This window comes from Protomyctophum bolini (genome assembly GCF_963924005.1).
Source record: "Protomyctophum bolini genome assembly, chromosome: 11".
Classification (NCBI taxonomy): Eukaryota; Metazoa; Chordata; class Actinopteri; order Myctophiformes; family Myctophidae; genus Protomyctophum; species Protomyctophum bolini.
Window position 1 is genome coordinate 26001318 of NC_137872.1, and position 61485 is coordinate 26062802.

The following is a 61485-nucleotide window of genomic DNA, read 5'->3' on the forward strand; positions in this document are numbered from 1 at the left end:
TTATATCGCCCGCTTTTGATGTACCTAAAAATAGAGCGCTCCTGCTGACCTCAAGGCCTCATCACGAGTCCCCCCCACCTCCCTAACAAGTTCTTGAGCTTAGTCCAGTTACCCTGGGTAAACAAGGTAACTTTGCTTTACTTCCCCACATCGTTGACCTCAAGGCCTCATAGGGTCTGAGCAGCTCACCACGAGTCCCTCCCACCTCCCCACACTGACCTCAAGGCCTCATAGGGTCTGAGCAGCACACCACGAGTCCCCCCCCACCTCCCCACACTGACCTCAAGGCCTCATAGGGTCTGAGCAGCACACCACGAGTCCCCCCCCACCTCCCCACACTGACCTCAAGGCCTCATAGGGTCTGAGCAGCTCACCACGAGTCCCCCCCACCTCCCCCCACTGACCTCAAGGCCTCATAGGGTCTGAGCAGCTCACCACGAGTCCCCCCCACCTCCCCCCACTGACCTCAAGGCCTCATAGGGTCTGAGCAGCTCACCACGAGTCCCCCCCACCTCCCCACACTGACCTCAAAGCCTCATAGGGTCTGAGCAGCACACCACGAGTCCCCCCCACCTCCCCCCACTGACCTCAAGGCCTCATAGGGTCTGAGCAGCTCATCACGAGTCCCCCCCACCTCCCCACATCACTTTTGACGTCACCTTGGACAAACGGCCACTTTATTTTTAGACAAAAATGCCCCAAAAATAATTGTACGGCTTTCTTTCATTGAGTTTGTGCAGTGTTATGTAAGGGGATTACTCTGTTGTTATCACCTATATGCCCTGGCCATGTAGGCCACAATACGGAGGGGGGAGGTATTATGGAAGGGACATGGTTTGGAAAAGGGAGGCTGGTGTAGTTAAGGTAGTAGTACAAGGGTTCCAAAAATAGCCACGTCCCCGGGCCTAATTGTACATCCCTCACGCTCCCCTTTTTTCCCCTCCTCAACTGCATGCCAAGGTCTTTGACCCTATCATCCACCTCACTGGTTCCGGAAGAGTCTCTTTCCGCCCCCCGTGGCTACCAAAGCCCCGGCCAATGCGCCGAGCACAGCAGCACACCATCTCCACAACCCCGGACTAACTGCCAAGCGCCACAACCAGTTAGGGGTGATCCCAGCGGAGCGCGCCCAAGTGGCTGAAGCGGCCAGGTATGCTCTAATCAGCCCCAGCGTGGGCCCCGTGGCTCCCCTAACGAAGCTTAGCCCCAGAGGAGGACCACTGGGGCCCCTTAGAGAGAGGGTCCCGGGCTCCCAGGAAACCCCGCGTGTCACAGCCAGTGTCGATTTTGACAGCAAAATTTGGATTCAGTTGTAGTAGTAGTAGTCTTTTGAATAAAATTCCATTTAGTTTGTCATATTTTTGAGGGGCGCTATTCACAGCGTTGTGTTTGTGTGTATGAGCACGGAATATGATGTTATGTGAAAAACTTTCGTTTTAGTCTGGCTTTAGTCGACTAAATATCCAAAATTTTGAGTGGTCAAAATCTACTGTTGATTTTGTTGACAAAAACAAATCTTTTGGCGATTGGCTGTGACACGTTGTGAGCTTGTAGATCTGTAATTTTCAGAGCAACACCCGAGCACAACCAAACATAGTTCTACTGTATATCTTCTCCACTAGAGCCTCCCTAACATTTAAGTCACGTTTTCATCTATTGACGAAATTGTCAATAAATTTAGTCTTAGTCTTCATAGCTCAATTTTATTCCGTTTGTCAGCGGAGAAAAAAAACCAAATCAACAAACATTTTTCATCATAGTTTTAGTCTAGGAAATTAACACTGCTCTGAACAAAGCTTAGCCTGAGGACCAGGGCCCCTTAGAGAGGTCCAGGGCCCCCAGGAACCTGTGCATGTCACAGCAGTATATACAGCAGACAGAGCCACCGCCTCTCTCTATTTACATTCTCCCCACACACGCTAGCTTTCCCCGACACACACACACACACACACACACACACACACACACACACACACACACACACACACACACACACACACACACACACACACACACACACACACACACACACACACACACACACACACACACACACACACACACACACACACACACACACACACACACACACACACACACACACACACGGTCTGTGTTTTTGTTATACGGTGCTGTAAATGTTTGCGAGTAACATATGTGTTTGTAAGTCTTGGAGCAGTTGTGTGTATGGCTGTCTGTGTGAGTTGCGTGTGAACGTTACGGGCAGTGTGGACTGTCCATGAGGAATGCATTCTGACTGTGTCCCCAGCATTCCTCCATGGTTAGACAGCTCCATGCCCATGAGGGGGCCACTAGGGCCTCTTGTCTCCTGCACACTAATGCATCACAGCCGTAACCAGATCCAGCACAACACACACATACACACACGCAAGCATGGCACCGACGCATCAATACACATGTATCCATATACGCACGAAGAACGGGCAAGATTAAATTATGAAGCTCTATTCCAGTGATTCTCAACATTTATTTCATTAAAATGTTTTTAAAAGTTTGTCAAAAAAAAATAGCAAAGAAGTTTAGGGGTAAGGCACTGACGAATATAGGACCCTCAGGACTCCATTTTCGTCACCGCTAAACCCCTTATCCCTAAACTTCTTTGCCTTTTTTTACTATTTTGAAAAAGATTTTTGAATAGTTCAACTACAATCTACATTGACACGGTGTGAGCTTGTAGACTGGCCATTTTAACTATTCAAAAATGTTTTGCAAAATAGTAAAAAAAAAAGGCAAAGAAGTTTGGATAAGGGGTTTAGCGGTGACGAAAATGGAGCCCTCAGTCTCCTGAACACACCATTTAGTATTAGTCCTATTTAGTCATCTGAAATTGTCTTATAGTCTAGTCTTAGTTGACTGAACTGAATATCAAAAACCTTAGTCTTTCAGTCTTAGTCAAAAAAATTAACACTGGTGGCTAGCTTACTTAAACCGGCCCAGAAGAGGACACCTGTAGAGTTCCACTAGTCAAGTGCTTCGTCTCATTTCACATCCCCTCCTCTGTCACCCGTTAGCCAGGAATTCGAGAATGGAAACTGCTTGCAATCACATCTTTCCAAACAGACTTTGTAAGACCATAAAGCTGTAGTCCACAGAACGCAAGGGCCACCATGGTGCTGAATTGATTACAGTTGTAACAAACATGACGAATAAGATACAGTAAATGTTTTTATGCATGCATTGAATTGTAAAAGTGAAGGTTTTACGTGCCACCTAGGGCCTTTAAATTTGATGTGGTACATAAACTGCAGTTTTGGAATATTATGACCAAAATGGTCCTGCCATCAGGAAAACAACTGTTCTGGGCGCGGACTATGATCACTTGTCACCGACAGAGCCCTTAAAGTTTGGGCGTGAGAAGAAAGGAACAGGGAGATGATCAAATATTGGAAAGGAGAAAGAAGCTGTGTCATTTTCGACTGAAACAGAAAAAACGGTGGGGGAACGGTAAGTGGGGAATTAGGGAGTGAAAGCTGACATAATCCTAATTTACCCTCACGAGGACACTAAAGAATGACGCAGACGACTCCACCCAAGAGCAACATCGCCCCGTCATCAACACTGGAACTGCTAAAGACTTGTGTTGATTTTATCACGTGTTGGTGAATGTTCTTGCTGTTCTACATTCTGTCCCTCGTTTTCCAGCAGCTGTGCAGACAGTTCAAGAAGCCTGGGCAGGCCCGGGCGGCTGGCGTAGCTGCCATCTGGGCACCGTGGCTGGTAATCCAGTCTGGCAGTGTGCCACGGGTTCGAGTCCCGATCCCGACAACCTTTACTGCGTGTCATCCCCCCATCTCTCTCCACAAAGTCACAAAATATACAAAAAATAAGCCTGGGCAGTACGGCTGGGCAATAGAGCCCTTTCATGACGACGCCAGGCCCAGGAAATTGTCACAACTCAAGTTGGCTTTGTACGAGGCTTAAAAGGCCTTTAAATAAATACTTTTTGAAAAGTCTATGAGGAAAATGAACGGGGAATCATTTCCTGGGCCCTGGTAGGGGGGCGGGACTGCAACGCTCTATTAACCCAAAACATATCCAAACCAGTATTTAAAACCAATACATGCACATGCTGCTACGTGGAGGAAAATGTACTGACTGGCACATTATTATATTTTGACATTATCAATAAAACCTTGTTTTGCCAATTATTTGGGAGCCCACTTGCAATATCCTCATGACCCACCAACAGGGTCCCGGCCCACACTTTTGGAATGGCTGCACTAAGTCATTAGGCCTTACCTGCTGGCATGTTGCGTTGCACCAGCTGCATCTCCTGTATGCAAGTATTGTGTCCGTAGGAGACAAGACGAGATGCGAGCCAGGGCTTGTGATTGATAGCTGGATTCTCCATGTAGACCAGTAGTCCTCAACCTGTGGACATGATTTTATTTTATTTTTTGGGGATAGTAGATGACAGTTTAGGTTTTCATGATTCCGAACCCATTCCAAGCATTAGTTTTGCACGAACAAAATACTCCTTTGGCTAAATTTGGCCATAGCCACTTGCCCAAATGTGATGACCTCATCACATTTGTGGAGTGTGTGGAGTGTTTTTCGTGCAAAACTAATGCTTGCACTTGATTCAGAATCATGAATAACCCCTTAAAGCATAATTCAATTTTGAATTGTTTTGCCTTATAGCCTATAGGTTTATGGTTGATGGTAGGCCTACACAACACCAGGTACAGCACCACCACAACGTGAGGCGTTGTGAGATTGTAGATCTCCAATTTTCACAACATCTATGGGACCCAGTCAAACGAAATGTACCGGTAATGCCTTAACTAATACATCACAAGTGCTTAATGTCAGGGTGGGGTGTCCCCAGTTCAAATATGATTATTTTGGAGGGTCACAGCCTGAAAAGGTTGAGAACCACTGATGTAGATTGTAGATTACAAATTACACAACTTATTTTTCCATTGTAAAGAAAAGTCCTTGTGCACACCTACAGGGACAGGTACGTCAGGAGCCAGCACAATAATGCGAATCATGAGAAGACACACTGACATGCATCAGGTATCCCCAGAGATACCTCCATATATGGAGCTGGCCTGTTCTGGCCTCAACAACACTCCATATTGTTGCCTGACACATAACTCCATATATAAGAATAAAGGGACACAGAGAGACAGAAAATCTGACATCATTATAAAAGGCCTCTGCCCGGGCTCTGGACCTGGCCCCTGCCCATCATCCATATATGGAGCTGGCCTGTTCTGTCCTCAACAACACTCCATATTTGGGCATGGCTGAGTGCTGACACAGAACTCCATACAGGAATAAAGGCACACAGAGAGACACATGCCGAAATCTGACATCATTCTGATGTCAGGCATAAAAGGGACACAGAAATAATACCTGGGTGGGACATGCATTTCCTTAGAGGCCTCACAGGCACCTCTCTAGTATTTTCTAATGGGGGGTCCGCGGGCTAATGAGTGTCGATTTAGGGGTCCTTGACATGACAAAGTTTAGAAACCACTGACTTAGTCAAGACCAGTGGTTCTCACTGTGGGGTCCGAGGAGGACCCCCAGGGGCCATTGGGGAGTTTCCGGAGGGTCCCCAGCTAAATGATTGATAGCTTAGCTAACTATTATTACATCAATAGCCATTTTATCTGTATACTGTACCTGGCTACAGTACATACAGTAGCCTACAGTAAATTAATTCTGAACCAATAATGACCAAATCAATAAACAATAAATGTGTTCTTAGATTGGGGCCCCTGGGATAATTTGTTTTTAAAGATATGATAAAGATAAATAAATGACATCAAGTAGGTGTAAAATGTAGGTGTCATTGAATTTTAAAGGGTTGAGAATGTTCTAGACTTTATTCCAATGTGCCCAAAACAATAAAATCGTTAGAATAGGCTACTTAACTTGTAGCATCGCAAAACATATCTGAATTATAGACATCAATTATAATTGAATGCATAGGACCACAATGGAAACAAGTCGCCAGGACTGTATGACTGTACATACTCTTCCACTTTTCTAATTGAATATTCAATCAACCAAAAACATCCTCACCTGTAGGCCTGCTGCATCACCTGGCTCTGTCCTGGTACAGGTATTTGCAGTTCCCCTGATTAAACATGTGAGGTTTGTTTTATAGACAAAGAATTAGTAGCTTCTATCTTTTTTAAATGATTGATAAATCCTATCACTTGTGTTTAGTGCTTGTAAACGCTAGTCTACAATTGCAAATAAATACAAACTCTAAATCTCTGGTAAAGGTCTGCAGTCAGTCAGTTATAACTTATAAGCACCTACAGTAAAAGTGATATTTGCTTTATTAAATCATTATTGAATCTTGCAGCACTTGCCTTAACATGTAGTGTTGTTGTTAGTAGACCTAACAACACAGAAGCACCCAAGAGGAAGTGGGGCCAAACTGAGTTCCTGTTTCTACACAAAACAGCAGGTGTTGCCCCTAGAGGCAAAAGAAAAAGCAGCAGGTCATTGATTGGCCGTTGGAGATGCTGAGATTCCACATTGGTTATTTTGTGCACACAGGAGGTTAGAAATTACTTAAGAAATGTAATGAAATTCCTTGATATTGCTAGGGAAATGTCCCTACCAACCGGGACATGCTGTAGTGACTGAGAAAAGGTACTTCACATGAAACCTATTAGCATTCCTATTCTGGGGTGAACATAAATGATCACAAAAGATTATTTTTTTTAAATAGCTGATCTACAAGCTCTCAAAAGCACGGCATAGATTTTAAGATGATTTGGTGTAGAGGGAAAAAGAACGGGATCAAGTATAGATCAGCTGGCTCTGGGGGACCCCATGGTCAACAAAAGTGTATAGGGTTGAAGTGGTTATGTTCTACTATTGCAGTTACAGGACCAAGGTGTCACATCACATCATGCATATCTGGGGTAGCGAGGCTAAGTGCTGGGTGACAGGGAATTGGATGCTGACACTATAAAAACTAGTATAGATTATCTTCGAATCAATCATATCAATATATGCGGCAATGATCAGGGCCTTATCCCACGCGCTAACATCATCCGAGAGCAGCCAGTGGGACGGAGACAAATCAGTATGTCTCCTGGGAAAAGCCTCTCTTGCTCCAGAGCTTCTCCAAAGCGTCTGGACTGGCTGTCGACACTCCCTGCCTTTAATGTATGATCAAGAAAAGCTTTAACTCATTACTCTCTTCGACGCCCCTCCCCATTCTTGTCCTAACTGCTTTCGTATGTTTAATAATACTGCCTTCAGATGTAATTTGTTCCACTAAGATGCATAAGGAGAAAATTTGTAAAGTAGTGCACTACTTCTCTATTAAGAGACCTTCCTAGAGCACGTATTTTGGAAAAAGGAAAAAGATAATCCAGAATGTATCGGTGGGAATGTGTTTTATTATATGAAAAAGAGAATTGATGGGACAACTACAGGTAAAGTTAAGATAACAAAAAAGAAACATGCCGTGTGCATTAATTTAATGGCTGTATAAGCAGACAGAGCTATTGATGTATTCCATGGTCTGTGGGAAAGTATTTGGTATGTGGGGGGAAAAAAATAGCCTATAACAATATACAAACAAAACCACAATTTCAACAGATTGTACATCACATTCAAATGTTTAACTGTACTCAATAGTCTAGAGCAGTTATTCCCAAACTTTTACATTTCAAAGACCCCTCTTAACTCTGACAGTACACATTAGTATACATGTATACAGTATACATTTGTATACTGTCAGAGTTATAGACTTGTAAGGGTTTATTTAGAACCCCCTCACCCCTCAAGGAACACTGAGTCCCTGGACGCCACTTTTTAGACACTGACAAGAGTGGGTGTAAAACAAGGGAAAGGGACCTTGACAACACCGTCCAGTATCAATAGTCATGACTCATGAATGATGAGGTCCATGGGCTCCCGCAATCTAGCAATAGTGGGCGTTAGATGTTGCATTTGTGGCTACTAAGAAAAAAAAGGTGCCGGGTCAAATTCCAGGTAGCGTGTCCTTTGAGCACACATAGCCGGAGCCTGGACTTCTACCTCGCCCAAAGTTGCTTCCAGCTGTACGTACGTGAGCAGTGACAGTTGTAAGCACAGTGACTCACCCCCGTCGGCAACACAAACAAATAAGTGTGAGGTGTTGTACAGCTATGCTGACTCAGACTGAAGACACGCTGCCTTCTCCCAGCACACCGCTGGTGGAAAACCATCCAGGAGGCTGCCAGGGCAAGAAAGCCCCACATTATAACCCCCCCCCCCACCCACCCCCACCGCATCACCAACTTCCCCTTCTGCTGTGATGAAAGGGAGAGAAAGCACCTCCGTACTAGTCGCCTCGCTGTTTATTTACCTTCAGAATTACACCCTACTCTTCTTGGGCCATGTTCCAATATGTTTTGTTATCCTTCCTTTCAAACAGAATGTCTACGCGTGTGGTCTCCCTCTCCGCGGCCATGTTTGGCTAAACACACGCGCTCGCGCGCACGCACGCTCCATTCAACTTCCCCCCCACCACTGTACCAGAGGTCCTCACTGCACCCCACCTCCCTCATCCCCACCTCCCCCACCTCTAACTAAACATCGCAGGACAGCAAAAGGGAACTTCAAAGTGGCCGGAGGGGGTACTCCTTCTTTTCCTGGCACTTGTCATCATCTAAGGGACTGGCTGCTCCCCTTATTACTCTAATTGCTTCCAACTGCTCCAGGAGGCTTTGATGAGGGGCGCCGGAGAGCATGCTGGAAGCACCTGTTGTTGCAGCGAGGAGCACAGGTGGGCCTTATTGCTGGTAAGGAGACATGGAAGTGTTGAGGACAACACTGCTGCTTTTTGCTTTTTTTGCTTTAAAACCAAACATCAGAAATAAATCAAATGACGCAGAGATGTTAAGCCCCAACATTTATGTCATAGTCTTTGTATACACAGTGAACTAAATGCACAAAAGTAAGTACAGACAACAGGAAACCTGAATGAGGTCCTACTGCACGCAGCACTCTGGCTCCATCTTGTGGGAAGTTGTTCTAGAAATCCAGCAACTAGGAGGGGAAAAGAACAAAAAAATATATATAAATTAAATGTAAAATGTATAGTAAATCAAAAAGCTGGGAAATGGTGTATGTGTGTAGGCAATACATGTCAGTTTTAGGATTTATTTTTATTCAAAATTTATTTCAAATGATGTGTGGGCCACAGACATTGTCAAGTAGACCCTTGCCTGGCCCAGCCAGCATGATTTCTGGTGTAGAGCAGGGGTTCTCAACAGGGTTTTTTGTCTGGGGACCCCGGAAATGCTTTGGCCATGTCTTGTTGTTTCTTTTTCTGAACCACTGCACTATACACACCAGCTGGGGTAGGATCTTCTCAAAGTGCTCCATGTCCACTACGTCACAATCCTGCTCCTCGGCTTGTTTCAGTGATCTCTCGGCAAGCTCTGAAAATTAACAGCAGACGAGTAAGGGTTTAAATCAAATGATCTATCGTAGATAGTGGATTAAATCTCAGATCAAATATCACTATTCTTTTATCAATGGGGATGAGTATAGATGCTTTCACAACATTTTTACACAAGACGTGTTAATAATCATAACTAATAGCCTATAATAACCATGCTGATCAAAGCAAATAACGGCTAGAACAGCCAAATAAGCTCCAAAAATTACATAACTTACTGTCATGCAGCCGTTAAAATCAGGAAAAGAGAACACTTATGCTACATCGCATTATATTACAATATTCAAAATGACAGAGACGATATCACAATATCAATATATTACCCAGTCCAAAAATAGATAGTGGTTCTCAAACTTTTTCAGGTGAAGGACCGCCAAATTGATATATTTGGCCATAGCGGACCCATCTGAGCTCATTCAATGCATTTAGACCAAGTCAAGTATCTTGCATGAAATCCCATAAAACTCTTAGCACCTAAATAAAAGGCTCTAAATGTCCGTGCTGCTCCAGCCTCTTATCCTTATGCAACTCATGATGTCCTGCACCTGTGAAGCACCGTTTCAGGCTTGAGACACGTTGGTAGACTCCCTTTGCAACCCATAAAACTCTATTTTGGGTGGAATTTGTGTGTTTGGGGCATTAATGGGTTAATAACAAAAAATGTCAAATATCACTATTCTTTTATCAATGGGGATTTGAAATCATGCAAAATGTTTTTATATTTTAGAAAAAATAGCAGATGTTCAAGCTCGCTGTGAGCCTTTAATCTGTGTTGTGATGACTGTGATGCTGTTAACTACTTTTGCTGGGGACCACATGGAAGTCCCCCCCCCCCCCATGACCCCTGGGGGTAGACTATATGATAGAGTCTAGACTAACTAATAATAATTCATAATATTATATTATATGAAGTTGTAGGAAATGAGGATCATTACCTTCAACAAAAACCTTCAGCATCGCTGCCATGAGTTTCGTAGCATCGCTACTGACTGTAAAAGAGTGATTTGTGAAGACATTAGAATCAAAGATAGCTCTGCAACACCGTCAACACTACAAGCTCACGTGTCGCATCGCTGCGCGCTGTGAGCTTGTGGTTCTGCTGTGTTGACAGACGGGTAACACCAGCGCACGCACAGCAAAGTATAAATGAGGCTTAAGTCATCCACATTTTTTCAGGTTTTTCATCAATACCCAACTCACGTTTAGTTTTATCTTCATTGAAGAAAGTCGTCAGGAGTTTATTCACCGTTTCCTAAAACGTGCAGAATAAATATCAGAACAGGCTGCACAATGCAAATAAAATACACTACATTTCAGTCAATAACTATTTAACTACCGGTACTTAAAGAAATGTATACGGTACTGAAGACTTTGTTTCATCATATACTTCCACTACACTGCTAAATGCCTAAATTGTAGTTAGTTACTGTACATCTCAGAGGCAATTGTTGTACTGTTTATTTGGACAGCTTTAGTTGCTTTGCAGACTAACACAAGGCACTGAAGGCAGCATTACAATCCAATTATTGTGAAATGGGCCATTCTGTATGATTACATTTATGTTTGTTGATATGGTTTGATACCAACACTTTTGTAGGCTACAATAACTAAAATACATATTTGAATTGTGTACATTTACCTGTAACATTACTACATTCATGTGGTATGAATATCACTTTACTTCTCCATGGTATCAGTTAGCTCTGGTCCATAGCCCTAATTAGGTATCGGTAGAGTGGGCAATAACTGCCACCAAGGAAGAAAATTGCCTAATGTACAATTATGTACAATTGTCCAATGGTTACAAAAACAAATTGCTACAAAACCTTAGTTTATATCCAGTCATTTTGGGGCATACACTTTTACATTTTGGACAAATACAGCATAATTTACATTGTGGCACTCACTCTTCACTAATTACTGCTGATGTTTTTTCCCCAACTGGTAAAAACAGCATCTCTAGTATTTGTATTTGCAGAATGGAATGGGTACATTTCAAACGAAAGCTTAAAAACTGCTACGAGGATAAAACCAGAAAAAGCACTAAGACTTAATTGTTTACATCAGGGTCCCCCATTTGCATATACGAAAGTAAAAGTCAGACTCGATCAAATCTATTCATTCATATATGATAGTCTAATAGTCTTGATCTAGCCCTGCTGCCTGCCTGGTCCTAGCCTGGTCCAGTGCGCCAGTAGCCTGGACCCAGCCCATAGACAGTCTGATAATCAGGCTAGTGCGTCAGCGTGACAGCGAGTCTCTCCCGCTGACGCACTGGACCAGGACCAAAGCTTGCGTCACGTTTTCGCATGAAATCATATCGATTCGAATCATATATTTTCTGGCAAGTGAATGATAAACCGCAAAGAGGCTGTAGCTGTACCACTAATAACCCAGGTCCCAGAGACGTGTGTCAAATTGTGAATGTCCTCACACGACTTGTTTATTTTCCATAGCTCAAGGAAACTGCATGGTCTACAAGCTAAGTAACAAGGATAAATCTACAGACAGTCCAGAGGTTTCCACACTAGAGGGTCATACTCATCATTAAATAACGCTCTGGTCATATATACTAACGTATGTTTTGTTATCTATCCTCATACCTTCTTGAACTCAACAGTGTCCTCTTTCTCTTTCTCCGCCATGATGTTTCACACTACCGGGAAACACGCGCTCTGCGTTATGATTGGTCCCGATAGGCTCGACGTCCTGACGTAGACGTCGTACGCCAGGACGCGCGCGATACTCACTCACGCGCTTTCACCCACCCAGACAAAATAATGTACACTATTTTGGGTGGTTTTATTTTATCTGCTGGGAAGAAATAGTATTAGTCATCTGTTCATAAAGCAAAAATATTTAGGTGTGTAGCCATATATGCATATTTAATTGTATCACGTGTGTAATGCACCAATATTGTATTGTGAAGGCCAGCCCATTAAGTTGCCCTTGGCTTGTATGAAATGTACTCCTGAATCCTGATTCAATACCTGAATATCTGAAATAGAAAATTGTCTGGAAGAACATTTAACTCATTTTAATTGTGTCACCACCAAGTCACAAGGAATAACACTGAATTTGATCAGTTTGGACTATCATTTAATGCTGACCCCTAATCAGTGATTTAACAAGAGCTTCTCAGAGGTTGAATTACACTGAAAGAAAAACAGTTAATACATTTAATGGCCTCATGTTTTGATGATGCAAAGTAGTTTACTGAATTATTGCAGATGCAGACAGTAGTATACAGACAGCCTCAATCGTTTCACAATTCATCCAGATAAGCAATGCATTAACCCATGATGTTTTTTTTGTTTTGTGTTTTACCAGACCATTATAGTATACAACTGAAAATACAAATTTCTCTGCTTATTTCTTGTTGAATCTTCAAACCAATCACTTGCATAGCAAATAACAAATTCACTTCTCTCAATATTATACATTGTATTTTCAAACATCTCAATTAAAACCTACATGATTCTGTTGGTTTTAATAGACAAATCACAATTCACAACTGTATTTAGCATTATAGTGCAAGACAAGACTAATGGTATTAAGACAAATTATTAAAATGTTGCTTCATTCTTCTAACTCATCATCATCTAACCACTGAGCATCTTCCAGAATATACCCAAGACCCATGGAGCGTCTGGGCCGGGCAACAGCAACCACTGTAGCCATTTCCTCATCTGAACCGTCCTCCGTCTGAAATAAGGTGGAGTGGTGGAACAATTAAAATAAATCATTGTTTCAACCCTAATATAAAATATAAAAGCATCATGATTTAGGACTCACCTTTGGACTAACAACTCTCTTGACGTCTACTTCTGTGCCTCCAATATAGTGAGGACCTGCCCAGTCTGCTTTATCTGCTTCTTCTGCAGAAGAAAACCTCACGTATGCCATGCCCTTTTTATCCTCCGGGGAGATGTTTTTTTTTATCTAAATGAAGGGATGAATGGTACATTTATATATAGTTTTACATAGATTGTGCATTACATTCACCCATTCACACACACATTCATACACCGATGGCGGCAGAAACCATGCAAGGCACCAACCAGCACATCAGGAGCAATTAGGGGTTCAGTGTCTTGCTCGACACTTCGACACTAACTCTGGGGGGAGCCCGGGTTCGAACTGGAAACCTTGTGGTTCCTATCCAGCCACTCTACCCCTGAGCCACCGCATTTCAAGCAATCCAAACAAAACCCAAATCCCCCAAAGTTATGGGCCATTTACTTTAGCCATTGTCAAAGTCCTATGATAAATCTAATAAAACGATGAAAAGTGCTAAACAGTCCAACACAAAACACTATAACTACAATCAGCAGTAAACTGGTCATTTCCATCTTTACCTTGCATGCTGTGACGGTGCCCCAGTCTCTGAAGTAAGCTTGCAGGTATCCTTCATTTATATAAGGGTTCAACTTCTTCACAACCAGCCCATGGTCCTTTTAAAGTTTGGAAAAACATTGATCAGCTTTAGGACGCATCTTCTTAAAAAATAAGACATATCTTAATACCTTTCTTCTTATCATCTTATTCCACAAATAAAGAAATGAAAGAAGGAGTAAGAGGGATTGTTTGCTTACCAGGGCATAATGTTTTGATAAACCGACCATGTGTTTCTTGGGAAGACAAATGTACACTCTCGAGGATGGTTTTATTTTATCTGCTGGGAAGAAATGGTATCAAGAGTGTTAATAAAACTCAAATATTTAGGTGTGTGGCCCTAGACATATGGAATGGAATGGAATCACATGATTGTAATGTGTTAAACAAAAAAAAACATTGGATAATTTCAATATTGTTTAACCCCTCCCCAACACAACATGATTTAAAGTTTATAATTAGTTATAGCACTTTTAATGTTAGTATAAAATATTATAGCATACAGTCACATTAAATATATTTTTGTTAAATTTGTCACTGAAGGACATACACTCAACAAAAGGCAATTAGGAAACTATTTGCTGGGGTACTTACTGGCGTCCATTACGGAGATGTTCATGAACCAAGTTTAGTCTGTTCAATAACAGAGTAAAGACTGTGACCATCTTATACGCTTTCAAACCGTGGGATGGGTCTCCCATGGCATGTTCTGAGTCATAAGAACTCCGTCAACTTGAGAAGCTAAGGGCCCTCATTGGAAAACCATAATGATAGTCTTATGTTGAAGTTATGTTGTTTTGCAGCATGGTTTACTGGCTTACCTGAGGAACTTGTTCAAGGGCCTGAGGGACAGTGTCCTTTAAAAAAAACAGGCCTAAGTCCTTCCTATTTCTAAAGGCCTGTGGTTAGTGTTTTTGGGATGCATGCGGGTGGGTGTGAATGCTTGCATGCGTTTGTATTAAAACGTGACGAACCCCTAATCAGTGATTTAATAACAGCTTCTTAGAGGTTGAATTACAATGGATGAAAGAAAACAGTTACTGTGATAGCTTTAGGTATTGCTATACATTAGGTATTGCTTCCTACATTAAAAAACAAAATACTGTCATGACAGTCCATGACATATATAGTACTTAGCGATGTAACGCAATAGTCGACTTACACTGAACTCGGTTTATAACAATCATTTAATGCATGGGTTTTCAACAGGTGGTCCGTGGACCACTGGTGGTCCGTGAAGGTGTTGCATGTGGTCCCTGACCATGCATTTAGTAATGTAGGAAAGTGAAGATTCGTATTTGAATTTATTGTATTGACCACAAGTTGAGAAACAATGCAGTAAATAATCTGGTGACAAATGACGCATCGATGTTACTGGGAAGACGGATGTCAAGAACTTCCACAGAAAAGTGAGTTAGAATCTCAAGGGAAACTGTACCGGATTGCCTGGTTGAGTCACCATTATATCACAATCACAATTTCTCCAGCTTTAATGGTTTAGCTTTAGAAGATATGATGATATGAATGACGTCTACATATTTTCAACAGTATTTTGTAAAGCTAAAAAGTTAAAATATTAAGGCAAACCACTTGTATAGGGTGACTTGTTATGTATAAATAGTTGCATATGGACCCATTACAACAACATTTATTAAACTGAAAACCAGCAGATTAACGAAACACACCCAGTAGATGAATAGCTGTATTATGTAATATGCTTTAGTACACACTATTTGATGCTCACATTCTGTATGGCTTGTGGAAGAGACATTTCAAATGCTGGTGCTGAATGTCCTTGAGATGTTGGCGTTATCCTGTGGTGACCGTCTCAGTTGTTTATGGGCCAAACAGGAAACCTTTATATGTATGGTCAAATATTTAGACATTACATTTAAGATGCACATGTGGTTGCACTGTTAGGTCATTGGGCATTTGGGGATCAAATGCATTTCATAAACAATTGCCATTGAAGCAGAAATAACAAGCATTTTAAAACTGATTTTAATATTTAATATCATACTGTCTATGTCCCTCAAAGTTATTTCTAACTGTTTGAGCCTCGATCACCATTCTGATATAACCAGTCCTTGTCATTTCTTTCTGGACTTTGAAAGCAGTTTTAACTGCAATACCACAATGTCCTGAGGTGGGGGTGCCGATATGCAGATTGTTTAATATTTGAGTCATTATAATACTGATGCTAGAAAAAAACAGGTTTGTTTCCATTCCATGCCAGCTTGGAAAATCAACAATGGTGGACATTGTAAAAAAGTAGAAATGCAAATTTGGAACTGAAGAAGAGGAGGAATTATACAAAGTAGGGTGACATTGATGACATCACGATGAGGACAAAATCAGTTGAGCTGTTCCTGAGAGCAATTTCCATTAAAGCACCTATATGATGTGAGAGCCTGATTGTTCAAAATTGGTTATTTTTGGAGATAGAAAACACATATGGAAGTCCCAAAACCACAAAGAAATTAAAAAAAAAGTTGAATTTTATGTTATAAGTCCTTTAAATAAAGCACAATCTTATTGTATATTTTCTCACGCAACAGAGTTAAGGTCTTTTCAGACGGGGAGCGGCTAGTAATACATTTTCAATGAGAGGCGTGCATTTATTTTGGATGTGCAGAGAAATTGAGGGGCGCCAATGCAAGCGTCCTGTGAAATCGTCGCTCGTGTGGCTCATTTCGTGCAATGCACACGCCCGCGACTGACTAGACCTGGATTGTGTTGAGCTTTTCTTTTTTTTTTGCGCATCGCGAGTCGCTTCCCTCATGAGCAGACCTGGAGCAGACCTGCCGTTGATCCAGGCGACAACGTCTGCATCACACGCTCCCAGTCTGAAAAGGCCTTTATGTGTCAACTCCAACAGAAGGGATGGATCAGATATACCAACCTAGTCATGGTTATAATCTAGAAGAGGAGGCCAGGTTCCTTTCCTCATAAACGGCCTGGAGTTTTGTAATGAGGAACCTTTTGTCCTTGCCCTCCTGCACATTATTTAACACAAACACAATCTGATGTATTATTGCTGCACAGTGCACACCAAAATGTGTAAAAAAAGGGAATATCGGTATAGTGATTAATTATACTCACATTCTCAATTAGTTGTTTTAAAACGCAGGCGATTCTCTTCTGGCCATCGATAATTTGAGCATATATGAAAATCACCAGTCTGAAGAAATAAATGTGGAGGGCATGAGTCAGTTACATACAAAGATGTAGCCTGAGACAGGAGAAATTGCACAGTCCATTTTACTCTAGATGACTTATTACAGGAAGGAAAGAATCATAGCATTTGGAGGCCAGTCTACAGTATAATGACCTTAGTACTGTGATGACATGTTGTTGACATCAGGGATCTCCATACATAAATGGGACACAAACCAAAATCTCCATATACAGTATGGGCAAGAAAGGGACTCTGAGATACATATTTTGGAATTTCGGTTCTGTACAACCGATGGTCCGACCGACGTTCCACAACACACCCTCAGGTGTTCGCCGATAACAGACGGAAAGTTACATCAGTCAGACGGTCCTCAAGTAATGTGACGCGTGAGCACCCACACACACACGGCCTGTGTTTTCATGGTACAATAGGCATGTCACTCAGTACTCTATGGGTAACATCGTCTCCGCCATATGACAGCTGCCAATTATAGCGAGACACCACAATACTTTTCCAGCCTTTTTGGGCATTCCAAGTTGTTGGAACCCTCTAACAACCATTCTGTGGGTATGCCCTAGGCTGCCAAAAACTCTGAGATTATATGTACTGTAGAAGTGGTTGGTATTTAATGACCTTGGTCATAAAGGTTTCCTCTGGGTTATAGGCTCAGAGGAACCCGACCCCCCCCCCCCCACAGTCACTTCCAAATGTATAGTTAATACTCAACTCACAGAAAGACCCCAGCAGTCAGAAATATGAATACTGGGTGTTCCAATAGAAAGGTGTAGATCCAGTTCAGCCAGGCCAGGTTAGGGCTGGTGTTCTCAAGATCCTGAGCCCACCGTTTCCCTGGCTGAAACATGGAGGTAAGGTTCCTAAAAGGGCCACAGCCAGATGACGGCTTAATCCTGTAAATAACACAGAGAAGATGCTCAAATTCATTCCTGACTAAGTGCTATTGTAACTCTTAAGAGTGTAGCAATTGTACCCATTTCTACACTCTCAGACTTTCATTAACACATAGGATTTGACAGTATGATAAGATATGATAATGATATAGTACTTTATTGTCAGTTCACACTGAAATTTGTCTTGCGACACAGCAGCCAAGTATGCAGAACATATACAAAACACAAAGAACAAGACAATTTACAATTATAATTGCAATGCTGTCAGGTTACTATGTTTGGAGCATGTTGTGAGCCTGTGGAATCTATGCATGCCTCTATAATGAGCATTTATTTGCATGTGCAAATAAGTGGGGGAGTTTCAAAGAAATGCGTGACGTGATGCACAAAGATTACAACACTCACGACCACATGGTGTATGTGACAGACACGGCGGCACCCAGGAAGGAGGGGAAACACAACATGGACGTGAAGACGGTGGCCATTTCACTAGACCGCCATGGCTTTCTGGATGGCTGATAGTTTAGCACCAGACTGGTCTGAAGGAAGGACCACACAAAGAGAAACTGCATATGTTTTTCCCCATTGTAGACATGCAGCGTTCTTCTGAATAGAACTAGACGTGATATGACTGATATTGGCTATTATTCGACCTTTTTGATGACATTGGTATTGGCAATTATGGAGCTCTTTTATTAACGTGCTGTTCAACATGGCCTCCCTATTTTGGCCATGTCATTACTGTATATAGAAAGATCTATAAGCTCATTATAGGCAGATTTATTAACTACAGTTACGTTTTTTTTTTTTTATAACCATCAAAAGGTTTTGTTTAATTGAATTTGTTTGCTTATACATTACATTTTCTAAAATGGAAACATTTTGATAGAAGAATATCAGTCAGAACATTGGAAATTTGTTCTGAGACTCTCCAAAATCGGGATCGGACCCAAATCTGGCATTGGTTAGGCTCTAGCTCTGAATTCCATTGCAGTTGTAGTTGTACGCACCGACCCACCAACCTTTTTCATGTAAAACAACACCAGAAGTTTGATGATCTGGACGACAGGAAGCAATGGAGAAAACAGCACACCTAGCCTAGCAATGACAGAATATAGAGTTTCACTTTGATGCTTAGATTATAAATTCCACACGTATATAGGACTAAAGATGTGTGTAATAATTACCAAGTGAGCGTTTGCCCATAGATCAGCTCCTGAATATGGCGAGCGATGTCAAAAACTGGTTTCCTGCTTTTAAACACTCTTTTGGCAATTAGCCTTGGGGAGAAAAAGTTAGCATGTGTAAGCAAACAAAAAAGTTTAGGTATACAAATAAAAAATACTAAATTCTGGCCAATTCGAAATTGCGTCCTCACCTTCGTCTTCAATGTTTGTGTTTACGCAATGTTTGTGCACTCAAAACTGGCCATTCATTATCAATGGCATTTAATGTTTGTGTTGGGACAATGACATAAAACTGGACATTCATTATCAATGGCATTTAATGTTTGTGTTAGGAGGATAATGTTTGTATTTACACGCACCCTCAAAGCTGGACATATAGGAGGGGATAGCGCCCCTCAAAAAAATGCAGGTGAACAACATGTTTTGCATCAGGAGCCATCATCAGGGTCACTGACGAAGACAAAATGCGTTGGTCACCAGCGTTTTTCAAACTTTGCCAAGCCAGGACCTAATAAAGTTTTTTTAACTTCACTGAACAGAGTGAGTGCCTTGCGTTCTTCTTAAGTTCACCTGATTCTCTCACTTGGATGTCAGCCTAACAAAAAAATGGAAGGAACAAATGTTTTGACCCTCTCTAAGAAGCACCCGTTTCTGATAATTATGGACCCACACATTGCTTTGTCTAAACTAAAAAAAAAAGTTTAACGTCAACTTCAGTTGGGCTTCAGATATTTGACTCTACTTGCCTCCACAGGAACTCTCCAAACACCATGTAGAGCACCGTCATGACGAAGTCCATCAGAAGGAAGCGATAGAGTTCCTGTCCAACAAAACTCTCCCAACACTGAATGAAAGGAGATTGATGATGACCATCCATGACACATTAACCACATGAACCCTAGCGTCCCTATGATGACCATGACACATTAACCACATGAACCCCAGCGTCCCTATTCTGGGGGTGAGAATTCAGTGAAAATAGCCGATGTACATGCTCACAACATGTTTCTCGGCTATTTTCAGCAAAGAAGTTTGGTGCAGAGGGAAAGACGGATGGGGCCCAAGTACAGTATAGACCCACGAGTGACTGATCAATGAATATATATTTCACACTGACTGCATTATAAGCATTAATACACAGAATATCCTTAATAAATCTATTTTTGTTTAGAATTAAAGCTGGGGCTCTAAATAATTTTGACCATAATTGTTGACCAGCCAGTACCTGGAGACCATGGCTAACTGGTTCTGCAGCAATCCTCCACAGCCAATGGTAGCACAGGATGCCAATGACACCAACCTTTAACAGCAGGTTCCTGTTTTCAAAGAAACCAAAAAGAGTCCTAGCTGTCACACATCACTGACACTGAGAAGAATGCCAGAAATGTTTCCAATTGACACTTTACAGATCAGCCATCATCACTGAAAAGGGCGTTATGAGGTCGTTTCATGGGAAATACAGTAGAACAACAACAGAGCTATAATGTGAGTGTGTTTGTTTGACCCCCTCCCTTTGGTCAGGAGGCTGTATAGTAGCCTATTAAAGGGTTAGTTCAGATTTTTGGCTGTTGGAAAGCTGTAGGAAATACTTAATTAATATAGTAGTTGAAAGATATTAATTGATTCCCTGAGTGGTGGGAGCTTTGGTCTTGTTTTGGTGAATATTAAGTAATTCCAGTCATTTGGTGGGGGTCTGGGGGCCACGCATTAAAAATAAAATAATCCACAAAACTAGCGTAATTTGTATGTCTGTATCCAGTATCACCATGCCAGTAGCAGCACAAACCCATAGTTCCATGTGACAGAGGGGTCAAAGTTGAAAGAAAGTTGCACTATATGGTAGAAATAGTAAACAATACAAATGATGCTATTGTTGTGGATTCATATATTTTTAATATGGCCCCCAGTGATCCCCACCAAATGCCCGGAACTACTTAATATTCACCAAAACCAGACCAGAACTCCCACCACGGGACTTAGGCAATCAATTACAATTGAAGGCATTTTAAGTATCCATAGCGACTTACAGTAAGCAAGAACACACTTAACAATACGTTCTGTACCTGTATTTGTATGGAATTACAGTAAAAACTCCTTGAACCTTGACACCCTGCTTAATTCATAAAGTTTGTGCATTCCACTCAGATTTCAGAAAGTGTCACTTTGGAATGATTACAATTGGCAATCTTGGTGGGTGCCAATAAAGCCATTCAAAATGACAATACAGATCTCAGATCATATCTTGTTGTAGTTCCTCTCCTCACCTGAAGATGGAGACATAGACTCGTACACTGGGTGAGTTATAGCTTTCCATGCGAGATGCCAGATTGAAGATGCCAGGGAGCAACAGGTTAATGCCTGATACCACAGAAGCCAGGACCAAAAATGTCCCTTCCACAGCCACCGTCTTCTGCTCGTGCTGTGAGGGGAAATGAGAGCCACAGAGAGGACAGAGAAAATACCAATTAATCCATGATTGTCATGCCAATTAATATAAGCATAATTTATACCATATGGATTTTTTAATAGTTTTTCCCCCCTTCTTCTTGTATTAAGTGGGCCAGACAAGATTTATTTTAAGGAACCCAAATCTTCAGATGACCCATTAATTTTGTTCAAACAGCACTCCATGGAGTGGCCTGATGTCATCAATATATGTCAGACTGGCCTCCAAGATACATGTAGGCATAACCGAGAGCGGGGCACACGTTTACAACAGGCATTGGCCTGCATGTATTAATAACCTTAACTTGCTCAGTCGAGGTCGAGGGCCCACCCACCCCACCTTCAGACACACACACACACACACACACACACACACACACACACACACACACACACACACACACACACACACACACACCAGGTGGTCTGCAAGAAAGTAGATCACCAGGATCCCCAGGAATATGCTGGACAGACAGACGGCCCATGTAAACAGGTACACAGTCACGTGCCACAGTCGTTGCTCCCAACCGTTTTGCTCATCACCACAGATCAAATCAGACAGAAGCTCCTGCAAACAGAAGACACAGGAAATGCATTTATGATGATGTCATGGTGGTGGCAACAACAGCACAGCAGTTTAACCCATCAAAACCTGGCTGAGGCAGATAGATTCGACAAATGCCTTCTAAATCAGTAGTTCTCACACTTGTTTAAAAAAAACAAGCTCACAGTGTAATTGCCAATGCTAAAATGTAAAATTACAGATGCTTTTTTGGTTTTAATCGATTAAATTATTTCTACATGTCACATCCTTAATTGTTAAATGTAACTCTTGTGTAAAAAATAATGAAAATGACCCTGAATATTTTACTGTGTATGAGGGACTGTGTGGAATATTGAGCAACTGCTCAAGAAATTGCTCTAAAATCCATACATCTTTCATCTCATCTCTCAGGGCCATGCACCGCACAGGCGTTTAACTTCCTGTTTATACCTTATCTCAGGTTTCATACTTCCGTCAGTTTGTGTGACTAATTGTTATTGCCATTGAAATGTGACTATGCAAAAGAACTCAACGTATGCTGCTCATGTAGTGTGAAGATAAAGTAGGCTTTCTGCACAGGTCTCCACTGGGGAGAATGGTCAAAGAATGTTCTATATTCAAATTTTGAAAGAAATGTTTGCAAGAAGCAAGAAAATAGTATGCATGATGAAAAAACACAATCATAAAGCTTGAGAATGCATGAAAGTGATTATAAACAGAGAAAATCATGTGACATTCTGGACAGCGAGCGTCCATGAGATCACATCATTTGTGAGCAAACACTGGAATGCCTGTGTTTGTGTGTGTGTGTGTGTGTGTGTGTGTGTGTGTGTGTGTGTGTGTGTGTGTGTGTGTGTGTGTGTGTGTGTACCTTCAGCTGGGTGCTGATGTTCTCAGACTGCAGTTGAACAGAGCCCTTCTTGCTGACTTTAAAGTCCCAGGAGCAGAACACCTTTAGAGCAAGATTCCCATGAGAGCCGTACACGCAGGAACTTCTCCCAAAGGACTTGGCTATGCTGAGGTGCAATAATGAAAATATGATGACTCACACAATAGAAAGAAACACTGAAGATGAACACACACAAAAAAGATGCACTCTTTATCTCAGAATGAAAGAATGGGGTGGATATTAAACCTGTAGACAAGTATGATGCAGGTGATGAAGAAAGCGATGCAAATGGTGAAGAAATAGGCTAAGGGAATGTTGTATGGCATCAAATGGGCACCAATGATAGCGTCACAAACAGGCTGCTCAGAGTCTTCGCCAGTATCATCAGGGGTGAAGTCAGCAGGTCTACAACTCTTATTTGTATTGGTGTAGTAACCATAGAACATCACACTCTGAGAGAGGTAGCCCTGATAGGAGGACACAAGCAAAATACAGATTATTTAACTGGATCTACACAGGTGGATGTTTTTATGGTTCAAGAAACGGTGACACTGAAGTGGAATTGGCACATGTATTGAAACTCTACACTTCCAGATCATTCTTGTGTTGCAGGGAACAAGATCAACCATGGCGTTTCTGTCTTTCCAGCTTACTGTGCCCGTTAGGATCTCGAGGCCAGTGAATGTGTAGCCACTGGAGCCAGATGGAGGAGGGTGGATGGCTTGAGGAATGACCAGGAACAGGCCGCTGACCACAAGGAGGAAGACGTTGTAGAGCAGGATGGTCCTGAGGAAGATGAAGTAGGAAACGACGCCAGTCCCAAAACGCCCACCGAGTTTCTTAAGCGGAGCCTGCCACAACTGCAGCAAGCCCAGGAAAGGCAGACAACGAAACCAGCAGTGTTGCCAAGCCTGTGTATAGACAAAAACAAGGCAGACGTGCATATCACACACACAAAACTAATAACAGGAGTACAGTACAGGTACAGTACTGTCATTTTTGTCACACTCACCCTGACAATATACACCTTGAGACGACTGTAGCACGGAACATCTCTGTTTATGAGAGAGGTTTGGGTATCACTGAACGCCAGTCTCCTGTGAAATCAAAAGTGAGTTACAGTAAATGCTCTTAAATCTATCAATAACTAATTTTGTTTCTTTATGCCTTTTGGCACTTGATCAGCCTTTAAGCACTTGATCCGTGTTTCCAGTACCTTAGCGCCTTCTTTTCTGCCATGCTAAGCGGCATGGCTCGCAGCATGCGTGCACGATCGCCCACTGCTGACCTCTGGAGGGTGGACACCAACTGTTCACTTTTGTTTTCTGCAACAACAAATGATCAAATGATCGACTACCTGGTGATGTTAATTAGCTCAGAGCAGAGGACAGCTAATTCCAGCGAATCCCTTGACTCCTTCAAATTAAATTACAATTTATCTTGTAAACAAGTGTAATGCTTTATTGGGTCGTCCACTCACAGTTAACAGTCTTTGTATTGAGTTGTGCTTGAATTGTACTGTAATTCTGCAAACTGTTAATAAATATTTCTTTTTTTTTTAATATATTTTTTATCCCACGATTTTGTAACCCATTTTTCACCCCTGTGTCAATCATCTAATGTGATCCTGGGCTCTACACACCCTCCACCAACCTAGTCCCCATATATGGGGGACAAGGGGAGAGCAACGGACTTGAACTCATGCTTCCTTCATGCCTGAGTGTCCAAGTTGCTCCTTTACACCTGACAGGGGGGAGTTTCCCTGGTTGGACGTATTCCAACCAGTTCCTTTCCCCTCCATCAGGCGCCCCGGCTGGCCAGGGGGAGGCAGTTTAGTGACCAGGATTACTGGTCACTAAACTTACTGTTAATAAATATTTCAATCAATCAATCAATAATGGAGCCAACACTGACTCCCAGTGGGCAGACTGGGACAGGGAAGAAACAGGTATATCCTAGTATTGTGTAAAACAATGCGGGTGACAAGCAGGGCAGTGGGTGTGGATTTTGGATTGATGCCCACCCTCTGGGCTGAGTTCCTCAGAATCCGCCAGAACACCATCAGTTTGGTCGGTCACCCGCAAGGAGGACTGAGAGAAGTCTTGGCAGGGGGTCTGCCGTCTGCGTAGGCCAGAGGAACGTCTGTAACACTCTGGAAGGAGCGTACCGTACACTGTGCAGGGGTGATGAAGGTTACGGTCAGTATGACTCAGATTAAATTGGAAATCTGTAAAAGCCAAGAATCTTCTGATAATTCATCTTTTTATCATCTCTCACAGAAAACAAAAACTATCAATGAATATTCACAATAGTGACACCCTGGAATTGACCACTTACCCTGTGGGTTGATTAAAGTTCATACCATTCACTCTGACCTTGCACTTTGTTAAGTTGCTCTGGATAATAAAATGTACATGTATGTATTTGTGTGTGCATTACAAGGCTTGACGAACTTGTGCAGCCTATGAGAGTGTTAGCTCACCAGCATTACGACTGGGCATCGAGGATAGTACCTTCAGGGTGGCAGATGACCACTGGGTTTGGAAGGATTGTCCATCTGGGGAAACATGTAATTAATATAATAATATTGAGACTAAGAAGCACTGTTTTCAGATCAATGGCGGCTCTTTCCAAGAGATACAAGTACAATCTTCTAATTTATAATACCTCTGCTTTCAGTAAAATCCTCCATTTCCAGGGTTTCAGGACTGCTGTCAATTGTGAGACGGCAGGGCTGTCTGATGAGGTGACAAAGCGAGTCCCGGCCTTGCTCATCCAAGTTCCTATGTGATGGGCAACCAGTACAGAATACAGATCAGAAACTCCTGTACATTTTAGCACGTTTGAGTTAATTGTTTTCCCTGCATTTTCATATGTTAAATATAATGTAGGCTATTTAGAAATGTATTGAGTTTATGAGAATCGCACTCTCCACTGAAATGAATGTGTCTCTTTCCTAGCCCAAAATTTTTGATTCTCGTAGAGGGTTTTTTCGATTCTGAAAACCTCTACGAGAATCTAAAATTTTAGGATCTCTCTTTCCCAGTACAACTGGAATGTTTCCAAGTAAAACAGCTACAAGGAGGAGACAATAAACAATACAGATCGACTTCCAAGCACTAAAAGTAGCCTACCTGCTACGAAGCATACTGTATGTTCTTAATCATTTTATGGCATTAATATGGCCCTTTCAATGAACAAGCCATACAGTATGTGTCTTAAAATATAAAAATACATAGTTAATAGTGTTGGCAGAACTTATGCTAGGCCTATGTCGTGTTTCACTGTAGGCCTACATGCTTCAATATCAAAGTTGAAGTACAAATAAGAATCACTCCGAGATGAGAGACAATACAAATGGCATTAGGAAGGTTCCAGCAGAAATACAAAAATTCTACTTACTCATATTCAACATCACAACTCTCAAGATTGAAGTCAATGTTGCATGCCATGGTCCTGGTTAAAGTCACTGTCACTGAAGTATTTGCTTTCTCAACAGCCTCTTCACTACATGTTACCCAAAATGAAGACAATGGTCAACACTATCACAATCAAAATGATGCTACTTTCCTGTCACAGGAAACCTTGCATAGTGATATGAATAGCCCACCCCATGCAGTCCATACCCATAGTCCTATTAAAGCCCTCCTCTCAGACCCTTATCATAGTTATTCATATCAGAAATGTAAGAGTGCTCTGTGTCCAAAAAGAAAAAAGTATAAATTTTAAAAGGTAAAAGAACTGTCTGAACTTACCCCCTCCATTTGAATTAAGGCAAGCACAGGTGGGTCTAGTTATGTCAATTACCATAAAGTGGTCTGCCTGGCAGAAATTCAGTTAAGAATATGCGTCCAAATAATGTAGACGGTTTAAGGGCTGCAGAATACTTGGAATAATAAATTAGGTTCCTTTTTGCCACTTTTATTGATTAGATACTAACGCAGAAACCCATAATAATAAATGCAGGCCTATATTATATTATATTTGTTTACGTTGGAAACTGAAACAGAATTGAAATCAAGATCGAACGTCCAGGGTACCTTTATGACTCAGGCCAGAATAGAAAATGTGCACTAGTACAACACCAGGGGGTGCCAATGCAATTCCTCGACAACCTGCCACTGATTTCAAAGCTCACATTGACATACCGGTATGCCTATATCGTTTGTCATTCGGCTCTCAGAGAGCCTCTCTCTCGACTCTCTGTATGATATATTTTTCCTCTTTAGATTTTGTATTGACCTGTACTTTCCTTGCACTGTGCCCATTCTGCAAATTGTTTGACATTTTCAATCAATCTCATTCAAATAATTACGATTCAGATTATCCAAACAGTTGGCTACAATTTAAAAGAAAACGTCACCAGGCAGGTACTAATTAATAACAAACAGAGGAGAAATACCATTATAATAAGTGACAAGTGTGTGTGTGTTATTAGGGTAACCACGCGTCTGGTTTCTATTTGCTTCTCAACGCTCAGATCCGGTCTAGAGGCCGCCTACTATATTCGGTAACTTCCACGCACACAAGTACGCGTGCACACAGACCATTTCCGTATCTGTTATAGATCGGACATGCAAAGCAGCAGGTTGCAGACGTGTTCAAAGAAGGGGCGGGGCAAAAAAAAGTTTCAGGAAACTGATGATGAGAGAAAACAAAAGTAAACTGACATCAAGCAGAACAGTCAGACGACATTAGGGCAAACTTAATTTACTGACAGATTTCTTCCGCAAAAAAAGTAAAATGGAAAGCGGTGCGTACGGGGCGGCATTCGCCGGTGGTGCCTTTGATGTCCTAGGTTTTGTGAAACGACCTCAAACAATTCTACGCGTCTTGAGTTGGGTGAGTGATGATGCCTTTTCAAAGCAAATTTACTGTGTGCTGTGCTGTTAGCTAGCTGGCTAATGTCAGCCAGCCAGCTGTCACACACAACTGGCTGTAGTTACATTAGTTTATTAATGTTATTACTAGGGCCGGGACTAATTGCGATTAATTTAGATTAATTAACTACAGAAAAATTAACGCGTTAAAATAATTAACGCATTTAATCGCATATTTTGTTTTCACCGCCGAACCGGAACTTTTCTCACTGGGCGCACGTTTCCACTTACCTAAGATGCTGACGCACCCAGCAGCAACATTGCTGTCTGAGCATTCACTTCCGCTAGTACTAGACGATAACAACAAACTGAAACAGCACACGTTAGCATGAATGCAGACCCAAATAAGAACGCGCAGCTTGGGAAATTTAGTGGGAAATTTAGATTTAAAAAGCGAGCGGATGGAAGCGTGGACAGAAATGCAGTTGTATGCATGTTATGCAACAAAGAATTTGCCTATCACCGCAGCACATCGTCCCTCACATATCACATCAATGCCAAACATGTTGCTGCTAGCGTGGAAGTTCACGTTACTCCGTCTTCTTCAACGTCGCAACCTACACTCGACCTGATGCCTGGTTTCAGAGGCAATATGACTAAGTTTTGTTGCTGAAGTTTATGTATTCACAGTATTCATTCCTTTACTCATAAAGTCATAATACCAAAATCCATTTGAAAAAATTGCTTTCTCACTGTTCTCGGGTCAAATAATGATATGCGATTAAAATGCGATTAATCTAGATTAATTAATCGCAAAGTCTCTGATTAATTAGATTAATTTTTTTAATCGAGTCCCAGCTCTAGTTATTACACATAATATGACACTAGTCATCTCTGTTATTATAGCCAGGACGAATACTTGTAGTTTTCTGGATTTCTGCCTGTCAGAAAGTTCAAAGATGTAACTTTTTTTTGTTGCAACGGCACAGCCTTAGCATAATAACCAGGCTAACTTTAGCTCTTGAACTTGTGCTGTGTCACCAAAGTCACATTATCGTTTCTGCCACTTTGTTGTGTAAATCTATATGAGCTCAGAATGATGTATCATGGTGAAACTGCAACAAACACACAACTTGTGATGCGTATCACCTGCTACCGCATGATGTGACATTTTACATTAGTCTTTTTTTGTGAGTTATTTTACAAACAGTTGAGAAAACAGGATTTGAAATGAAGGCTGAGAATTCATCAAACAAATTAAGTCTCTTATATGTATTTCAACGTTGATGACAGTTGCATACGGATATGTTCAAGACAAGTGATATTGGGAGGGGAACCAGCAAGTGGGTAATCTCTAGCTATGTGAATCATGTGACATGCATCACACAATCTCACAACTGGTTGACTTAATGCATATCTTTATGCACGAGCCCCAGGCTTAAGATGCAAAGCTAGAGTCTGGCCCAGTTGGCACTATTATAGTATAATTTAATCTCTCTCTGTCTCTCTCTCTTTGCATGTCTTTATGCATAGCCTAAAGACTGCCTTTACCACTTGAATCCTGGCGTCCCTTGACATAATAGGGAAAATGTGGTGAAAATATCATATCTACATCACGTACGCATTGGGAGCTTGTTGATCGGCTGTTTTTGGCAAAAATATGTGGTGTAGAGGGAAGAAAGGAGACACGCAACGCAAGGATAGAGACCTTGGACTCTAAGGTCTCTATCCTTGCGTTGCGTGTCTCTAGTATAAAGATAGAGACCTGGGAGACACCGGCCTACAAAATATCTAGAGTTTAATTTTGGTTAATATGCAAACCTGGATAGAGGCCCTTGCCACCATTATAGTATAATGCATTATTCCCTCTCTCCCGGCAGGTGTTTTCCATTGTGGTTTTTGCAACTATCACGGCGGAGGGCTACGTCAACCCATCAACAGGGGACGTTTCCCACTGCATGTACAACAAGGATAATAGTGCCTGCAGTTATGGGGTAGGAATAGGAATTCTGGCCTTCCTGGCATGCGTTATCTTCATCGCATTGGATGCGTACTTCCCCCAGATCAGCAATGCCAAAGACAGAAGATACATTGTTACTGGTGATCTGGTCTTTTCAGGTAAGAGTGAAAATTTAAATCATGGACTATATGCATGGAATAAACATTTATTTATATTATTTTTTATTATTATCTAGGATACTTCACTTCTGAACATCTTCTGAACATCAGACAGAAGCTTGTATGTCCAAAACCATTAGTTTTCAGTAAATGGAAAAATATATAATCTTTAAATTTAAGAATTTTTAAAATAATTTCCCATCTTGGGCTGTAGGAGCCTGGACGTTCCTGTGGTTCATCTGCTTCTGTGTCCTGGCCAACCGGTGGTCCCACACCACTGACACTTCACTCGTTCAAATTGATGCTGCTCAAGCTGTAATAGCTTTCTCTTTCTTCTCCATCATCACCTGGGTAAGCTGCTTCACTGCTTGTCTCATGCACCGGGTGTGGTCAGCATTTGATTAGCAAAATGACATGGACTAGAATGGAAGGAATCTATGCCCCGATTTCCCCTGATGATTTTTTTTTGACAGTTCAGCCAAGTTTTTGTTTTTTTATTGATAGCTTGAAAGTAATCTGACAGGAAATGGGGAGAGAGATGGCGGGGATGAAAAATGGGTTACAAAATCGTGGGATAAAAATATATATAAAAAAAAGACGTGCACAATTGCATTAATGTTATGAATAGTAGTAGTAGTAGTATAGTAGTCATTACAATTCTGTAACTTCTATTCCTCTTCTTTCACAGGGTCTTTTGACATATTTTGCTTACAGCGGATACAGCCAAGGTGTAAGTGACTTGGACTCTGGCTACACAGACCCAGCCCAGGACCAGAGCACTCCATATCCACCTAGCTATCCACCGTACCCCAGCAGTGGCCCGCAGGGCTACCAACAGTCACCTTTCACCCAAAGTGAGGAGCGTCCTCCTGGAGAATACCAGCCTCCAGCACTCCAATACTAGACGACTGGGAGCCCTATACGTGAAACTGACTGGAAACCTTCTTAATAAAGAGGTTACCTTTATTTCATTTACAGTTTGAACTGTATTCCGCACTCCACATTTCTTTTTCCTTTTTGAAACATAAAGGGATAGTTCACCCAAAAAAATAACATTTTTTCTATCGATTACTCACCCCATGACAAATTCATGAATATTTATTTTGTTTTTGATGCATTCCTAAGCCAATAATGTTATGACCAGCAGTGGTTCCTAATTTCCTATGGAGACATAAAGGAGACTGGTCATTAAAATATTTGCCCTTGGAATGTGACAAAGAAATATCCATGGGGTGAGTAATCGATAGAAAAAAAGTATTTTTTGGGGTGAGCTATCCAATTAAGTTTTTTTCTTTAATTTGCACATTGGAGGGTGCGATCACGCTGTTATGTTTTTAGTTTGCAATTGTATTTTGGTTTTTATTTTTATTTGATTTGTAATTCTGTGGCTATATTTACTTGCTTTATACCCACACCTGATATAGGTGAAATCTGAGAGTATATTGTGATAAGTTAAAGTAGCCTGGGAGGAGATGAAGGCACTGTGCCATGCTTAACTCTTTAATTATTACTTTCCCCCTTTAGCTTTTTAGTTTTTGCATAATTCTTCAAGTTAAGTGCTTTTAACCACCTAAGCCCTGCCCTATAGACTTGACAAATAATGAAAACGGCCAATCTGCAATCTTGCTTGTAGACCTGCTATTTGAACATTTGCCCAAATAGGGACTTCAGGGTTAACTGACTTGTAGACTGGATGCGTTTTTCAGGAAAAATGGCGGAAGAACGTAGCTAAAAATCTCAAAAACTCAGAAGTTTGCATGGACCTTTTAATGTGCATGGTTAATATCAAAGCACAAATCTGAGATTATGTGACGGTGTACACTGTTGCAGGGAAAATTGCTTTGCATTTGAAGTCCAAAACCTGAGCTTTGGACATTTTGCATGAATCTTCGTTTTACTTTCTAATGCACATAAATCTTCTTTTACATTAGCATAGTTGCCCAAGAATATGTTTCTTCAGAAAATGTGTAATGCTAAGCATTGTTCTTATTTTTCCACAAACCCATACATTTTTCATTGGGTGCATTGGAACATGTTTCAGAAAACTACTGTATTGCTGTAGCTGTATAACTAACCACTGAACTGAAAAGGGCTTTTGTGCACTGAATAACATGCCTTACTTTCTTTGGGATTGTTAATCGCATGCATCTCTATAACAAATAAGATCGTTATCCAAAATGTTTATCAATCCCACACTGCTGCAAATGACTGTATGTAATGGTGCATTTTAATATACATTAAGATTTAAGGTGACCATATCTAGGTCCTGACCTGTTTGTCTGCTACCTCTGCAAAACTCTTAATGTGCCTTTAAAGGAGCTTTACTGTTGTAATTCTAATGTATTCTTTTTCTTTTACTTTTCAATTACACTTAACAGTTAAGCCAAAATGTCGATTTCGGTAATTTGTTGACAATAATGGCATAATTAGTATGGAGTATATGAATTCGCTAATTTAAACCCTGGTGATTCAGGATTAGACAATCATACTGGTATCATCAGGACCCTTTCTTATTTCACAGTCTAGCAAGTTGTGACTACAAATGTCTGATGGTGTGCTCTGAGGTTATAAGGCCAGTCCACACCGATGCCACTCCTTGCAACATGCAACTTTGCAAGAAGTTGCATTGTTGTGGACTGGCCTTAAAACAGTTTTGTTGCAAGGAGTTGTGACTAGTTGGTGCTGTCTGGCCTTTATTAGAATAACACATAGTTTCTCATACAGTATACTGTTACGTGTACGTACAGTACTTCAGTTACATTTTGCCAAATAAAAACTTGTCATGTTTTGAGTTCAGCACTGACTCAGCCATGTTTTATGTTCTTCCGGTTCAAACAGGACTTTCCTTCGGGTGTGTTCTTTAAGCAAATATTTGAGAAACGATTACTGATTAGAGTGAAGGAATCTGAACTGACAAATAGTTGTAACTTATACAGTATGTGCTACATTTATAGCTATTAAAAGTGCACTTAACCAAGTGCCCCTGACTTTGAAATTGTCCATGTAATGCAGTTTACATGCCACATATTAATTTGTCTTGTTTCCATTGTGGTCCATTGTACTCAATTCATCAATAATACAAACAATACATACATATATAATAAAATACATTTCAGTACAAGGTCAGCAGCTAAAGGTATATTTACAGAAAGAGGGTGGGGGCATAGGATGCTATTATCAAGGTGTTCAAACTGGTGTTCTTCTAAGCCTGATTGCATTTTAAGGTAATTATTCTTTTAGGTTAGTTTTGAGTTGAGTTTACACTACACACAATCTGGTCGGCAGCTTAGAGGTGTGCATAGTTGAGCCTACCCACATCGCTGGCCATGACCTTTGATCACAAAACATAGCATAGCATATGACAAATATTTTTTAATTTCTTAAAATTCTGTTTATTGATAAGCAAACTCATTCATACAGTTGAACAGTTGTTGAACATAAACATTTACAGCATTATTGTACTTTTGTTTCCTCCATACATCTCCCCACTCAGTGTTCCATTTCATTTTTTGTTCACAGTAAATCATGTGCCATTTCCCTCCCCCCCATTTTTCTATATGCATACAGTGTATACATACATATGTAACCCCCTCCCGCACCAGAGTAAGTGTCCAAGTGTTCGTACAGTCTGTTCAGTTTGCATAGAATGATAGTCTGTAATGACAATTGTAGGAGAGTATAAATACAAAGACAGAAAATATAACCTGTTGATATAAACATGAGACATAGTGATGAAGGTAACAATACTGTGATAGTGTTAACTATCACAGTATTGTCACTATATTATGCGTAAGAGGTCCCTGATTACACCAGTTCCATGGATGTAAGATATTAATAATGGTAGACATAGTACAAATAAAAATAATAAATTAAATTAAAAACAGAAAATAAGCACATGTCAAATATTGAGTCAATCTAATCTAATATTAGGAGGTTCTGTGACGTTATCTTGCGATTGGATCATGATACAGTGTAAGCACTGTAAGGAGTCATTGTGGAGTTGTTCTGGATCTGGAGTAAGTGATTTACTCAAGTATACTGTACAAATATTGTACTTCTTTCTCCACTACATTTATTAGAACACTTTAGTTACTACTATAGTTACTTACTTTGTAGATTTGGATTGTTATTACAAAATATACATTAACCACTTCAGCCCATACATTCTGGCCATTTGAAAATGGCCAATCTACAATCTCACAATGCCTTGCAATGCGAAATATTGTGAGCTTGTAGATATTTTCTTTTTGCAGGACCTTCTGCATGGGTGCCTACAGAATAATGCAGATGATCTACTTTTGGTATTTTAAGTACATTTTTATGCCATTTTTACTCAAGTCAATTTTGAATACAGGACTTGTAACAGTATTTCTATATTGCGTTATTGATACTTTATACAAAAAATTTGAGTATGCTACTTCTTCCACCACTGCATCTGGTTCAGCTCGCTGGACCTCTTTGGGTACTAGCAAAGAGAGCTCCCCCCGACTGCCCCGAGGCTTGTCCCAAGATCACCAGATCTTCTCCATTGGCAAGGACTGTGGCAATTTAAAATGATGCCATTTGGTCTTTAAAACACCCCAGCCACATTTGAGCGTTCCGTTCCTGGCAACCCTGTAGCAGAGGCAACAGACGAGGCTGTCCCTCACAATGCTGCGTAATTTATACCTCGATGACCTCCTCGCCCACGTGTCGGCCTTCGAGGGGGCTCTGACCACTGACCAGTCTGAGGAAGGTGTTTGAGGTCACTCACAGTCACCAGGCAGCTCTCCACACCTGCGCCCATGGAAGTGTCACCTGCTTAATAACAACAGTTCTCGCTCTCAAATGATGTACTTTATAAGGCCAGTCCACACCAATGCAAGTAATGGACATTCTGCATAATAATTATGAGTGCTTTTCATTTTGCTACCTTATATATTTTGATGGACGGTACTTTTGTACTTTGACTTAATTTCAAAATCAGATGCTTTAATAGTACTCAAATGTTTTACATGTGACAAGTAAAAGTCCAGAATTCAAAATGTACTTGAGTAAAAGTACAAAAGTATTGGCATCAAAATATACAATAAAGTAGCAAAAGTATATAGAAAATAGCAGATCTAGCTTGTAGATCGTTTTAAAAGTTTAAATAGGCTGAAGTGGTTAATGTAGGCGGCCTATGCTATGTTTTCTAATAATAAGCTACTTTCCTCCACCGGCACCACTGCTGATGTTGGGGATTGGGGGACCACCATGCACAATTGCACATGCAGCAGGGATCGACTGTCTTGTCTGGAACCAATCTGAGAACTTGAATTTGACGCCAGTTGTGGGTGCGCCCTGTGCAGCACACTGCGCAGGCAGTGCGCAGACTGTGCGCAGGCTGTAGGACAGTACGCGACACGCTCGTCATCACCGCATACAGGAAGTAATGTGTTACCATTTTTCTGGTAAACGAACGGAACGGAACGCAGGCAGACTGAGACTGGGGATCCAAAGAAGCAATGTTATCCCAACTACAACCTCCTTTTTAGGACGTTTCAATGAAGAGCTAACGTCTACAGTAAGTCCGAATCAAACTACGGTACTTCATTTAGTTGACCTGACTGGAAATTGTGCGAGAGATTGTGTTTTATGTGTTAGAGAGATCAATGTCATCGTTTATGTGATGGCATCATGGCACATTCTAACCCTGCCTTATTCCTCCCCCTGGCAACATTACTTACAGTCTGTAAGCTATACGGAAAGATGTACTACTACTGGTTAATAATTAGCTGTGTGTGTGTGTGTGTGTGTGTGTGTGTGTGTGTGTGTGTGTGTGCGCGCGCGCGCGCGTGTGCGTGTGTGTGGGGAGAGAGAGCGATGCCTTATTGCGTATTCCTCTCCCCAACATTACAGTCTGTAATAGCTACACGGAAAGCTGTATTATTACTGGTTAATAATTAGCAAGGTGTGTGTGTGTGTGTGTGTGTGTGTGTGTGTGTGTGTGTGTGTGTGTGTGTGTGTGTGTGAAGAGAGAGAGATGCACTCTACCAACGTCACAACCACCAAATGTAGTCTAACAGTCTAATTACTGTGCATAAAATAAGCCTCTCCGAACTTGTACCATTTAATTTGCCATTAGATTTTAAGGCAGGGCAGTCTGCCAGTCTTCAACGTTTTCCAGCCCAAAGGACCCCTAGCTGAGAGAGAGTTGAAGCAGGGATCCCCCATTATTACATACTGTATAAAATTGTCTTCAGATTTTCATAGATTTCATAATGTCTTCATCATGCTTTATCCATCAGTGAGTGTTGGATTCATGTTCATGTGTATATTTTGACTATTTTCAGAAATAACTTGACCTTTGGCTCTGTACTTGGTCTGCTTTCCCCTCAAACCAAACCTCTTTGCAGATCTACAAGCTCACAACACGGATTGTATCTGCTCTTTTCGGTAAAACGGTCCTTCCAGAATAGGGATGCATGTGGTTATAATTATTTTAACCCGAGCCGTATTAATTTATTACTGTTTTAAGTTCTTATCACATAGTGATGTGGTGCCCCAGCCTCTGAGGACCCCTGGGGGGTCACTGACCACCTATTGAAGACCCATGTTTTAAGGATTTGTAAATTAGCGATTAGCGTATTATTACCCAGTGTTGTTGCAGGAATGCCACACGGCGCATCCCACAGCATAGCCCACAGCACTCAGTAAACTATTTATTGTCTTGGAAGGAACACCTGTGTGCTTCTTTTCTCTTCTCAACATGATCACTTTGCTTTGAAGTCCATCCCCCCAGATGTTCTCAAATGGGAGAGGATGGTTCAGAGGCAGGGAGAGTTTCAGAGAGCACGTGTTTATGCTTGTTGTTGTTTAAAGCAGTAGTTCTCAAACTTCTTTGCCAAGGACACCCCAAAATAATATTTATTTGGCCACTGGTCCCCATATGAAAATGTTCTCTTCTTTGGTGCCAGGGACACCCAGAAGCAAACCTTTGAGTTAAAAATGTTCCCTTTAAATTATTTATTTATAGTAAGATTTGCAAAGATTTTCACAGTTTTTCAAAATAGCAGATCTACAAGGAAAACAAGACACTGTTCTGTTACTGTAATACATCAAATACATACTAGAAATAGTAATCTAGGATCGTAGGTAAATAAATCATTCAGTCTAAGCAGTATAACATCTATCTTTATATATAATAAAAATCTATGTATTGTACATTGAAACTATACACACACTAGGATGTATACAGTATGTTTCCCCAAAACCCTCTCTCTCCCTGTTATGATCAACAGATCGCACTTGGGCCTTTTCCAGCTTCGCTCGTTGCATCACAGGAGCAGCTCTGATATGTGGGTGTGTAGTTGTCACTATATTACTTTAGATTTGTTTATGATGGATTTATTTTTGAGCCTGCTGGATTTGTGGCTTTTCAACAGTGCAGGTAAAAGCCAGTTGTGATTTCCTGAATCTTGTTCGCTTAATTATACATTTGTGTGGGTAACCTGAGCTCACCAAGATTACTGGTGGATTCTGGGTGAACTGTAAACAGCCTATTCACTAGAATGCTTGAATGGTTTGCACCTTGGACTTGCACTGTCAATCTGTCATCATGCATAAAGTTCACTACCTTAGTCACTCATGATTGCATTGTATGTAATCTGTAGTTGAATGGATTTTTAACAGTACGAATGCAGTAAGCTGGTTATTGAGTGGTGTTTGAGATGACGGTATTTCAACGCAAAAGAAGGAGAAGGGGTAGGACTATTAAATCTCTTTTGTTTCAGTGTCAGCTGATCATCTGCATTATTCTCTTTATTCAGAGAGAACCCTAGAAAAATATTCTTGCTGTGTTCTCCTGTGTAGAATTCCGTTTGTGTGTGTTCTGTGTTGTGGACTCAGATCCACTACATTTGGAATTCAGTACATCAAAATTCTCTCACCATCACAAGAGACTGTGATTCTATAACTGCTGCTATTTATAATTTGCTGCAAATGTTTCTCTACTTGCAGGAGAAGCATTTCTGTCTAATTCTATTTCTACCTTGACTATGCACCTTATGTATATTTGGCATTGTGCATTCTTGTTATCTTACTTTGTTTCTTTCTTTATTCTTTACCGATTATAACTTGCTTGCTTGTACAACAAATAATTTCACCCACTCTTTTATGCCTGTCCTGTAAATCTGTAATATCTTTCCTTGTTTCTTGCTTTATTCTTTACAATTATAACTCGTTTGAACAACAATAATTTCACCCACACTTTTATGCCTGCCCTGTAAATCTGTAATGTGACAATAACCCTGAAGTAAAGTCATTTTGTTCAATTCCAACAGGCTTCATGATAGTGTATTTTTAGATCGTGGATAGCTGGTCTACCTCAGAGCACATACTGTAAGCCACTGATGATGCTGCCATAATGGACTGCTGTTTGGCTTGGCTATGAAAGAGCCTTTCAGGAGAGGCGGGTTCCCCTTGCTCATTTTCAGAGAAATGCAGCCATGTTTGGGCCACAGGGAGTAAAGTTCCTGAGGTTGGATTAAGAGGTCATTGGAATTTAGTTGGGAATAGTGTAGTGTAGGCCCTTCGGGTGCAAAGTAGCTCACGGGCCAGACTGCACCAATGCAACTTGTCGCAGCTCCTTGCAACAAAACCGTTTTTAGGTCAGACCACACCAATGCAACTCCTTGCAACTGCTATTAGGGAGAATGTTGCAAGTAGTTGCAAGTAGTCGCGTGTTTCAAGGAGTTGCACTGCTGCGGTCTGGCCTTTAGACTCGGAAGTACAGTTGTGGGGCAAGCCCTCATTGTAGGGCTTGCCGAGGTTACAATAAATAATATCCAAAAGATAGGCCTTGTTGACGGATTTGAAAGAGATTATGAAGGTCTGTTTCCAGAAATGAACCAGTATTTAATGTGTAAAATCCATGATATTTACATTGGAATGAATGAGCCCGGCTGGAAAGTGTCCAGGTGGGAGAGGGCAGGGCAATTAAATGGTCAGCTAGATGATGATAAAAAGGTGAGTATGTGAATACCAATGATAAGTAGGCCAACCATTTCAGGATATTGTTTACTAATGAATTACATTGTTTCGGTACTTTGGTGTTTAAACTTTTAGCATTCCTACTTTCTCTAGTGTTAACTCTAAACAACTATCCTCTCTCTCTCTCTCTCTCTCTCTCGCTCTCTCGCTCTCTCTCTCTCAATTCAATTCAATGCAATTTAAATGAAGGTGAAGTGAAACTAAAATGCACTTCTCCGGATACCAGATCAGGTAGCTTGATAGTGTATTTCCTGCTTTACCTGTTGAAACTGTCCCTTTCTAAAGGGACTGAATGGCCCCAGTGGGCCACTCCCTCTCTTTATGTTGACGTGGTACATTACCTGTGTGACATGCCGGTGATTCCCAGGCAGCCTCTTTCTGCTTTTGTTCACCTGACTGGCTGACTCAAAGAATGTAGTACAGTAACACGCAGGACTGTCACACAGTCATATGAGTTTTACCTTGGATTTTAAGTCCTATTTCAAATGTAACACGTTTTGACTTGTCACATGGATGAAGGACCTGCCTGTGGACACTAATCATGGTATGAATATCTACTGTAGGCTTCAGAATTAATTTAATTGTTTAAATGGTTTTTAGCTTACATGTATCTGTGCTTCTTTGGTAACTTGGAGTTGTACATATTTAATCTTGTACAATATATAGTTATGTAGCTGGCTAATTATCTACAGATCTGTGCCTACATTGCGTGGGGTTTATTGTCTTCACCAGGCCGAAGGCATGGGGAGAAGAGTATGTTTTGCACTCCGTCCGTCCGTGTGTGTGTGTGTGTGTGTGTGTGTGTGTGTGTGTGTGTGTGTGTGTGTGTGTGTGTGTGTGTGTGTGTGTGTGTCCCCGTTCGTCCGACCGTCCGTCCGTTATCAGCTAATCTTCGGCACCGTTGGCCTGATCCATGCCAAACTTTGCACACACACTCCACTCCTACGACGAACCTCTGCCTCAACGGCCTGTTATAGCGCCACCATGAGGCCGATTTAGACAAAACACATTCCTGTAGATAACTCGTACACATTTTATCTATACATCACACAATTCGGTATACACTATCTCCATAGTCATGTGATCAACACAGATCTGCACAATTTCCCATCTTCCATCCTGAATGGCTAAGATATACAACTTATGTACCTTTGTACCTGTGTACCTTTTTGTGTTGCTTTGATTTTGTTTTACTATGTTACTTGTGTCATGTTTCCTGTACAGCATTTTGGTTGGCCTCCTGGTCTTTGAAAATGTGCTCTATAAATAAAAATAAATTGTATTTGATTTGATATGCACTCGCTAGAGGCCATGGAAAAACATTTTCCCTGCATCCCTCCACATCTTATAGCGCCACCATGAGGCCGATTTCTGCAAAACACAATGTTTATGTTAGTCACAGATTTCATCCAAATCTCACGCAAATCGGTACACATGATCTCTGTAGTCAATGTAGTCATGTGATCAAGACGAGCCTGTTTGGATTTCTCAGATTCTACACTGATTAGCTAAGATTGCCTTCCAAAGTTTTCAGGAGTAGCCCGTTTTGTACAAAATGCTGCACATGTCCTGCTCATCCAGAATTGTATCGTCAGAGATGCTATGAATGATCTGGCTCTGCATTTCCTCAACAAAATGAAGACAATCGTTGCAAGAAACGTGTTTATATTACTCCTAAACATTTTCCCAAACATTCCTATCACATTCCTATCACAGTCCTATCCTCCTGGTGGAGACCTGTGCCCAGAAGGGCACTTTTTATAGTGTTTGTACTACACTGCCTGAGGAGTACACAATTGGCTTGACATTTGACAGTAATTACCATTGGCTTTAAGGCAAATAGTGGCTGTCTGGCTGAACAGATTGATGTGGTTTTACATGTTGGGCCAGTTCTCTAGCCAAAGCACATTTGTCTTGGACTCTTGGTAGACAGTAGACACTTTGTAGTACACCTGCAACAGTGTGTTTTGTGTGGCGTGGTTATTGGTTACATGCAGTTGAATATACAGTATCACAAGCACTGATTAGAATGTCGATTAAACTGTTGACCAGGAATATGTTTGAGCCGAGGTGTTATTTGGTACTGAGTACATACTATCATGGACATAATGGCCTAAACAACTATTGTTACCAGATGTGGAAATCCAAATGTGGAACAAAGAGTATGTTTGGGACAATGTACCACGTTGTTTACAAGGCAGAGATAGCCTAAAATTATTATATAATGTCTAATCTAAATATTGTCTATCCTGCCCATCTGTAAGCTTTGCTTTGATTCGATCATAGCACACAATCAGACTACCAGCATGCAGGTTACATACTGTAACATGTTGGGCCTTTATCATTATAAAGGACATTTCATTTGAATGTAACTTTCCCAACTCCCACACTAATGTGAATATTGTAAAGGAAGCTAGTTTCATGGTTCTTATGTCATTCTGGCCAATCACAATTTGCGTCCTCACTTTTGTCTTCAATGTTTGTGTTTACACATTTTTGTCTTCAATGTTTGTGTTTACACAGACCTTAAAGCTGTCTGTCTATCTATCTAGAATTTCCAAAGGAAAAGACGGTTTTTCCTTTGTTTTGCCAATGTGTTCCCAGATTGGTCCTGCTGTAGTTTGATACTTTTGAAAATGAGAGCCATTCAAAATGTGGGACATCACCTGGTATGCGGGACGAAATTCAATTCAGTCTCGCATAAAGTAGGACACCTAGTCAGCCTACCCACAACTGACCTAAGAAATAAGCAATCAGTCGGTTTGATTTGGGGCATTATACCATCCTTCTCTCTCTCCTCCCTACAGCTCCTGGCGGTGCACACTCCCCCATGCCTGCTCCCCCAGGCTACACTCTACTAGAGCAGAATGATCCTATGAACCCTCTGCGCATCTCTGTTGGCGGTCTCCCCATGTTGGCTTCCATGGCCAACACCACTGACCCTCGTTTCCGCCTCAAATGGCGGTCCATCGTGGCGGTGGCGGCGACCGTTGTCTTGGTGTTCGTGCTCTTCATGCACCTGGGCCCGGGGCTGCGGTCCCGTCCGGAACACAGCCCGCAGAGCTGGAGGCCCGGCCACACCGGTCTCAGGCAGGAGGCAGAGTCCCGCTACAACGACACCTACCCGCTCAGCGCCCCTGAGCGCACGCCGCAGGGCACCCGCTACCGCATCGGGGTCATCGCCGACCTCGACACCAACTCGCGCAGCGACAAGAAGCTGACGTGGTTCAGCTACATGCGCCGCGGCTACCTGCTGGTGTCCCAGAGTGGCGACAAGGTGGCGGTGGAGTGGGACCCCGAGAGGGTGGTGCTGGAGAGCCATCTGTCGGAGAAGGGAAGGGGCATGGAGCTCTCTGAGCTGGTGGTGTTCAACGGGAAGCTCTACAGCGTCGACGACCGGACGGGTGTCGTGTACAACGTCGACGGTGGCAAGGCCGTGCCGTGGGTCATCCTGTCCGACGGAGACGGCTCTGTGGCCAAAGGTTAGTGATGCCCCGCAGTTGCTATATCTGTGGTGCTCAAACCCTTTCATGTCAAGAACCAAAACATATATGTATTTGGCTGTAGACCCCCATTTCAAAACATGTTGTTCCAGGGGCCCCAAGAAAAGATTTGAGTTAAATGTTCATTTTAAATATATTCAAAGGTTTGCGCTATGAGCTAGTATATGTGCTGTTTTTGAATAGCCAGTATAATATAATGCATCTCAGCTAAAATCTAAAATGACACAGATGCTTTCCCAGTCTTAATGGGCAAAGCAATTGGTTCCCTGTGCAAATGTGTGGATGTTGAAACGTTTCTCTTCCGGCAGGTTTCAAAGCAGAGTGGCTGGCGGTGAAGGATGAGCATCTGTACGTGGGTGGTCTGGGTAAGGAGTGGACCACCACGGCGGGGGAGTTCGTCAACAACAACCCGGAGTGGGTGAAGGTGGTGGGCTATAGAGGGGACGTTCTGCACCAGAACTGGGTCCCCAGATACAAACTGCTGAAGACTGCCGCGGGGATCGAACCGCCGGGTGAGGGTGCAAATCCACCTATACTGTCAATACACACTCACTCACATACTGCAAGCTAATGATTATCCAGTACAGCTCTCCAATCTGTGTTACTAGTACTACTGTAGGTCACTATTATTATTATATATAATTTCTTTTTATAGATTTTATTATTTTAGGGGTCATAATCTCAAATTGCACAGGGCAGACAAATAACTTTTTTTAAAACTTTATTAGACGTCATATAAGAAAAAAACATTCATAGGAAGGTGATATATAGTATACACAATGCAGTGTTCCAACTATTTTCATTGTGGTCCTTGGTCTGGAACAAACGTTGCAACACAATACATACAAGGCAAGCAAACATCAATAAATAAACAAAACAATCAAGAGCTACACTACCTACAGCATAAATAAATATGAGCACATTACTAATACTAGAATTTCGCCCCCCTTCGGGGGGCTCAATCCTAGTGTCGTTGCAGCGCAATATGGGAAGAAGGAAATTGCGGGAATTGACAGACTCCACTTCATGTTTCAGCTGTGGTTTTAAACTCAGTAGTGTGCCCTGCACACAGCGCACACTCGCAATTGCAGCTGGAGGGCGACGCGACACACACACACACACACACACACACACACACACACACACACACACACACACACACACACACACACACAGAGCGATGTGTGGATAAATCACTGAGATTTGGGAAATGTGTTCAGAAGTACAACGATTAAGCACGCACAGGCAAATGTCAGAAGCATCTGTTTCGGTTTCCAAACAGGAAGTTGTAAATGTGCTTATTAGACGGAGGCAGCGTGATGCTGGCATCTATTGTGATGCCAGCATCACCACATTTCACATAGAAATATAAGCACCCATTTACTCGCTTAGCGGAGACTGTGGGGTGGTAGAGGACATCTCCCCGGACGCGTGGGTATGTCCAGATAGTTGCCTCGCGGAGGCCTCTTTGTCCAGTGTCCATTCTGGGTCTGGAAACGGCACTTTTTTGAGTGTTGACCCCAATAGAAGGTCTGCTGCTCTGAATTTTACACCTCTCCCGCTTAGCGGAGACTGTGGGGTGGTAGAGGACATCTCCCCGGACGCGTGGGTATGTCCAGATAGTTGCCTCGCGGAGCCGTCTTTTGTCCAGTGTCCAGTCTGGGTCCGGAAACGGTAATTTATTTTGCATTGACCCCAGTAGAAGCTCTGCTGCTCTGAATTTTACACCTCTCTCGCTTAGCGGAGACTGTGGGGTGGTAGAGGACATCTCCCCGGACGCGTGGGTATGTCCAGATAGTTGCCTCGCGGAGGCCTCTTTGTCCAGTGTCCATTCTGGGTCTGGAAACGGCACTTTTTTGAGTGTTGACCCCAATAGAAGGTCTGCTGCTCTGAATTTTACACCTCTCCCGCTTAGCGGAGACTGTGGGGTGGTAGAGGACATCTCCCCGGACGCGTGGGTATGTCCAGATAGTTGCCTCGCGGAGGCCTCTTTGTCCAGTGTCCATTCTGGGTCCGGAAACGGTACATTTTTTTGCATTGACCCCAGTAGAAGCTCTGCTGCTGTGAATTTTACACCTCTCCCGCTTAGCGGAGACTGTGGGGTGGTAGAGGACATCTTCCCAAACGCGTGGGTATGTCCAGATAGTTGCCTGGCGGAGCCGTCTTTTGTCCAGTGTCCACTTTATAAAGTCCATGCACTCCAGTGAATAGCATTTATCCATTTAGATAACTTTTTTATGTTATTTAATTACTTATTTTTACACAGAAACATAATGTGTGTCTTTACAATAACTGTAATGTAATAATAATACTAATAATGTAATGTAAAAATTATTTAATTAACAAATTAAATAATCTTATTTTATTCTGAAAGCAACCGGATGTCTTAAATCTGCTAGCTGTCAGACCGGAAGTTCTAAATTTGCTCATAAGACGGAGCCTTAGACGGAGCCAACTCGCAGGCAGTGCGAGAGGCTGGTTACAGGATTCTATAGGTCAGCCGTTTTGGTGTGACACACACGGCTTCCACATTTAGCTTCATACTGGGTGAAAGTGTCCTTCCAAAAATTATTATTTCGCTCGAAATTCTTATTCACAATGACATCGAGTTGAGGTGTTTGTGTTTTAGGGTAATTGTTGCATAAGCGCTATTTCGCACTATTTCTCCCTCCCCTCCCCTGTGTCTGAAGCAGCTAGCATGGAAGCTATATGGATTATGGAAGCTTTCCCTCCGATTGCACACAACCATGCCGTTATCCACGCGTCCATCCGATTGCTTTTAATGTAAATGTCCCATCCACTGAGCAATAGCGATATAAGCGCCTTATTCATTCATTCGATTCATTTGGGTGTGGGGCTGTGCAGTGCTGTGGGCAGCCTTTCTGACGGAGGCTCGGAGCTGCTGCTGCTGACGCTGTTCGAGTCGCATGGAGCAGTATAGAGTAGGCGTGGCGCAGCATTAGAAGGGCGCAGCAAATGCACGACATTGAGGGGTAGAAACCATCCCGGTCGCGTGGTTCATCTAACGCGTGTGTCACTGTGAAGGACTGGCCCCAATAAGTGAACGTAGTTGGCGTAGTAGACGCCAACATGACGATTCTGACGTAGGCTGGTGATGTTGAGCAACAATGGCGTGGTTGACAAAAGTAATATTTATTCAGTAATTAAGACATTTCTTTCAATGAAATGTAGCCTATATGTATTCTGGGAGTGTGCCGAATTTATTTTGCATATAGAGATGTGTGGTGAAAGTGTGGTTGGGTCGGAGAAAGCTGTTGGATAAACGGCCATGTGCTTATGTACCCCTGTCTATTAGGGTAGCAGGATTATTATGATTATTATTATTAGTATTGTTATTGTGATTATTACATGGATTATTGTTGTGATGTGAGCTTGTGGCTGACTCACTATCTAGAAAATAAAAACATGGCACTTCATTTAAAATAGGTTACAGACCCCTGTTATATGCGCTTGTTTTGGGATTCTTTTTAAAGACCTATTTACTTGTTTCTATGAGACATGGCAACGCCAACAGCGCAGCGAAAGGCATCCACGTCTTTCTCTTGTGAAATGCTGAGATTAGAAACGACCATAATTATTTCATTTCTCAACCTTAAAAAAAAAATAAAGACATCTCCATAATCCTTGGGAAGTGTGTGTAGCAAAAGTAGTCGGCATTGTCATGGTTGAAAGTATTCATGCAACACTGACGCTGTAAGCTGTGTGATGCTAACGCGCTAACACCGTTAGCATGGTCTGTGTTGGTCAAAGGAAAAAGGATAGATATGAAACTACTGGCCAAAGTGTCATACAAAACACAACACCTAAAATCGGAATGTGATGGTGACCTATTGAGCACAAACAGACAATCATGATTTGCTTGCTGGACCTATAATTAATTTATGTGCATTACATTTCCACCTCGCACATATAAATCAAAAGCAAGATGGATGCTAACGCGCTAACACCGTTAGCATGTTCTGTGTTGGTCGGAAAAAGGATAGATATGAAACTACTGGCCCAAATAAATGTCATAGAAAACACAACACCTAAAATCGGAATGTGATGGTGACCTATTGAGCACAAACAGACAATCATGATTTGCTTGCTGGACCTATAATTAATTTATGTGCATTACATTTCAACCTCGCACATATAAATCAAGCCACAGTGCAGTCAGAGAGTAGTTCACAGGTCACACACAGGAGCAGTGAAAGGGGGAGGGGACTTGGGATGGCAGTGTAGAGTAGGCACGACATTGAGGGGTAGAAACCATCCCGGTCGCGTGGTTGATCTAACGCGTGTGTCACTGTGAAGGACTGGCCCCATTAAGTGAACGTAGTTGGCGTAGTAGACGCCAACATGACGATTCTGACGTAGGCTGTTGAGGTTGAGCAAGAATAGCGTGTTTCAGAAAAGTAATATTTAAACAGTAAAGAAGACATTTTTGGCGAATGCAATGTAGTCTATGTCTTTTGTGGGAGTGTGCAGGTTTTATTTTGCATAGAGAGATGTGTGGTGGAAGTGTGGCTTGGTCGGAGATAGAGCACGAATGAACGGCCAGGTGCTCATGTACCCCTGTCTATTAGGGTAGCAGGATAGTTGAACATACTATTCTGCAACATTTTCTAAAAGCCATGTTTGACCCTTATCTATTATCTTAAAGATGGAGTGCCACGATTTTTCGGGTATTATTGCAAAATAAGGGGGAAGAACTTTTTCCAAAAAGTGTACAATATTTGTTAAAATCATGCTTTTATGTGGACCCACCAGTTCATTCATTCATTAATTCAGTTCATTAATTAGTTCATTAATTCAGCCCACCAGTTCATTAATTATGCCTGGTTTGCCTGGTGGGTGGTGATCCACCTGAACTGAAGCCGCACCCACAACTGTAGTTGTATGATAAAGGGGGAGGGGTTAGGGGAGGGGCTGATAGTGTGGCGACACTATAATTATTACTGTTTATTTCATTGGCCCGTTCAGCCTCCAGGAAGAAACCCTAAATACAAAGTTAATACACCATTGCACATAAAAACGACTCCAGGGTGTCTAATGAAGTACTGACACATGAAGAATACAAAAAGGAGATGGCTGCTGATGCTCTTTGTGTTTGGGGCCCGGGTAGTGAGTTCCAGCTTACTGCTCCTCCAAATCTGAATGAGCGTTTACCCATTTCAGTGGTGAACGTGGGCATGGGAAGGTCTGTTATGCTGGCTCTGGTGAGGTGTGAAGGGATTGTGATTATCTGAAATGATTGCAATTATGTGATAATGTGACTGGCATATGAATTGCAGACTGTAATGCTGATTTGTATACAGCGGAGGAAGGCAGCGTTGGAATGTGTCGGGTGTTTTTGAGCATACATTTACTCATATCGCTCTTTCCTGCCTTTTAGGTTACCTTATACACGAGTCAGCGGCCTGGAGCGACACCCTGCAGCGCTGGTTTTTCCTCCCTCGCCGTGCCAGCACGGAACGCTACGAGGAGACGGCGGACGAACGGCGTGCCACAAACCTGGTCCTCAGCTGCTCGGCAGACTTCGGCCACATCACCATGAGCCACGTGGGTCCGCTAAACCCCACCCATGGATTCTCCTCCTTCAAGTTCGTCCCCAACACGGACGACCAGATCATAGTGGCGCTCAAATCGGAGGAGGACGCTGAAACGATCGCCACATACATCATGGCCTTCACACTAGACGGACGCATCCTCTTGCCCGAAACCAAAATAGGGGATGTGAAATATGAAGGGCTGGAGTTCATTTAGAGGGAACGATGGCTTAAAAAAAAGCCCCCTTTGTCGTGAGGCCACTGTACTGTGGTTCTGTGTTGTTTACAATCCAATCACTGTTGAAGTGACTTGCTGCTTGTTCTCTAAGTTTGGGAAAGACAAAACGGCAGCCGCTCAGAGTATCTCTGAGGTTATTTGCCAGGCAGCGTGATCAGAAAAGTCAAAGGTCTGGAGCTGTTGATAGTCGATGGTGGTTCAATTTATGGAAGGTGGTGATGCAGCGCCAGCTTGCCAGAACAAACCAGCCAAATGTCATCCCATTACTTGGTCAGACGTGACCCTCAGAAGTGCTGTAGCTTCTAATGAATGTACAAAAGATGAATTAATCGGAGACTGTGATTTTTGTTTTTAGCAAATCTTTACTTGTATGCACATACAGTACTGTACACATTGGGGATGAGGGTAGCCGGGTCAAAGGGTAACATGCCATATACTCCAAACATGTGACCTTCAGTTGAACGACTAAAGCTCTGTGTTCTCTTTTGTCTATTTGTTCAATGAAAGTCAACATTATTTGAAGGAACAATTGATTATTTAAATGTAACTTCATAATATTTCCATGTCTGCTGTTTTTAAGTAAAGATTATCTTGGTAAAAATCTGCCATGGATTTCTCTTTTTGTTTCACTTGGTTTAAAAGGGAATTTCATAAACAAACCCACAGGTTTCGGACCAGAAGCATTGTGCATTAATCTACCCTGAGATGATTTTAAAATGAAACAAAAATACTTCTGTGTCCGAGAGGGAAATCTACTGTACTTGAAGTGGACTTCATATCAAAAGGTGAGAGGTAATGTGAATATAAGCATTTCTTGCCAAGTCAGCGAACTAATTGTCAGCGTTGCACCATCTTGCTGATGGTAATGCAATACAAAATATTGTTATGATTACAGTTCATAAGCTGTTCAAATAATGATTATTACTGCTAAACTAAATATATCAAATTATGTGGAGGTAATTTTATGAACACAAACTGTTCTCAACAAAATGTTTCTTCATCTTAGTTTGTTGTTTTATGCTCAATAACTGTTTTATGCACTGTAACAGGAAGATCTTTTCCCACATTGTTAGTTTTTAACATTTCTGGCTGTTGCTTTTTCTTCTTCTGTTATGGATTCCTTTAGTTTATTGTATTTAAGTAATCAACCAGGACTACACCCCCTGCCCAGTGATGTAAACAAAAAAAAAGTATATTTTGATGCCAATACGTTTGTGCTTTTTAAGTACATTTTTGTAGTGAATTTGTACTTTTAACACTATTTTTACAATAGGGTATTGAAGGATATTAATACTTTTTTTTGTGTACAAAATGAGTACTTCACTGCCCTTTTCCAAGACATGTGTACTCTCTCGCGCAAGCGTGTGTGTGTGTGTGTGTGTGTGTGTGTGTGTGTGTGTGTATGACTACACATTGCCATGGACCTCAATTCCTGAATAGTTTTCAAATGTGTCCTTTGACACGATCCTGTTTCTGGTTTGACGCATCACGCGGATTTGGGCCTTTTGACCCGAATGTCAAATTTTATAGTTTCCCCCCAGTAAGTAGACAGGCTCTTATTTCCCCCCAGTAAGTAGAGAGGCTCTTAGAACATTTGGAAAAAGGTCAGCACTTGTGCAGGAGACAGCGGGTTCAAATTCATAGTAGAACAGGAAAGTTACATAACTTTGTTTATTGGATTTTCCATAGAAGCATTTACCATCCAAAGTTGGTACTGTGCAGATACTTAATGGCTTCCTCCAGTGTAAACCATCCAAAAGTTGCAATAAACAGATTGAATTATTGTCAGTGCAGCTTTATGTCAGTCTTTAGCCCCTCTGACACCGTTTGGAATGGTGACAATAATAACATTATTATATAACACATTCCTAAAACACTCACATGGACACGCTCACTCATACACATTTATTGTTATGTTTCATTTTTAACTAAGGGACTGCAATGGAAATAAGCCGTTGGCTTTCTTGCATTTATCCTTTTGATAGTGATGTATAATGCATTTTTCTGTACATGTAAACATTGTCAAACATATCAGACGATCACCAATGCTTTCCCAAACTAAGCACTGTCTTGTCAAAATGCCAGCATACTTCAAACATGACCTTCAGTGCAAAGGTCCATGTTGTTCAATTATGTTTTTGTTCATGAATGTCAACGTTATTGGAGGGAGTATTTTATTTTACTGTAGATGTATGTTCATAACATTTACTTGTCTGTTATTTTTGGGGTCAAAATATATTGTCTTCTCTTTTGATTCTTCCCTTAAAAGGACCTCTATAAAAAAACTCCCCCAGGCTCAACTGTCTCACAAGAAAAGTTGTGCAACCCTCCTTGCTGTGGGGGATTTGATGGGAAAACGAAACTTGGAAAACGAAATCCAACCCCCTTTTGTTCCTACTTGGTGGTTGGTTTGTAACTAAGCAGTGAGATTTGGACATACATAAATGCAAAACTACATCTAAAGGACTACAGAAGGATGTGAGTGTTCATTTCACTTGACTGAATATAAAGTAACCTACTGCAATTTACCTTTTTTGTTAACTCACAAATTGTCAGCAGTGTACCATGTTTGTAAGGTTGATATGTTTTTATTAACTTGTCTCTTTGTCTTCATCAGATACCTGATCCAGCGTTTGGAAATGTTGATGCATGGAGTGGCTTCCTACTGTTGGCTGTTGCTGTTTCTTCATGTCACCATGATTGATTCTATGCGGTTCAAACTATTCAGTGAGTAAACCAGGACCACGATTCCCCTGCCTTGCTCCAACACATTTATTTGATTATTTGTTTGTTTAGGCTTGTGGTGTAGCTAACCCTCGTGACATTTTTTGGGGGTCCCGAGATGACAGTAAAGTGGCAATTGAAGGACTTTTATGACATTTTTAATACCTAAAAGAAATTAAATTAATCAACAGTAATCAACAAACTACCGGTATACTATAAATACTGATCAAACATTGACCAATTTGTCAAATAATATAAGAAAAGGGCACAAATGTTGAATATAAGCAATCTACAAGCTCAAAAAGGGGGTTGGATTTCGTTTTCCAAGTTTCGTTTTCCCATCAAATCCTCCACAGCAAGGAGGGTTGCAAAGAGGCATTGTGAGCATGCAGATTGACTAGTATGTTCACAATATTTATCTGTGGGAACTGAGTGAAACTAAATGTAATCCTCCCCAGTCCCCAGTTCAGATATGATTATGTTTGGAGGTTGCAGCCATAGACTGTAAGGTTGCAGCCTAAAAAAGTTGAGAACCACTGTTTTATAACACCATGCAATTACAGATTACTATAATTCGAAACTACTAAAATGTAAACTATGTATAAATTATATTGAAAATATGTTTTTCTAAATATCTAAAATCACCATATTTGTTTCTTGTCTTTGTGTATGAACCACAGGAAAAGCAGAACCAGATCTGCAGCCACAGGAAGGTGAAGTGAGACTGGCGGGCTCTTCGGCCATCAACGAGGGCAGAGTGGAGATCTACCATAACGGGGAATGGGGAACCGTGTGTGATGACAAATGGGACATGGCTGAAGCTCAAGTGGTGTGCCGACAGTTGCACTTCCCTGGGGCCAAGACTGCTGTCCTTGCAGGGGCTTACGGAGAAGGTACTCTCTAGTTCACTGGTTCTCAAACTTATTTTTCTCAGGGATCCCCTGAAAATAACTTTTTCATCCACGGCACCCGCAAATTGCATTGTTACTTATAGCACATTACATTTATGTCATATACGTTACGTAAATATGTAAATATTTCCGCCTATTAAAGGTAGAGTATGTCACAAGGAAAACTTGACAGAATATCTGTTTCCATTTGGACAGATAAATAACTTATAGGGATAATAGGGATGCCCCAGCATCCTTATTCTGGGAGGAACATTCGGCAGAAATGGCAGATCTACAAGCTCACAACGCGTCACCCCTGGACTTGTGTCATGGCACCCTAGCCTCCTAGGCTGTGGGTGCCACGGCCTTTGAGAAACTTGTCTAGTTCAAGGGTCTTCAGTGTTTTTTCAGGCTATGGATCCCTTAGCTGAGAAAGAGATGAAGCAAGGACCCCCACTAAAATGGTTTATTAGATTTCACAGCCATGTTTGACAGTACTATCAGCATTGTGTAAATTTATGTTGATTTTGAATGTGTATATTCAGATATTTAACCGCTGAAACATCCCTTTACATCAAACTTCTTTGCTGGTTTTATCCCCCAGAATTGGGATGCTATGGTTCAAGTGGTTTGGTAGGACCTGTTCTGTTGGACCCCCTGTTAAAGACACATGTTCTAGTTCCATTAGGCCCCCACCAGAGGGCAGTAGAATCACATTCAAGGATTGACTTGAAGGCTCACCATTTTGTACCAATGCCACAATTAACAAAAAATGCCCAATGCTGTCTAATAATTTGTCATTTCATACACCAGGTCCTGGACATATATGGCTGGATGATATGGAGTGTAAAGGAACAGAAACATCTCTGTCCAGATGTTCGTTCGTAGGCTGGGAAACGACTGACTGCACACACAAAGAGGATGCTGGAGTTATTTGTGATTTAGGTATGTATCTAAAGTGGTACCTGCTACACATAGGTCTCTGTAAACAATAGAAATCTAAAGTGGTACCTGCTACACACAGGTCTCTTTAAACAATAGAATACATACAATAATGATGTAATATAATATTTAATACACAAATGAATGACAATTGATATTTCGTTTACAAATAATCTTTCTGCACATGGCTTTAAAGTCAGTTTAACAAACAATCATAACACAAACCCAACATTATGGATATGCACTTTCCATGTTAATTTTCTACCCAACACTACATCCATGACCTACTGGCACAGTATTGTGTTAATTATAATCCCATCCAGTGGTGGAAAATGTACTCAAGTGTTTTTACTTAAAGTAAAAGTATCAATACTGAAATATAGAAATACTCCGTTACAAGTAAAAGTCTGGAATTCAAAATGTACTTGAGTAAAAGTACAAAAGTATTGGGTTCAAAATGTACCTACCTGTCTCATTTCAAGTTTTCAAATGTATAACAATCTTTGGAAAATAGCCGATCTACAAGCTCACAATGCGTCGCATTGCAACGCATTGTGAGCTTGGCTATTTTCAAATGGCCAAAATGTATATAGGGCTGAAGTGGTCACTGTTTGTTTTGTAATAGTAATCCAAATCTACAAAGTAACTAGTATATAAAGTTTTCAAATAAATGTAGTGGAGTAGAATTAAAAGTACTGGAAAATACAGTACTTACAATAAATACAGTACAGTACTTAAGTCAATGTACTTAGTTACTTTCCACCACTGATCCCATCTTTCCCTGTCCTGTCCTGTCCAGGACCGGACCTGAATACAAGCAGCACCAGTGATACCAGCCACTTGCTGGACCACAGCCTGGGTCTGTCCGAGGAGCTCGGCCTAATGTTTGACAGTGGGAAGGACTGTGACTTCCTGATGACGGTCCAGAGCCCCACGGGCCGCCGACAAGATGACGGAACCATGGAGATGGCCAGGACAACAGTATGCGCCCACAAAACCATCCTGTCACTGTTCCCGCGGTTCAACGCCTCCGATGGGAACAGTAGCAGCTATGTCGTCAGACAGTCATGCCAGTCCTATTTCACTGCTTTCATCAGGTAAGCTGATTCTGGTTTAATCAAGAAACAAGAAACGAAACAATCTTACTCCACTTCCTTTTAGCAATAAAGAGAAGTTGAGACATGGATAAAAAACAAACGCACTCTTGAGAAATGACAAAGGATGTGTTGTAAAGTCACCCAAATTATTAGAACTTTCATTGTTTCATTATTGTGGCAAAAGTCATACATCAAACAAAACAAAACAAAACAAAAAGGTTTGTCAATGCAGTGGACAGAAAGGTTAGATTCTCACTCAGTCCTACAATCTTTTTGTGTCCATAACCATCAGAACAATGCACGATCATTCTGTTTCTCAATAGGTATATTTACACCCGCAAGATGGACATGACCTTCTCCTCTGCCCAGTGCCTTCACCAGATGGCCTCCGAGTTTGGGGTGACACAGCTGATGGAGGACACCGGCCGACTATTCGCCAGGCTCCTCCCAGAGGACATTACGTTCCACACCCAGGTGTCCCTCTACGAGTACTCAGTGGAGACTGGGGACTTGCTTCTCCAGGAGAACTGTCTCCAGTATCTTGCCTGGAACTATCAGAATCTAACCATATCCCCTGCTTGGACTCATGTCACCATGGACCTCCTCAGAACCCTCCTACTTCGCTCGGATCTGGTGGTGCCTGACGAGGCCTACGTTCTGCGTGTCCTGGAGGACTGGATCTCTCAGGAGGGTAATTCCACCAGCTTGGAATCACAGGCTGACCTGTTGGGCCTCGTCCGTTTCCCTATGATCCCTGCTGAGAAGCTCTATGACTTACAGGTCACCTCGGTGCTCTCCAATGCTCACCAGGATCTGTACCGTGATAAGATCCTGAAGGCACTTAATTTCAACTTTCTCCTCTTCAGCACCCTGAGGAAAAGCTCAACCTTCAAGGGAGAGGATTATGACTATCAGCCCAGGATTTACTTGGCAGACCCATGGAGTACTGCTCTTGAGGTGCCCGCAGTCACCGTCCCCCAACCAACTTACCCAAACCAGGGCATGAACTATAGAAACGGATATGGCAGGAACCAGTATGGGCATATCCATATGCCACGACAACCCACTGCCAGTCCATTCACTAGCAGAAGTAAGTCGTTTAGCACACCCGTCCACAATAGCTTGATCTTCCAGAACAACATGATCCAATGGGACGCTATCATAACGAGCCAACCGGTTGCCAAGTTAACTATCCGAAGTACTCCAAATCAATACCAGAACAAAGTTCGCTTCAGTAATCGGCTTCTGAGGGTGTGCCAAGGCAAGTACATCTGTCAGGTCCAGGACTTCAAGAACGATGTGGCTCAAATTGCTTCCAACAGCAGCCAGGCCATGCCATGTCCTTGTCCCAATGACCAGTACATCTACCACTTTGTGGTGAGACCGGAGTACATGTGATCCCATCCAACAACAGAGCCTCAGAAGTTTCAAAGCAAGCTTCCATAATAACCCCATTAAATCATTTTGATGTGCCATTATTGTATATAGGGTACAGTTGAGTGTTCATAATAAAATCATGTGCTTTGATTGATTTTCTGATTATGTTTTGTTGATTAGCGACAAATGCTGAAACTGTTCTATGCTTTTCTTCAATTTCGTTTTCCAGAAAAATATAGCTATTTAAGGCTAATGCTTCGTAATGACAGACTATACTGGCTCCCCCTCCCCCCCCTCATACTGTAGAATGTAGATCCTTGCTTGCTCATGTGGTTTCATTTTGTGAATACTCTTTCAATAAAATGTTAATCACAAATAAATGAATTTGAAGAAACTGGAATGTTATAGGTTTTTAATTTCTCCACCAGTTGGCATCTGTTTTTTACACGGTAAACAGGCAAAGAACTAATTTCTTGACCGCTGTAGGACCTTATTTTCCAAGGACTGAATTAGCACTTTAATGAGTAAGCATACTCTTTCCGAAAGATTACTCCAGCAGATCTTTACCAGTCCTAGCGCTGCTGCTTAATCTACCATATGTCACCATAATTTCAGCCAGACAGATGTTCAGCTCACACAGACAAAAATGGTGTTTGAAATAAATTAATTATTATGATGAATTAATATTAGTAGTAGTACATGTACATATGTTAATTGAACTTTGTATATTTAAATTGTGTTTGAATGGTGTATTTCGTCTTATTAAGTCATAACTTATGGCTGGATATTTTTTGCTTTATTAATTTACCTAAAAGGTCATGAGTGGTGACACTTGATACACATCCCATAGCTGTAGCTATTGACCGTACCAGAAAACCAGTGTTGATATCAAAGTTTTTTCCAATTTTGTTTTGTTTTGTATTTGTTGTAGTTTTATGTCAATGCATTTTCACCAATATCAACAGTTGACTGGTGTCAGCATTGTGTACATTTAAGAAAATGTAAGCCACATACAGTAGCCTACACAAATACAATACACATAAAACATATTGTAAATAATAAGCTCTACAGTATTTTGTTTTCTTCATACAATGGTGGTGTGCGGCGGAAATAGCCCGATCTACAAGCTCACAAAAATGTGTTGCAATTTTAGTGACGTATTGAAAAGTCCCATATCGGGACCTCAGAATTATATTGAAAGTGGTTAAAGCACAGGTTAGAGCTTGTATAAAATCAGAGTCACATTGGTATTTTCGTGAATCATGGAATCTTACAGAAAGCTTGGTGTTTTGGCAGACACCAGACAGTTACAGTCACACTTGGCAAAATACAAACCAACATGCCTGGGCAGGTCATTGAAACACGGAAGTCACAAGGGTGGTGGGTTGTCTGTGGGTGTACTGTATACACAGAAGATAGGAGATGATGAGGGATGTATTATTAACATTATGCAGAGGTAACACAACTGTACACCTTAGACTCTAAAGTGTCCCGTTGTGTTACCTCTGCAGAAAATATGTTGCCAATTCTCTAAAGTTGAGAGAATTGGCAAATTATTTTCTGCCGAATTTGGCACTTGAAAGAAAGAATTGGTCACTATTTTGGGGAGAACTGGTTACATTGTAAAAATGTTACATTAGAATCCATTTCAAATAACGTAACTACATCTAATTTTACATTTTAACACCCATACTGGTAACTGAGCTGGAACATTGCTCACCCATGATGCATACAGTAATATTAATAAGACACTAACGTCATTGCGTATTATTTTTTATCAAATCAAGTCACAATAAGGAATAAATAGAGACAATAACATAAATTAGGCATTACCCTGACTATCATGATAGCAATGCTAAACACAGACAGACAAATGACAGACAAATGGTTCTAAATAGCACCAGAGTTGTTTCTTTGGCTCGTAGGCCCGTAGGGTAAACCTAAATCAGTACAAAGTTGGAAAATTCAGATGGACAGTTACAGGATGGAGGGAAGATCTCTGTACTCTCTTCGTTTTTGTGCCCAATTCTCTCCAGTGTCATCCTGCTACCCTAATAGACAGGGGTACATGAGCACCTGGCCGTTCATTCGTGCTCTATCTCCGACCAAGCCACACTTCCACCACACATCTCTCTATGCAAAATAAAACCTGCACACTCCCACAAAAGACATAGACTACATTGCATTCGCCAAAAATGTCTTCTTTACTGTTTAAATATTACTTTTCTGAAACACGCTATTCTTGCTCAACCTCAACAGCCTACGTCAGAATCGTCATGTTGGCGTCTACTACGCCAACTACGTTCACTTAATAAGGCCAGTCCTTCACAGTGACACACGCGTTAGATCAACCACGCGACCGGGATGGTTTCTACCCCTCAATGTCGTGCCTACTCTACACTGCCATCCGAAGGCCCCTCCCCCTTTCACTGCTCCTGTGTGTGACCTGTGAACTACTCTCTGACTGCACTGTGGCTTGATTTATATGTGCGAGGTTGAAATGTAATGCACATAAATTAATTATAGGTCCAGCAAGCAAATCATGATTGTCTGTTTGTGCTCAATAGGTCACCATCACATTCCGATTTTAGGTGTTGTGTTTTCTATGACATTTATTTGGGCCAGTAGTTTCATATCTATCCTTTTTCCGACCAACACAGAACATGCTAACGGTGTTAGCGCGTTAGCATCCATCTTGCTTTTGATTTATATGTGCGAGGTGGAAATGTAATGCACATAAATTAATTATAGGTCCAGCAAGCAAATCATGATTGTCTGTTTGTGCTCAATAGGTCACCATCACATTCCGATTATTTATATGTGCGAGGTTGAAATGTAATGCACATAAATTAATTATAGGTCCAGCAAGCAAATCATGATTGTCTGTTTGTGCTCAATAGGTCACCATCACATTCCGATTTTAGGTGTTGTGTTTTCTATGACATTTATTTGGGCCAGTAGTTTCATATCTATCCTTTTTCCGACCAACACAGAACATGCTAACGGTGTTAGCGCGTTAGCATCCATCTTGCTTTTGATTTATATGTGCGAGGTGGAAATGTAATGCACATAAATTAATTATAGGTCCAGCAAGCAAATCATGATTGTCTGTTTGTGCTCAATAGGTCACCATCACATTCCGATTTTAGGTGTTGTGTTTTGTATGACACTTTGGCCAGTAGTTTCATATCTATCCTTTTTCCTTTGACCAACACAGACCATGCTAACGGTGTTAGCGCGTTAGCATCACACAGCTTACAGCGTCAGTGTTGCATGAATACTTTCAACCATGACAATGCCGACTACTTTTGCTACACACACTTCCCAAGGATTATGGAGATGTCTTTCTTTTTTTTTTAAGGTTGAGAAATGAAATAATTATGGTCGTTTCTAATCTCAGCAAGAGAAAGACGTGGATGCCTTTCGCTGCGCTGTTGGCGTTGCCATGTCTCATAGACACAAGTAAATAGGTCTTTAAAAATAATCCCAAAACAAGCGCATATAACAGGGGTCTGTAACCTATTTTAAATGAAGTGCCATGTTTTTATTTTCTAGATAGTGAGTCAGCCACAAGCTCACATCACAACAATAATCCATGTAATAATCACAATAACAATACTAATAATAATAATCATAATAATCCTGCTACCCTAATAGACAGGGGTACATAAGCACATGGCCGTTTATCCAACAGCTTTCTCCGACCCAACCACACTTTCACCACACATCTCTATATGCAAAATAAATTCGGCACACTCCCAGAATACATATAGGCTACATTTCATTGAAATAAATGTCTTAATTACTGAATAAATATTACTTTTGTCAACCACGCCATTGTTGCTCAACATCACCAGCCTACGTCAGAATCGTCATGTTGGCGTCTACTACGCCAACTACGTTCACTTATTGGGGCCAGTCCTTCACAGTGACACACGCGTTAGATGAACCACGCGACCGGGATGGTTTCTACCCCTCAATGTCGTGCATTTGCTGCGCCCTTCTAATGCTGCGCCACGCCTACTCTATACTGCTCCATGCGACTCGAACAGCGTCAGCAGCAGCAGCTCCGAGCCTCCGTCAGAAAGGCTGCCCACAGCACTGCACAGCCCCACACCCAAATGAATCGAATGAATGAATAAGGCGCTTATATCGCTATTGCTCAGTGGATGGGACATTTACATTAAAAGCAATCGGATGGACGCGTGGATAACGGCATGGTTGTGTGCAATCGGAGGGAAAGCTTCCATAATCCATATAGCTTCCATGCTAGCTGCTTCAGACACAGGGGAGGGGAGGGAGAAATAGTGCGAAATAGCGCTTATGCAACAATTACCCTAAAACACAAACACCTCAACTCGATGTCATTGTGAATAAGAATTTCGAGCGAAATAATAATTTTTGGAAGGACACTTTCACCCAGTATGAAGCTAAATGTGGAAGCCGTGTGTGTCACACCAAAACGGCTGACCTATAGAATCCTGTAACCAGCCTCTCGCACTGCCTGCGAGTTGGCTCCGTCTAAGGCTCCGTCTTATGAGCAAATTTAGAACTTCCGGTCTGACAGCTAGCAGATTTAAGACATCCGGTTGCTTTCAGAATAAAATAAGATTATTTAATTCGTTAATTAAATAATTTTTACATTACATTATTAGTATTATTATTACATTACAGTTATTGTAAAGACACACATTATGTTTCTGTGTAAAAATAAGTAATTAAATAACATAAAAAAGTTATCTAAATGGATAAATGCTATTCACTGGAGTGCATGGACTTTATAAAGTGGACACTGGACAAAAGACGGCTCCGCCAGGCAACTATCTGGACATACCCACGCGTTTGGGAAGATGTCCTCTACCACCCCACAGTCTCCGCTAAGCGGGAGAGGTGTAAAATTCACAGCAGCAGAGCTTCTACTGGGGTCAATGCAAAAAAATGTACCGTTTCCGGACCCAGAATGGACACTGGACAAAGAGGCCTCCGCGAGGCAACTATCTGGACATACCCACGCGTCCGGGGAGATGTCCTCTACCACCCCACAGTCTCCGCTAAGCGGGAGAGGTGTAAAATTCAGAGCAGCAGACCTTCTATTGGGGTCAACACTCAAAAAAGTGCCGTTTCCAGACCCAGAATGGACACTGGACAAAGAGGCCTCCGCGAGGCAACTATCTGGACATACCCACGCGTCCGGGGAGATGTCCTCTACCACCCCACAGTCTCCGCTAAGCGAGAGAGGTGTAAAATTCAGAGCAGCAGAGCTTCTACTGGGGTCAATGCAAAATAAATTACCGTTTCCGGACCCAGACTGGACACTGGACAAAAGACGGCTCCGCGAGGCAACTATCTGGACATACCCACGCGTCCGGGGAGATGTCCTCTACCACCCCACAGTCTCCGCTAAGCGGGAGAGGTGTAAAATTCAGACCAGCAGACCTTCTATTGGGGTCAACACTCAAAAAAGTGCCGTTTCCAGACCCAGAATGGACACTGGACAAAGAGGCCTCCGCGAGGCAACTATCTGGACATACCCACGCGTCCGGGGAGATGTCCTCTACCACCCCACAGTCTCCGCTAAGCGAGTAAATGGGTGCTTATATTTCTATGTGAAATGTGGTGATGCTGGCATCACAATAGATGCCAGCATCACGCTGCCTCCGTCTAATAAGCACATTTACAACTTCCTGTTTGGAAACCGAAACAGATGCTTCTGACATTTGCCTGTGCGTGCTTAATCGTTGTACTTCTGAACACATTTCCCAAATCTCAGTGATTTATCCACACATCGCTCTGTGTGTGTGTGTGTGTGTGTGTGTGTGTGTGTGTGTGTGTGTGTGTGTCGCGTCGCCCTCCAGCTGCAATTGCGAGTGTGCGCTGTGTGCAGGGCACACTACTGAGTTTAAAACCACAGCTGAAACATGAAGTGGAGTCTGTCAATTCCCGGAATTTCCTTCTTCCCATATTGCGCTGCAACGACACTAGGATTGAGCCCCCCGAAGGGGGGCGAAATTCTAGTCTTTGTTATAGTGCCCAATTCTCTATCCAGTGCCCATTTCATTTTAGTCATTTTGTCTGTATGAACTACTGTATTGACCTATAGATATTTCCATGGCTGTCCAAACGAAAACAAGTGGCCCCAGGGAAAGTTCATCTATTTGGTAATACCATATTGTAACGTAATTGGGGATGACTTTGCATTGAGTAATACCATACCAAAC

General features: G+C 41.7%; 6 protein-coding genes across 9 annotated transcripts; 3 read left to right on the plus strand and 3 right to left on the minus strand.

Moving 5' to 3' along the window:
* Window positions 1-6422: 6422 nt before the first annotated feature.
* On the minus strand, window positions 6423-12110 carry cenpx (centromere protein X). Of its 3 annotated transcripts, none has more exons than XR_013964912.1 (6): window positions 12052-12110; window positions 10649-10700; window positions 10384-10437; window positions 9340-9428; window positions 8964-9033; window positions 6423-6460 (listed from the first exon to the last, which is right to left on the minus strand). XR_013964912.1 is itself a non-coding variant. In XM_080776373.1 (5 exons), the coding sequence occupies exons 1-5, from the start codon at window positions 12091-12093 to the stop codon at window positions 9019-9021; spliced, it is 252 nt and encodes an 83-aa protein (XP_080632499.1). In that variant the 5' UTR covers window positions 12094-12110; the 3' UTR covers window positions 8898-9018. The 3 variants fall into 3 exon arrangements, 1 of the variants encoding a protein (XP_080632499.1); XR_013964913.1 differs by lacking the exon at window positions 6423-6460 and adding an exon at window positions 8592-8746; XM_080776373.1 differs by lacking the exon at window positions 6423-6460 and having other exon boundaries at window positions 8898-9033.
* A 917-nt stretch (window positions 12111-13027) lies between these two features.
* LOC308323384 (heterogeneous nuclear ribonucleoprotein A1-like 3) lies at window positions 13028-15913 on the minus strand (the record flags this gene model as incomplete). The annotated part of the gene is made up of 4 exons (XM_080775112.1): window positions 13028-13153; window positions 13244-13390; window positions 13807-13902; window positions 15893-15913. The coding sequence occupies 4 exons, from the start codon at window positions 15911-15913 to the stop codon at window positions 13028-13030; spliced, it is 390 nt and encodes a 129-aa protein (XP_080631238.1).
* Window positions 15914-16755: 842 nt separating this feature from the next.
* On the minus strand, window positions 16756-25495 carry tmc6a (transmembrane channel-like 6a; the record flags this gene model as incomplete). The annotated part of the gene is made up of 17 exons (XM_080775113.1): window positions 16756-16839; window positions 16946-17024; window positions 17753-17929; window positions 18335-18468; window positions 18952-19027; window positions 19117-19209; window positions 19863-19960; window positions 20342-20432; window positions 21381-21535; window positions 21980-22129; window positions 22977-23121; window positions 23241-23461; window positions 23648-23905; window positions 24007-24031; window positions 24211-24319; window positions 25018-25167; window positions 25477-25495. The coding sequence occupies 17 exons, from the start codon at window positions 25493-25495 to the stop codon at window positions 16756-16758; spliced, it is 2064 nt and encodes a 687-aa protein (XP_080631239.1).
* Window positions 25496-27642: 2147 nt separating this feature from the next.
* Window positions 27643-33342, plus strand: syngr2a (synaptogyrin 2a). The gene is made up of 4 exons (XM_080777127.1): window positions 27643-27836; window positions 29695-29932; window positions 30147-30283; window positions 30621-33342. Exons 1-4 carry the CDS (start codon window positions 27738-27740, stop codon window positions 30834-30836), a joined length of 690 nt encoding a protein of 229 aa, XP_080633253.1. The 5' UTR covers window positions 27643-27737; the 3' UTR covers window positions 30837-33342.
* A 2007-nt stretch (window positions 33343-35349) lies between these two features.
* On the plus strand, window positions 35350-48838 carry cant1a (calcium activated nucleotidase 1a). 2 transcript variants are annotated; one of them, XM_080775836.1, is made up of 4 exons: window positions 35350-35477; window positions 41752-42426; window positions 42756-42959; window positions 47846-48838. In XM_080775836.1, the coding sequence occupies exons 2-4, from the start codon at window positions 41775-41777 to the stop codon at window positions 48214-48216; spliced, it is 1227 nt and encodes a 408-aa protein (XP_080631962.1). In that variant the 5' UTR covers window positions 35350-35477; window positions 41752-41774; the 3' UTR covers window positions 48217-48838. The 2 variants fall into 2 exon arrangements, with proteins under 2 accessions (XP_080631962.1, XP_080631961.1); XM_080775835.1 differs by lacking the exon at window positions 35350-35477 and adding an exon at window positions 39342-39488.
* Window positions 48839-50623: 1785 nt separating this feature from the next.
* LOC308323907 (galectin-3-binding protein B-like) lies at window positions 50624-55551 on the plus strand. Its single transcript, XM_080775771.1, has 6 exons — window positions 50624-50715; window positions 50855-50964; window positions 51642-51854; window positions 52665-52796; window positions 53593-53890; window positions 54214-55551. Exons 2-6 carry the CDS (start codon window positions 50877-50879, stop codon window positions 55286-55288), a joined length of 1806 nt encoding a protein of 601 aa, XP_080631897.1. The 5' UTR covers window positions 50624-50715; window positions 50855-50876; the 3' UTR covers window positions 55289-55551.
* The last annotated feature ends 5934 nt before the right edge of the window (window positions 55552-61485 follow it).

Bases quoted from the DNA above. Each gene is read 5' to 3' on its own strand.
- cenpx (XM_080776373.1), bottom strand. From the start codon at position 12,093: ATGGCGGAGAAAGAGAAAGAGGACACTGTTGAGTTCAAGAAG. The intron at 10,701-12,051 runs GTATGAGGATAG...TGCACGTTTTAG, and splicing joins ACACTGTTGAGTTCAAGAAG to GAAACGGTGAATAAACTCCT. The intron at 10,438-10,648 runs GTGAGTTGGGTA...ACTCTTTTACAG, and splicing joins CAATGAAGATAAAACTAAAC to TCAGTAGCGATGCTACGAAA.
- LOC308323907 (XM_080775771.1), top strand. From the start codon at position 50,877: ATGTTGATGCATGGAGTGGCTTCCTACTGTTGGCTGTTGCTGTTTCTT. The intron at 50,965-51,641 runs GTGAGTAAACCA...TATGAACCACAG, and splicing joins TATGCGGTTCAAACTATTCA to GAAAAGCAGAACCAGATCTG. The intron at 53,891-54,213 runs GTAAGCTGATTC...GTTTCTCAATAG, and splicing joins TATTTCACTGCTTTCATCAG to GTATATTTACACCCGCAAGA.
- cant1a (XM_080775835.1), top strand. From the start codon at position 39,458: ATGAAGGACCTGCCTGTGGACACTAATCATG. The intron at 39,489-41,751 runs GTATGAATATCT...TCCTCCCTACAG, and splicing joins GCCTGTGGACACTAATCATG to CTCCTGGCGGTGCACACTCC. The intron at 42,960-47,845 runs GTGAGGGTGCAA...CCTGCCTTTTAG, and splicing joins CGCGGGGATCGAACCGCCGG to GTTACCTTATACACGAGTCA.
- syngr2a (XM_080777127.1), top strand. From the start codon at position 27,738: ATGGAAAGCGGTGCGTACGGGGCGGCATTCGCCGGTGGTGCCTTTGAT. The intron at 27,837-29,694 runs GTGAGTGATGAT...CTCTCCCGGCAG, and splicing joins TTCTACGCGTCTTGAGTTGG to GTGTTTTCCATTGTGGTTTT. The intron at 30,284-30,620 runs GTAAGCTGCTTC...CTTCTTTCACAG, and splicing joins TCTTCTCCATCATCACCTGG to GGTCTTTTGACATATTTTGC.